This window comes from Amblyraja radiata, chromosome 24 (assembly GCF_010909765.2).
Source record: "Amblyraja radiata isolate CabotCenter1 chromosome 24, sAmbRad1.1.pri, whole genome shotgun sequence".
In the NCBI taxonomy this organism is placed as follows: Eukaryota; Metazoa; Chordata; class Chondrichthyes; order Rajiformes; family Rajidae; genus Amblyraja; species Amblyraja radiata.
The window spans coordinates 26,896,615-26,965,640 of NC_045979.1; the positions used below are offsets into that span (position 1 = coordinate 26,896,615).

Genomic DNA, 69,026 nt, shown 5'->3' on the forward strand with positions numbered 1-69,026 from the left:
CCACCATGTCGTGCACCTGAGCTGTGTAGGCACTTTTCCATTCAGGTTCTCTGGATAGCTGCCTCTCCGTCCTGAGAAATGTGGCTTCCACTGTCCTTTTATTATTTGGTAGAGAAGCTGGGTCTTCCAACCAAGGATAGCTAGCATGCCAATGTGGGTCTTTACTGTGACGGTCTCCTGTTACGTAGGTGAGGCCTTCCCTTACTACTTCGAGCTCTCTCTCTTCAGCAAGAGTCATTTATTTTCCGCCTGGCTGGCAGTTTCCACAGCGGCAACCCCCGCACTTTGGCTCGCATGCTGCTCCAATGCTATCCCACTTCCACCAATCCAAGAAGTCCCGATTGGCGGTTGATGTATGTGACTTCTGAACTTTGACGGCGACCAGTCCGTTTGGTGAAAGTTCCTCAGGGACTGGGGCAGTGAGCTCCTCATACTTTAAAGCAGCTGCTCTCATTGATCTTGCGAAGTGTGTTTTGGACATGTGGGCTGACATGGTAAGCTTCTCAAACAGCTCAGGTTGACAACCTCCAACAGTCTTTCCCAGTGGTCCATCCCACAGAATGAGATCTCCAACAGTTCTAATCCTCTGAGGCGCTAGCTGACCTTCTCTATGGCTTATGAGCAAATGTATCTCTTTTGGTCTCACAAGTTCCTCAAGTGGGACGTCTGGAAAGAACTTTTGCAGCAGCTGTGGTGTCACATGTTTGTGAACATCTGCAATGCTGTCCAATCCATAACAAACTAACTGGTGCGACTTGAGTGTGCCCTTGGGAGTCTTCACTCGGATCTTTAGAAGGTAGCGCCTCGTCTCTACGTGGACCTCCATCTCCCCAACTCCATGGACGATAAGCGTGATGTCTTCACTCCTAAGGTTCAGTCTACTCGCAGCCTTGTGAGTTATGTAGTTGGTATCTGAAGCCAAGTCAATTAATGTCCCAACCTTTTGTCCAGCATTTGCTACGACCTCCAGAAGCATCATAATCACTGGATGCTCTTGCAGTCCACCTTCCTTTAGGAGGCTTGGCTGATGCTTTGCAGTGTTGAAGGCTCTTGATGCAGTGTTGGAGAACACATCTCGGCATTGTTTTGCCAACTCTGGTGGAAGTTTGCTGAAAAACTCCTCTTGGTTCACTGTATATTTCTTCTTGCCTTTATCTTCCTCTGGACCAAATTTACTCCTTCTCTGATCCACACTGCTTTTCCTCATCTGATAATTGGGGCACAGATAAAAATGATGCTCAGGAGTCTGTTCATCCTTGCAGATTTGATTTTTACACAGATATGCAGGTTTGCAGTATGAACCATCATCATGAACTTCAAGACACTTTTTGCATGCTCCCAACTTCTTTACTGCAGCTCTTTTCTCTGTCAGCTTTAGCCCTCGAAGCTGCTTGCAGAAGTACAGCTTCCTTTTATGCTTTATGTCACCACAGACTACACAACTTGTGTGGTCATTTCCTGACTTGGTAGACTTGGTTCTGGCATGTCTTGGTTCAGTCCGAGTTTCCTTTCTACTCGGCTCCTCGTCCCTCAGTTGCTCGAGCTGTTCGTATATGCTCTCCTGCTCTTTGAGAAATGACAAGAGACTGTCAAACCGTTTCTCTGGTGCCACAGCATTCCTCTTGTCAGCTACATAAACCAGCCATTCCTTCTTGAGGGTTTCTGGAAGCTTGGTTTCAATTGATTTTGTCATCAGTGGATTTTTAATAGCGCCTGTGTCTCCGAGATCGTTCAAGTCCTTAAGCGCCTTTTCCACAGCTTGAATTAATTCCACTATTTTACGTGGCTGATGTCCTCTGACAGGTGGGATTCTCTGAAGCTCCTCCACTATCTCAATAGCAATAGCTGTTTGATTTCCAAACCGGTTCTCTAGACACGAAAGATATCATCTGCAGTGTTATAACTTGTGAGGCGGAGGTCTCTTGTAATTTTGTCCTCCAGACTGTCCAGCAATTGAACCTTCTTCACCTCATTTGATCCAGTGGGTTCACCTTGCTTTTGCAGTGCTTCCCAATCCTTCCTCCATCTATAAAAGTCACGCTTGTTTCCAGTAAACTTAGGAAGGGCCGTGGGTCTCAGTCTGATGGCTGGTGAAGGATAATTGAAAGCATTCGCCGCTTGTGCTAATCCTTCAGCGTCCTTCTTTATTCTTGCCTGTATGAAGTCAGCCTTCCTGGAAACCAGCTTGGGGACGAGAAGCTCGAGTGTTCTTAGGTGTTTCTGGAAGCTCTCTTGCTCATCCAGAGGGATCCAACGTTTCCACCGACTGTACGTCTCCTTTGCAGTCTCTACCAGTTTCTGCAGGTGGTTAAGCATGAATTCATATGCTTCTTGGTTGCTATTTGATGGTGCGGTGGCAGCAGCAAGTTCACATGCACCATCTGCTGTCTGTAGTGAGGTGGATAATTCAACATTTCCAAAGTTTGCCCATAGAGTGTCCTGGATGAGCCCTTTGACCTCTTTTAGTTTCGACTCACACTCCTTTGCAGTCTTTGCCAGGTTGGCTTTTTGCTGTTCAGTTAACACAGTTTCCTCATCTGCGTCCAGCTCCGCCTCCAGCTCTGCAATGAGTCCAGCCTCCACATCGTCATTGGCTTCCATTACTTTTTCGGCCTCCTGCATGAGTTTGTTGAAATTGTTCCTGAGCTCCTCTTCAGACATTTCTTTATGGTTCCTAATGATGCTGTTAACAAGACGAGAGAATACCCGTTTTGCTGTTGTCCTCTCCACCTTGAGCTGCTCAGCTGACTTTCCAGTAACTTCATCAGCCATGTTTTATCTTGACTTAACTGTCTCTTTTCCCGGTTTCCAGATCTCCTGGTCACAACGGTTTTTCACTGTCAAGTCTTCTAATGTTTTTGCAGATTCCCCGCTTGAAAGGGATTTGATTTATCTACCCCGAAATGATGAACTGGATTCACTCAGACCGAACACTTCTTTTCCACCTTTTTTATTTTCTCCTCCTTTTATTTTGACAGATTAGTCTTTAGCAGTTTTTAGCAGTTTTAGTCTTTACCAGTTTTGGTCTTTATCAGCTGAAAAACCGGCTGCCAATCGGGTCTGTAGAAAATCAGTCCTGCTTGCGTTTTCTGGCTATCGCGGCAGTCTTTTCGGACAGTCCTTTTGATTTACTGTCCAAGTTTTGCCGCCCATAAGTCTCTTGTATCTTCTTCACTGGCTTCTGGTGCTGTGTGCCCTTTTGACCCCCGGGCAGAACTCAGCCGGCTGGGGTTCCGCCCACTTTAATCACTGTCTCGTGATTTCAATGTAGCATTTCTCTGCACCTGTTCTTTCATTTTAGTTTGACTTGACACTCGTCATCTTAAAATATTTTCATGCTTTAACTTTAAAGATCAGAAGAAAGAAAACTGTTCCCTGACAAGCATTATCCAATATTTATGAAAGCTTGGGAGAAAAACTTGGAATGGTGGTACAATGCCCTGGCTAAGGCAGAAACAGAGTGTGGGCCTCCTGTAGTTTAACTTGCAGAAATGTGACTAACAAGTGCTGCAGCATGAAGCAATTTTATCTCAAGTTCAGGAACCAGTTGATGGGATTAATCAAGCTTCAGGCCAGCAGATAAAGTCAGCAGATAAAGCCACAGCTTCTTCTATAACTGAAGCACACAGACTAGAAAGGCCTCAGGGTCAGTTTCTTATCTATGGAATGCCAGCTGATAATTTTATTTCGCAACAAATGTCATTATGTTGGGTGAGTCACCCAGAGGCTTACACTAAATTTACTGGTAACATGGGTGTGAATCTCATTGCAGCAACAATGGAAAAAACCTGGAAGTTAAAAAAAAACTGAGTAATAGTAATCGCAAAAGCATTAAAGGTCATTAAAAACCCATTTGATTTACCGGTACTCATGTCCTGTAGAGAAGTAAGTCTGTTGCCATGGCCGCCTAAGCCTAGTTCAATCGAAATCCACACCGAAAGCAACATGGTTGGCTTTATGTTCAAAAGGGAACTGCAGATGCTGGAATATCGAAGGTACACAAAATTGCTGGGGAAACTCAGCAGGTGCAGCAGCATCTATGGAGCGAAGGAAATAGGCGACGTTTCGGGCCAAAACCCTTCTTCAGACTGATGGGGGGTGGGGAAAGAAAGAAGGAAAAGGGGAGGAGGAGGAGGAGCCCGAGGGCGGGCGGATGGGAGGGTGGGAGGAGACAGCTAGAGGGTTAAGGAAGGGGAGGAGACAGCACGGGCTAGCCAAATTGGGAGAATTCAATGTTAATGCCATAAGGACGCAAGGTCCCCAGACGGAATATGAGGTGCTGTTCCTCCAATTTCCGCTGTTGCTCACTCTGGCAATGGAGGAGACCCAGGACAGCGAGGTCGGATTGGGAATGGGAGGGGGAGTTGAAGTGCTGAGCCACCGGGAGGTCAGGTAGGTTATTGCGGACTGAGCGGAGGTGTTCGGCGAAACGATCGCCCAACCTACGCTTGGTCTCACCGATGTAAATCAGCTGACATCTAGAGCAACGGATGCAGTAGATGAGGTTGGAGGAGATACAGGTGAACCTTTGTCGCACCTGGAACGACTGCTTGGGACCTTGAATGGAGTCGAGGGGGGAGGTGAAGGGACAGGTGTTGCATTTCTTGCGGTTGCAACGGAAAGTGCCCGGGGAGGGGGTGGTGCGGGAGGGAAGGGAAGAATTGACGAGGGAGTTGCGGAGGGAGCGGTCTTTGCGGAAGGCAGACATGGGGGGAGATGGGAAGATGTGGCGAGTGGTGGGGTCACGTTGGAGGTGGCGGAAATGTCGGAGGATTATGTATATGCATTATCAAATAGCCAACTATATCCCCAAATTGTATCAAAACCCATGTAGCGAAGAGTGAAGCTGATGCACTACTTCCCACTGAAAAAGTCCCAATGATTTGGACGTGACCTGTTTATCAGAATACTGCCTGGATTGAATGGTGTTAGCTGCAAGGAGAAATTGGATACATTTAGATTATTTTCTCTGGCACGCTGGAGGATGAGGAGAAACCTGATAGAAGTATATACAATTATGTGGCATAGATATGGTAGATAGAAACTTTTCCCCAGGGTGGAAATGTCAAATATTAAAGGACAATTCTTTAAGGTTTGAGGGGCAAAGTTTAAAGGAAATGAATGGGGCAAGGTTTTTAAACAGAGGGTTGGTGAGTGCTTAGAAAGTGCTGCCAGGAGGCATATATCGTAATGGCATGTAAGAGGCTATTAGATAGGCACATGGAAATGCAGGAAAGGTAGGGTTATAGATCACGTGAAGGCAGATGAAATAGGTTGATCTTGGCATCATGTTTGGCACTGATATTGTGGGATGAAGAGCCTGTTCCTGTGCTGTACTGTTCTATGTTTATGATTATGCTGTTTTTAGCCTTATCGGGCAAATGAACTAGAAGTTGCACCAAAATTCAGAGAAATATCCCACACCCTGGTCAAACAGTAGATGTCACAATGGCATAGCTTTCTGCTCATGTCTCAGTTGTGTCACAGTTCCTGAGTATCTCCTTCTGAACAGCAACACCGACACACAAAATGCATAGAATGGTGCTTATGTATTGGCAGGGAGTAGCCTTCAGAGTTCTCAAGATTGATTCTGGATCCCATAATGTCTAAAAACAGCAGGTCAAAGTCAAAACTACACATTACTATCATTTGCCTCCCTCAGATTTTTATTCTGCAACTTTTTTGATTTTCATTTATCAGTGAATAATTATATAGCTTATTAAGGTAGCTCCAAGAATATGTGCTCATTATTTCACCACCAAAGATAAAATGGAGACATTTCCAGCCATCTCCAGGCAAATTCACATTCTATCTTGGTTTCCCACCAAGAGCCTAACTGCACACAATCTGATCTTCAGCCCACTTGATTTATTCCAATAAGAAATACTAAAGAATAGTGGAGAGCACATCACATAGTCCACGGGATTTGACAATATACTAGCTCCATTGCCGAAGAGAGTGCCCCAGAATTTGTACACTTTAGTCAATCTCTTCCAGAACAGGTACAACACTGACACCTCCCTGACAATGTGGAAGATTGCACAAGACTATTCCGCCCACAGAAAAGCAGGACAAATACAAAACAACTATTTACCACTTCCTCAATCTGCTCCCAATCTGCCATTAGTAAAATAATGAAGTGATTACTGGAAGTGTTATCAAGAGCAGTTAGTCACCCACAGACTGATTTTAACCCTGGCTGGGAAGCTTTGATTATAGACTTTTCACGGCCTTGGTCTCATCATGGGCAAAGTATATGAATTCCACAGGTGAGATGAGAAGTAGTGCTCTTGAGATAATGCCAGCGTTTGACCATGGAGGAACCCAAGAAAATTGAAATCCAAAACATCTTGACAAAAACTCTATGTCAGTTAGTTAGGCCCCAACAATCTTCAGCTGCTTCAACGGTGACATTATCACCCACATAATGTAAGAACTAAGGACATTTGCTGATGATTATATATCATTCAATTCCATTTGCTATCCTTCAGGCAAGTAGGATTATATAAAATTCTACAACCTTTCATATAGGAAGCAAGAGGGTAGCTAAGGACCAGAGGGATAATCAATGTGTTGTGCCAATGGATATGAGCATGGTTCTTCTCATTGGAATTCAGCAGGGAGAAGGATGTGGAGGCTGGAGAGTTAAGGAAGGGGTACACGGAGTGTGTTGGCAAACTGGATCCAAAATTGGCTTGGTGATAAGAAGCATTGGATAGTGTTGGGTGGGTGTGACTGGAACTCTGTGACAGAGGGATTCGGCATCGGAACCTTTCTTGCTTGTAATTATAGAAATTACTTGGAAGAAAAAATAGATGGTCTGATTAGTAAGTTTGTAGATGATTTAAAAATCGATGGAGTTGTAGACAGCAAAGAAGGTTGTCTAGGGATACATTGGGACATAGATCACTTGGAAAGATAGGTGGAATTTAATCCAGACCACTGTGAGGTAAAGTACTTTGGGAAGTCAAATTCCGGTAGAATTTATAAAGGGGAAAGGCCTTTGGAGCATTGATGTGCTGAGGGCCTTGGAATAAAAGTCCGCAGTTCACCGAAGTGGTGGCATTGCTGGATAAGGTGGTGAAGAAGTTGTTTATTATGTTTGCCCTTGAAGGTATTGGGTATAAGAGTTGGGACATCATGTTGCAGGGATACAATATATTAGTTTAGTTTAGAGATATAGCAATGAAACAGGCCCTTCGGTCCACTGAGTCCGGACTGACCAGCGATCCCTGCACATTAACGATATCCTACACACACATTAGGGACAATTTTTACAGTTATACCAAGCCAATTAACCTACAAACCTGTACGTCTTTGGAGTGTGGGAGCAAACCGAAGATCTCGGAGAAAATGGGGGGAAGGTACAAACTCTGTATAGACAGCATCTGTAGTCAGGATCGAACTTGTGTCTCTGGTGCTGCAAGCACTGTAAGGCAACAACTCTACCGCTGCGCCACAGTACCACCCTTGCCGCCTAGTTGGACTGCACTTTGTCAGTTCTGGTCATCACACTGCAGGAAGAATGTGGTAGCAATAGAGACAGTACAGAAGAGATTCACCAGGATAGTGGCTGGAGTTGTAGGTTGTAATGAGATTGGATAGGCTAGCTTTATTTTCACTGGATTATAGGAGGCTGATGGGTAACCTTACAGAAGGTTATAAAGTTATGAAGGGCATAGATATTAGTGAAGAAAAGGCACAAAATGCTGGAGTAACTCAGCAGGTCAGGCAGCATGTCTAGAAAACATGGATAAGTGACTAAAGTGTCCCAAATCATCACCTATCCTTGTTTTCCAGAGATGCTGCAAAAGTGCAAGGGCCGCAACGAGGTAGATTGGATGATCGGGTAAACATCCTAAACACAAGAGATCCACTCAAGAGAATTATAATAGTGGTGAACAAGTTGTTCTTGAATCTTGATCAATGGTGTTTTATCATTAATGTTTTATTATTATTAATGTTTAGTGTTTTCTGAGTCATTCGTAACTGTCATTGTATGTCATGTTGTTACTTGTGGGCGGAGCACCAAGGCAAATTCTTTGTATGTGAATACTTGGCCACTGAACTTACTTACTTACTTACTTACATGCTTTCAAGCTTTTGTTTCTTGTTGAACTCCTCTAAATATAAGCCAACATATACATATTGTGTGTTTCAAGAATAAGGAGGACCAAAGATAGATACAAAGTGCTGGAGTAAGCCAGCGGGTCAGGCAGCATCTCTGGAGAAAAAGGATGGGTGATGTTTCGGGTTGGGACCCTTCTTCAGACCTAAAGTAGAGCGGAGGGGACAGGAGATGGGGAAAAAGCCAGAAGTCAAAGACTTAGATGATCTACTGCAACTGAATCTCTACAGCCTTTCCATCATTCACATGCCAGAAGTATGGATGGATGAGTCCAGTATCACCAACCCATAAAAAAGTCAACACCATCTAGAGGAAAGCAGCCTATTATTTGACAGGGTCTGAAGAAGGGTTGTTTCTACGTAAAAATATAAACAGGAGCAGGCTACTTGGCCCTCTTGCCTCCTCTGCCATTTCGTAAGATTGTGACTGATCTTTTACCTTCATTCCACTTTCCTTTTTTTAAATTATTTTTATTAGAAGTACGGTAAATTACAATAACACACAACACATATATCTTAATACATTTTTTGTACCGCTTCATTTTTTTTTAAGCTTTAAGAAAAAGATAGAAGTAAGGAAAGTAAAGAAGGTGCGCAAGAGTCGTGAAGTGCAAGAGAGTGTTGGGAAAAGAAAGCCCCTTAGAAAAGAAGTTAGAGAAGGAAGTGAAGTAAGAAAGTAGACCCTAGAAAAGAAAGAAAAAGAAAGTAAGGACAATCGCTCTATTATAACATTAAACTCCGCAGAAAGACTACCAACCAAGTCTGTTTTTGTTGTTTTACCTCCCATTGCCAGGTCCTGATACCATTTATTTATTTATTTATTTTTAAAATTACTATTGCACCTCATGCTTGTAATAGGTCCATAAACGTAGACCACGTCTTTTGGAATTGGTTTGCTTTACCTGCTAAGAGGAATCTCATCTCTTCCAGATGTAATGTTTCAAACATATTTGATGTCCACATTTTTATTGTTGGTGTGGGCGCATTTTTCCAGAATTTAAGTATGAGCTTTTTTCCCATTATTAGCCCGTAATTGAGTAAATTCTTCTGATACACGTTTAATTCAGGGATACCTTCCGATATCCCAAAAATGATCCATTCTGGTTTTGGTACCAGTTTTATTTTAATTAATTTTGAAAAAATATCAAATATTCCATGCCAGAATTTTTGGATTTTTGTACAAAAAACAAAAGAGTGCGCTATGGTAGCTTCTTGACACAGACATTTATCACAGATTGGTGAAACATTAGGAAAGATTTTATTTAATTTAGTTTTTGAATAATATAGTCTATGTAATGTTTTGAATTGGATAAGCGTATGTCGTACGTTGATCGAACATTTATGCACCTGTAGTAAATGATTATCCCAGCTCTCTTTTGAAATTTTTATAGCTAATTCTTGTTCCCAGTCTCTTCTAATTCCATCTGTTGTGGGTATTTCTATGTTTAAAATGATATTATATAAGTACGATATTAAATTAGCTGATTCCGCCTTTGTCTTCATAGCTTCATCCAGTAAGTCGGAAGGCATATTATGATAGTCTTTTGTGTATTTTTTCAAATAATCACAAATTTGAAGATATTTAAAATATTGGTTATTTTTCAAATTATATTTCAGTTGTAGTTGTTGAAATGATAGTAATTTTTCCACTTCATACAGATCTTCGAGCGTTTTGATTCCCATTCTTTCCCATTGTATAAATGATTTGTCTATGATTGATGGGTTAAACGATGGGTTATTGACTATTGGTATTGAGAGAGATAGGTTTCTTAATTTTAGATTCTGTTTTATTTGTTTCCATGTTCTAATTGTGCTATGTATAATTGGGTTTTTATTATAATTTTTATTATTCAGATTTATTGGTGAGAGGATAATCGCTCCTATATTACTCGGGGAGCAGTCCCCTTTTTCCATTACAATCCAGTCCGCCTGCTGGGCAGAATTGTCCAGCAGGTGAATCATATTTTTAATATTTACTGCCCAATTATAATACATAAAGTTAGGGAGCGCTAGACCCCCCCACTCTTTTCGTTTATTAAGGTGTGTTCTTTGTATTCTATGGGGTTTATAATCCCATATGAAATTTGTAATGTCTGAGTCCAATTTTTTGAAAAACTTTTTTGGGAGATATATAGGTATTGATTGAAATAGGTATAGAATTTGTGGTAAGAAAATCATTTTTATAGCGTTTATTCTGCCTATTAAGGACATCGGAAGTGTTTTCCAGAATTTAATCAAATTATTTAATTTCTTAAGTAAGGGATTATAATTGGCTTTAAACATATCCTGGTAATTTCTAGTAATTTCAATTCCCAAATATTTGAATTTTTCTGTAGCTATTTTAAAGGGGTTCATTCCACTTTCCTGTACCAACCCCATACATATGGCAGTTAAACACTCTTGACTTGAAATTTGAAAGCATTATATTTAATCCCCACATTGTAATCATTTATATTGCTTGGGAGAAACGAGAACCCCAGCACCAGCCTCTGCAACAGCCTCATTACTGATTGTTTTACCTTTTTATATTGTTTCCAAATCCACAACAGACAATTAATGCCTCGTGCTTTGTACATAAATCATAGAACGGTACAGCACAAGAACAGGCCCTTCAGCCCATATCTGTGCCAAGAACAATGCCAAATTAAACTACTCCATTCTGCATACACATGCTCCATGCCCCTCATTCCCTGCATATTCACATGCCCCTGAAATACCACCATCATTACTGTTTCCACCCCCACCCCTGGCACCCAAGAAACTTGCCCTGCACATCTCCTTTGAACTTTCAATTCTCAGACCTTAAAGCTCTGCTCGCTACTTTGTAACATTTCCAACGTGGGAAAATTGTTCAATGCCTTTCAGAATTTAAAAAACTACTATCAGGTCTTCCTTCTGCCTCTGGTGCTCCAGGGAGAACAATCTCTGTTTGTCCAAACAGACTTCAAATAACCTCAATTGCAAAATAAGTTCTGGAAATATGAGATTCGATCTTTTAAATATGGAGGGGAGGGTTGCAACTGAATTATGATGGTGGCTGCAATTCCATACATATGTTTCAGGATGCTACTGTGACATTTGAGCTTCCATTGCCTGTGCCGTCCTTTTTGCCAATACCCTCTATTCCATGCAGCATTCTGGTGAACATCTCAGTTCCCTCCCCAAAGCCTCCACATTGTATTCAAAAGGGAACTGCAGATGCTGGAATATCGAAGGTACACAAAATTGCTGGGGAAACTCAGCGGGTGCAGCAGCATCTATGGAGCGAAGGAAATAGGCGTCGCCTATTTCCTTCGCTCCATAGATGCTGCTGCACCCGCTGAGTTTCCCCAGCAATTTTGTGTACCCTCCACATTGTAGTTTGGTTTATTGAGATTCAAGAACCAAACATCAGCTTGAACTAAATCACTGTACCGGTATATTTTTTTCATTTTGTTGCCCATTCACTTCCCTAAATGCCCCCCTGGCTTTAGATAATCAATTAACCAATTCTTGTCAGACAATATTAAATCCAAAATAGCCTATAATTTTTTTTTTACTGTGCCTTAGCTAATGACTGATTATTTTTAAATAAAACTCCATTCAATGTGTTAATGTTGCCTGAACAGGAATGAGCATATTGATGTAAGACTAACCACAGCATTCTATTAATGCAGGACATGCTTATATGTTGAAATTTGTGGTATATGTCAATAATTGGAATGATATTGCCAAACCTCACAATTGCCACCAACTAGTGTTTATTCTTCATTGAGGTCCATGCTTGGTTGCCCTTTGTTTAACTGTGTAGGATGCAACTGCAGATGCTGGTTTACACTGAAGATAGACACAAAATGCTGGAGTAATTCAACGGGACAGGCAGCTTGTCTTCCTTTCCCTCACTCGCCATCCCTCCCCCAACCTAATTCTCCAACTAGTTTTACAGTCCTCCTGATTAAATTTTACTGATTGTATGCCTCATTGTCACCTTCCCCTGAGATAACAATGAACCATTCTACATTTTCCTAGATTATCGTCCCCTTTGATCTGAAGATAGACACAACATGCTGGAGTAACTCAACGAGACAGGCAGCATCCCTGGAGAGAAGGAATAGGTGACGTTTCGGGGGGAGACCCTTCTTCAGACTGAATCCCTATGATCTGTCATGTTCACACCTTACTCTTCCATATCTCTATATCTCTCTCCCTTGACTCTCAGTCTGAAGAAGGGTCTTGACCCGAAACATCACACATTCCTTCTCTCCAGAGATGCTGTCTGTCCTGCTGAGTTACTCCAGCATTTTGTGTCTATCTTTGTTTAAATGTTCTGCTCGACTTTGGAGAACACGTAAATGTTTGAAGCTAATTAGCGCCCCTCAGTGGTTATACTGTGAAGTGATGTGTATCACTATACACTGGTAGGTTGGTAAAGGGGTTCATTGTGAGTTGGGATTTAAACAGTAGGTTTTGGATAGGTGCATATTAACTAATAGTGAATAGTGAGAAGACATTTTGTATTTTTTTTTTGTATTTGTATTTTAATGACCACACAGCCAGGCTGGTGGAATTTGTTATCAGTACAGCTCGGTACAGGTTCCAACATTTCATCAAACATTAAACATATAACATAGATATACATACAGACAGGCACATTACATGATACATAAGGGCCATGCTTATTCTTATTCCTCACCGTACAGAGTTTAAAATGTTAATTGCAGTGGGAATGAAACTGTTTTTGAAGCGGTTTGTTTTGGAGGCAATTGTCCTGCAACGCCTCCCAGAGGACAGTAGCTGAAAGGCATAGTGTGCAGGGTGAGTGGGATCAGAAATGATCTTGTAGTGTCCGTTTGTGGTAAAGTGATTTAAGGGATGGTAGGGGTAAGCCAATAATTTTGGATGCTCTGTTGATGATGCGCTGTAATTTCTTCCGGGAGAGTGAGTGGAGACTGCCGAACCAGACTGTGATGGATGAAGTGAGGATGCTTTCGATGATGGCTGTATAGAAGCGGAGCATGAGATGAGACCTTACTCTGAACTTCCTGAGCTGTCGGAGATGGAAAAGTGTTTGCTGGGCTTTTCCATAGATGTGGTCTGCGTTTGTCCTCCATTTGAGGTTGTTGCTGATGTGGGTTCCAAGGAGTTTGAATGCATCAGTGATGGAGATGGATTCACCTTTAATGAGCACAGGAGTTTTGGGGGATGGATGGTGTCTTGGGTCGATGATGAGTTCTTTTGTTTTTGATGAAATCAAATCTAGTAAGAAATCATGGTCTGTGCACCAGGTCACTGCTTGGTTGACCTGTGCACGGTATTCAGTTTCTTGGTTGTTGGTGATGAATCCTATGATGGTTGAGTCGTCCACGTACTTGTACAGGTTGACGGAGCTGTGGTGGGATGTGAGCTGGTTTGTGTAAAGGGAGAATAGCCAGGGTGAGAGAACACAGCCTTGGGGTGTGCCTGTACTGAGGAACAGAGGGGAGGATGTGTTATTGTTGATCCTCACCCTCTGTTGCCTGTCCCAGAGAAAGCTGTGAATCCAGTGACAGATGCATGGGTCAATGTTCATGTCCAGTAATTTATTGAACAGTTTGGCCGGGTTTATTGTATTGAATGCAGAGCTGAAATCCATGAACAGGATGCGGGCATATGTGTTTGCGGACTCCAGGTGGTTCAGAATGTGATGAGTTGCTAAGTTGACGGTGTCCTCAACTGACCTGTTGGCTCTGTATGCAAATTGGTATGGGTCCATGAGTGGGGTGGTGACAGTTTTCAGGTGATTGAGTATGATGCGCTCAAATGATTTCATGACTGCCGATGTCAAGGCAATGGGTCTGTAGTCATTGAGGCAGGAGATGGTCTTGGTCTTGGGAACCGGGATGATAATGGATTCTTTGAAGCAATTGGGTACTGAGCTTTGACAGAGGGAGGTGTTGAAGATGTTGGTAAAAGAAAGATATTGTGAAAATTGAGTTTATTGTTCAATTCAAATGTTATGAAAGATTTGGATCATGGTTGGGGAAAGTGCATTTCATGTAACTGGGACATTGGCGATGAAGGTTCATCAATGTATAGTTCTCACTATGATTGTGAGGGATGGAGTAGGTGCAATGTGTTCACAGGGAGCATTCATTGACAACAAGGAATAGATGAGGTGAAAGGAGACACAAGGTACTGGATTAGCTCAGCGGGTCATGCAATCTCCCTGGAGAACTGAGAATTTAGGCTATAAATGGACTGATCTTATTTGACGTTCTTGAATCTAGAAAGTAGACACTTTTTATAGCTTAAAGGTGAAAGGGGCAAAGTTTAAATTAATTGTGCTGGGCAAGTTATTTTTACACAGAGTGTTGTTGGCGCCTGGATTGCACTGTCGTGGGTGGTGGTGGAGGCAGATACCATAGTGGCATTAAAGAGGCTTTTAGATAGGCCAATGGAAATGGAGGAATATGGATCATGCGGTGGCAGATGAGATTAGTTTATCTTGGCATTGTATGGCACAGACATTGTTGCCAAAGGGCCTGTTCCTGTGCTGCATTTTCTATGTTCTTTGTTCTAATCTCACGCTGTACATTAGATTAGGCCATACAACCCAAAGACACTATAGAGGCCCCCGGTGGGGGTCACTCTACGCAGGGATTCTCCCCCTCTACATTGGGGACCTGGGGTGGAGGGTACTGCATCGAGGTGTTCCCTGCAACCTGTTTCTCTCGCGGTTCACAGACTCGCCAGCCGCCTGCCAATGTTGCGGGCTGGAAGAGTCTGTGTACCACGTGTACATGGAGTGTGTGAGGCTGCAGCCACTGTTTCAATACCTAAAGGGGCTGCTCCTTGCCTTCTGGCTGCATTTTTCACCCACCATCCTCATCTTTGGACACCCTGTGCGTAGGGGAGAGGGTAGGGCTGAAGATGTCCTGGTTGGGTTGCTCCTGGGCCTGGCCAAGTTGGCCATCTGTGAGTCAAGGCATCAGACGTTGGAGGGCTCTACCCGAGCCGGCTGCCTGCCCCTTTTGCGGGGATACGTCCGTGCCCAGGTGCGGATGGAAAGGGAATACGCCCTGTCTACGGGCACCCTGAGGGAGTTCCGGGACCGCTGGGCACCGAGGGGGGTTGAATGTATCCTTGACAAGGATTGCAATATAATTGTTTAGCAGTTGCTTAGCATATTTGTTCGTCTTGTATTATGGTGGTGTTTTGTTTTATTGTATAGTCAATACTATTTTAATATTTGAATAAATATTTTTGATTTAAAAAAAAAAAAATAAATAAAAAAAGACACTATAAACTTCATATGGTATAACCCACTGACGTCAGACTATACAACATTCACACTGTAATGGGCCTGTCCCACTTAGGCGATTTTTCGGCGACTGCCGGCGAATGTCTTAGTCGTAGCAGGTCACTGAAAAAACGGCGACTGAACCCCCCTACGACAATGTCTGCGACAATGTCTACAACAACCAACCTCTGAGTCGACGTCAAGCTACGGCAAGCTACGGATGACCGGTGACCCATTAGGCCATCCTCCTATGATCTTACCTACGTCCACCCGCGACAAGCTACGACAAGGTAAGACAATTCAGTCGCCGGTTGACATAGGTTGACGTAGGCAGTCGCCAATGGAATTCACCGAAGTCAGCACCGGCGACAACCTACTGTCATCCTGGCGACAGCACCTACATCAGGCTACGATCGTTGGCGTCAAGCCCTCGGGCGCCGACTTTCGCCGAAAATCTTTGAACATTTCAAAATCTAGCGGCGACCAGAAAAAAGGGACGACTCTTTGGGCGACTGAGGAGACCATTTAGGCGGCACCCTGAGGACACATGTGGCGACAGCCTAGTCGCCTGTTGTCGCCTAAAAAATCGCCTAAGTGGGACAGGCCCATAAGCTCCACATATATACCAACAACTCGCAACCTCCCACACGGTACAATGTGCAGACACTGCCAAACTCAATATTATATTAGAATATAGAACAGTACAACACAGGAACAGGCCATTCAGCTCACAATGTCTGTGCCAAACATGGTGCTAAGTTATTTCCTGCATATGCATATCTGAAAGCCTCTTAACTGACACTATTATTTCTGCATCCACCACCACCCCTGGCAGTGCGTTCCAGGCACCCACCATTCTCTGTGTTAAAAATTTGCCCTGCACATCTTCTTTAAACTTTTCCCCTCTGACCTTTAGTCTTTGACACTTCCACCTTGGGCATTGAGTCAGGAAGTCATGATGTGGCTTTATAGGACTTTGGTTAGGCTGCATTTGGAGTATTGCTTAGAGTTCTGGTTGCCCCATTACAGGAAGGATGTGGAGGCATTGGAAAGGGTGCTGAGGAGATTTACCCGAATGATACATTGATTAGGGTATATTAGCTACAAAGGTTGGATAGATCTGGATTATTTTCTCTAGAATGATGGTGGTTGCAGGGAAACCAAATAGAAGTATATAAAGTATCACATTTCCATTCCTCTTCCATGTAAGAGGAATGTATAAGGTAGACAATCAGAACCTATTGCCCAGGATGGATATCAAGTGCTAGAGGGCATAACTTTTAGGTGAAGGGGCAACGTTTAAAGATGTGTGGGACACGTTTTTTACACGGAGGGTGGTGCGTGCCTGGAACGCGCTACCACTGGTGGTGGTGGAGGCACATATGATAGTGGCATTTAAGAGACTTTTGGATTTGCAAGTTTGGGAAACGAACATTGTGGACCAAATGTCCTGTGCTCCATTGTTTTATGTTCTCCTAATGTCCTTCCAGCTCCAAACACCACACTCAACAATCTAGGGACACTACAAAAACTCAATGGATTACGACTTTCAAAATTCACAAGGTACCTCCATCGACATCCCGGAATTCCTCAAATTACAACCAGCAATACTGCAGTATTGTAATGGACAATGTACAGTTCCTGGACATCTTGAAACTCCATGCTGTACAGGGGCGGAAATCGCTATAAAAACATGGGGGGGGGGAACAAGATTTGGGGTGCGGCTTCTTGGTGGCCGCGCGCACACACACACACACACGTGAGGCGTTGTCCGTGGGCCCTGTGGATGGTAACATAGGGAGCTGACCTGGTTGGTGACCGAACTCCAGCAACAGCAGCTTCTTCCGCCCCGAATTGTGGGGCTTGAAACGGCCCGTTTATGGGGTCTTTAATCGCCCGGCGCGCCTTAAAATCGTCCGGCAGGGGGTCTTCAACATCGGGAACCTCGATCACCGCGATGCAGCAGATTTATTTTAAGCCGTGCCGGGCGATGAAAGGCCCTGCGAACGGGCCAATTCAGCCCTGAGAAAGCGTCTGATACCCGCTTCGATCTTTCAAAAGCTACAATGTGATAAATAACATCAAAACGAATAAAACTGAAGCAAACAGAAGCGCCAACCTTAGAGGGGGGAGAGAAAGAGAGAGAGAGAGAGAGAGAGAGAGAGAGAGAGAGAGAGCGAGAGAGAGCGAGAGAGAGACACATGGGGAAAAAATACTAAATTACGTGAGTGACCATGATTGAGGGACTTACCTGCAAGCCAGCCAGGAAACCCATTCGACCCATTTAAATCTTTCCCGTTCACCAAATCCTCCAATTAGTTCAAACTAGATTAAGGGGGACCCGTTGGGTCCCAGCTTCACACGGGAGCGCTGGTTCCCCAACGCAATATTCCACCACTCCACCAATTCCAATATACACACACATAAACACACACTCACACACACACTCCACCTCACACACACACACATACACTCACACGCACACTCACACACACACACCCATACTCACACACTCACTCACACATACACACACACACTCACTTATTCACTCACACACACTCTCACTCACACAGACTCACACACTCACACACACTCACACATACCGTAACATACACACACACACTCTCACACACTAACACACTCACACACACACACAAACTCCACCTCACACACACACACACATGTATACTCACACACACGCATACACTCACACACACATACATTCACACACTCACACATACACCCACACACACACAGACACACAGACACACACACACACTCACACACACAGACTCACACACACAGACTCACACACACAGACTCACACACATACACACACACAGACTCACACACATACACACACACACACTCACACACACATACACACTCACTCACACATACTGACTCACACACCATATATATGACAGTAAACTTTCTTGAATCTACTCACATGGCTGAGCGCGGCCTCTCCACTGTGGGGCTTCCGCAGTCAGCGGCACTTCTGCAATCAGTGCGACCTCTGCACTCACTGTAAATTAAGCAATCAGCGCGACCAATCCACTAAGCGGAAGTCACGAAATGAGCGGCACTAAACACAGTTGGACCTAATAAAGCAATTATTCCTTCCAAACACAGTCGGACCTAATAAAGCATTTATTCCTTCCAAACACAGTCGGACCCAATAAAGCATTGCACTTTCAAGCACAGGCAGGGCAGCAGGCCAAACAACTCATGGCATTGTCATTAAGGGCTAACAAATCATTTATTGCAAGTACATTGCAGACACACAGTTCAGTTAATTCACAGCTTACAATGACAGTCGTGGCCTCTCCCTCGCGATCTTGCAGAGTGAGTGACTCACGTCCAGGCATCCGGGGTTTTATAGTCCTGCCACCCCCGGAAGAGGCCTTCATCGCGGTTATTGACAGGTGAGAGGACCAATCAGCTGATCTCAATGTTTTTTAAACACTCATAACTTTTTAATTTTTCATCGATGGGAAAAATCCTCGGGACCTGCTCAGCGGAGGAGGACTGTGAGTAAGGTGGCCAAAAATCACAGCGATACAGGGTAGCATTTTTTCTAAAATCAATATACAGCGCAGACAGGAAGTGGTCAAGATGAGACTTTTAATTATATAGATAGTAATAATACTCGCATCAGAAAGCTTTAAGAAATTCTCTGCGAATACCTTCAGTAATCCTTGAAGGTCAAAACACAATTGGTGACACATCGTATTAATACGATGTTAATAGAGACATTTAACAAGCGCTTAACAGTGATACCTCTATTGTCTCGCGGAAAGCAGAGATTTTAATAGATTTTTTTTTCACTGAATTTCAAAATCCGGATCGCAAAACATGGGGAGGATTGTCCCCACCTCTCAAAAGGAGCGTGTCCCCGTCCCCCATGGATTTCTGCCCCATAGTTGTACAATCTATTGCAAAATTACATACCCATCGTTCAACCTACAAGCATTCAGACATCTCGAAATCCCTATAATCTAAAACCCAAACTCCCGAAGTTGTCCACCATGCACCAGACACACACGCCCATCCCTTTGCCTGGCACCGAACCCCCTACACTGCAAAACATCACACAGTACACGCAACCCCCCCGCCAAAACTTCACACAAAAAAAAGCTTGATGCACGCACAAACTTTCAAAAATCACCATGTCGCAAGTTGTAGGAGTAGAATTAGACCCTTCGGACCATCGAGTCTACTCCGACATTCAACCATGACTGGTCTCTGCCTCCTAATTCCATTTCCCTGCCGTCTCCCCATAACCCTTGACACCCGTTCTAATCAAGAAGTCTTTAAGAAGGAACTGCAGATGCAGGAAAATCAAAGGTACACAAAAATGCCGGAGAAACTCAGCGGGTGCAGCAGCATCTATGGAGCGAAGGAAATAGGCAACGTTTCTGAAGAAGGGTTTCGGCCCGAAACGTTGCCTATTTCCTTCGCTCCGTAGATGCTGCTGCACCCGCTGAGTTTCTCCAGCATTTTTGTGTACCTAATCAAGAAGTCGCTCTACAAACGCCCCAAAGTCGCACATAGTTGAAGGCACAGACATCCCAAAACACTGTGTTATCTTCCGACACTCCAAAGCCTTTAAGAGCACAAAGTGCTGGAGAGGCAACATCCCTGGGGAACACGGATAAGCGAGATTTCGGGTCGAGGCCTTTCTTCTGAATTCTGAACGTCGCCTATCCATGTTCTTCAGGGAAGGCTGTTTGACCAGCCGAGTTACTCCAGCGCTGTGTGTCCTTTTGTGTTTCTACACTCCAAAGCCCGACACTGCCACGTATAGACGTCTCAAACTTTCACACAGTGCAACCCGGAAACAATTTCACAGCCAAAATAGAAAACTTCACACTGTGCAACATAAATACAAAACTTCACATTACACCTCAAACTCCTCACAGTGCAATCGGCAGATATCCCAATTCCAAGACCGCAACCTGGCCATCCCCAAAGATCCACACAACCCCAGATAACTCGCAACCCCAGAGAGTACAAAATGTAGCAACAAAGAACTGCAGATGCTGGTTTACACATGAAAGGACACAAAGTAGTGGAGTAACTCAGTGGGGTCAGGCTGCATCTCTCTGGAGATCATAGATAGGCGATGTTTGAGTTCAAATGATATGAAGGGTCTCGACCCGAAACGTCGCCTATCCGTGTTCTCCAGAGATGCTGCCAGACCTGCTGAGTTACTTTGTGTCCCACAGAACAGTACAGTCTGTAGAAACCCAACGCCACCACTGGCTCGTGGTTTTAACTGGGAGCATTTTTGCTACCGGGGTAAAGCGAGAGCTGGTAGGACGTGAATCAACCCACAACCACCAGTATAAGTGCAAACGTTAAAAGTGGATTATCTCTGGGCGATGCATCCTAGGCATTGCAGTGTGCCCACAGACAATGGACTACAACTCCCAGAGAGCGGAGCGGTAGCACGCCAGCGCTCGACCGATCGGGTGCAATTGCTTGACATCAAACAGCGATAGAGGGAGGGAGGAGGGAGGGAGGGAGGGAGAAGCGGAGCGCTGAGGAGCAGAGAGGCTTCTGACGGGCCAGTAAGTAGGCAAGAATAGAAGACAGGAGAATTGTGTGGAAATAATTCTTGGGGGAAGAAGGATTGGAAAAGCAATGTTAAAGAGTTTGGTGTAAACAAGCTAATGAATTGTGTAAGGAAAATGAGGAAGGAAATGCTATCAACATCAAGAATAGAAGAAGAAGAATCCCCGGGTGTTCAGTTAAGGCAAAGAGGTCTCCTGGAACCGTGCCTTAAACCCAAGGGAACTTTAGCTCTTTGGAATAAGGGGCTTCAAGATGTTGGGGAACAGAATGGAGATGTTTGGAGAGACAGATTTTCTGGAATTAGAGATCAAGAAGGAATTCGGGGATCTTTGCAATGGGAAGTGGATACTTCTGGAGTGCAAGTTCAGGGAGATGGGCGATCAGGCTCCTTGCAAAAGGGAGAGGGGCTTCCAGGAGTACATTTTCAGGGGGGGTGGAGAACAGCCTCTGTAAAAGAGGAAAGAAAGTCCTTAGGAATGCCGGCGAAGGGAGAAGGAATTCCAGTGTCTTTCCAGTCAGCAGCAGGGTTCTCAGAAGGATTTGGGGAAGAGGAGGTGGTGGGTTCCAAACTGTGGGGCGAGGAGCTTTCTGCAGCGTGGGACGGGAACCGTGCGCCACGGGTTAGAATGTGCGCAGCCCAGGTGAACTCTGCCACCAAGCTACAGGGAGACCTGCTTCTGAATGAGCATGGGGTCCATCCGCAGGGAGGAGATGCGCAGGTTGAGCCTGGCGGTTCGGAAGATAATGAAAGAGTCGGACCCGAGGTGGAGGATGGCGAGGTCTCGCCCATGGAACTGTCCTTCTCTGGCTCTGGGTTTCTGGTGACCTATCACATCGGCGTGGCGGAATGCTTGTTGGAAAACTTGCCCCAGGTTGTGCTTGCAGCTCCGAGGGTGTTTGGAGCTTCTGCTGGTTCCCTCATCGCCGCTGCTGTAGTCTGTGGCGTTGATCTAGGTAAGGCATCAACTTTGCTGCATTAACATGTATTTTTGCCACTGGCTATGCTTTTGGCTTGTTCCTAACCTGTAGAAAATGGCCTGGTGTTGATTAAGGAATTACAATGAAAAGCGCTTCTGAAGAATTTGTCATGATGTCTACATGGGCTGTGTTCTTGGAATGTTCATTTGTTGATCTTGGAGGTGTGAGTGTGAAGAACATGATTCTAGATGCCTATTTGTCTTCAGTGTTTCAGTTTGGGAAGAACACAACTGAAACCTGTGCTGACTAACAAGATGCCCATTGCCCTACTTGAAGTGAGGATTTTGGATGAGGATTAGATTGGACGGTATCCAACAATCAATGAACCTGCTGAAACATGCTGTCCAAAGAAAGACATGTCATTCACAGCCTTGGACAAACAGAAATGTCAAATGGGAAAGAGATGGAGAATTAAAGTGTTTAGCAACCCTTTTCTTTACCTGTCACCCGTATACTTATAGCCTTGCATTGGCTCCAATAGAAGCAACACGTTGATTCTCATCCCAATTTTCCTAAAATTCTTCAGCCATCAATGTTTTCTTTATTATCACGTGTGTTCCAGGTACAGTAAAAAACTTATTTTACATACAGATCAGTAAGATTATCATCATACATTAACACAATCGCCCGGTTAGTACCGAATGTACAGAACAACCCACTAGGTCTATATGGAAGAGGCACCATTTTTGCTCCTATACTCAACTCCTCTTGTTATGAAAGCCAACATGCCATTAGCTTTCTTCACTGCCTGCTCCACCAACATGTTTACTTTTAGTGACTGATGTACAAGGACACCCATGTCTTGTTGTACTTCCCCTTTTCCTAACCTGACACCATTCAGATAATAATCTGCCCCCTTGTTCTTGCCACCAAAGTGGATAACCTCACATTTCTCCACATTATACCGCATCTGCCATGCATCTACCACTCATCCAACCTGTCCAAGTCACCCTGCATCACCATAGCATCCTCTTCACAGTTCACACTGCCACCCAGCTTTGTGTCATCTGCAAATATGCTAATGTTACTTTTAATTCCTTCATCTAAATCATTAATATATATTGTAAATATACTCTGTTGTTCTCCAACCAGCGATGTTCTATGCTATGTACCAATAGAGTGGGTGGAAGAGGAGATGTAATTTATAGGCTGTGATTGGGGAGAGAGTCCAAGAGTCCAAGAGTTTGTGTTGAAGACAGAACTATTTACTATTTAATGGAATTTGAGAAGGAAAGTTGCAATTTACGTTTTCCTGATGAAGCAAATCTAGGCAGCACTATAAGAATTTTGGATGGAATGTATGAATGATCAAGTATGAATGGTCAAAAGGAATTTATGGATAGGACAGGTTTAGTGGGATATGGGCCATAAACAGTTAGGTGGGACTAGTGTAGATGGGACACAGAAGGTAGACAAAAATGCTAGAGAAACTCAGCGGGTGAGGCAGCATCTATGGAGCGATGGAAATAGGCAACGTTTCGGGTCGAAACCCTTCTTCAGACTGATGTGAGGGTGGGGGGGGCGGGAAGAAGAAAGGAAGAGGAGGAGCCAGTGGGCTGAGGGAGAGTTGAGAAGGGGAGGAGGAAGCAGAGACTATCTGAAATTAGAGAAGTCAATGTTCATACCGCTGGGGTGCAAACTGCCCAAGCAAAACATGAGGTGCTGCTCCTATAATTTACAGTGGTCCTCACTCTGGCCATGGAGGAGGTCCAGGAGAGAAAGGTCGGATTTGGAATGGGAGGTGGAGTTGAAGTGCTGAGCCACTGGGAGATCAGGTTGGTTATTGCAAACCGAGCGGTGTTCGGAGAAGCGATCGCCGAGCCCACGCTTGGTCTCACCCATGTAGAGCAGATGACATCTAGAGCAGTGGATGCAATAGATGTGGTTGGAGGAGGTGCAGGTGAACCTCTGCCTCACCTGGAAAGACTGCTTGGGTCCTTGAATGGAATCAAGAGGGGAGGTAAAGCGATAAGTGTAGCAATTCTTTTGGTTGCAAGGGAAAGTGCCCGGAGAGGGGGCGGTTCGGGTGGGAAGGGACGAATTGACCAGGGAGTTACGGAGGGAGTGGTCTCTGCGGAAAGCAGACAGGGGAGGAGATAGGAAGATGTGGCAAGTGGTGGGATCATGTTGGAGGTGGCGAAAATGTCGGAGGATTATTTGTTGTACGTGACGGCTGGTGGGGTGGAAGGTGAGGACAAGGGGAACTCTGTCCTTGTTACGAGTGGGGGGGGGGGGAAGGGGAGTGAGAGTAGAGTCACGGGGTATAGAAGAGACTCTGGTGAGAGCCTCATCTATAGTAGAAGAGGGGAACCGCCGTTCCTTGAAGAATGTGGACGTCTCCGATGCCCTGGTGTGGAACACCTCATCCTGGATGCAGATGCGGCGTAGACGGAGGAATTGGGAGTAGGGCATGGAGTCCTTACAGGAAGCAGGGTGGGAAGAAGTGTAGTCCAGATAGCCATGGGAGTCAGTGGGTTTATAGTTGATGTTGGCCAGTCTATCACCTGCGATGGAGAATGTGAGGTCAAGAAATGGTAGGGAAATGTCGGAAATGGTCCAAGTGTATTTGAGTGCCGGATGGAAGTTAGTGGTGAAATGGATGAAGTCAGTGAGTTGTGTGTGGGTGCAGGAGGTAGCACCAATGCAGTCATCGATGTAGCGGAGGTAGAGTTCGGGGATAGGGCCACGGTACGCCTTGAACAAGGATTGTTCGATGGACCCTACAAAGAGGCAGGCATAGCTAGGGCCCATGCGCGTGCCCATAGCTACGCCTTGTATTTGGAGGAAATGGGAGGAGTCATACAAAAAGTTATTAAGGGTAAGGACCAGCAATGAGGAGAGTATCAGTAGACGGGGATTGGTTGGTTCTACGGTCGAGGAAGAAACGGAGGGCTTCCAAATGTGAAACCATGCGTGTCACCAGAAAGAGGAATCCAGGCGTCACATCCTACAACATACTTGGTGTCACCCTTGAAGAATCCAAACAAACCAAGTATCTTGGCATCAAATTGCAGAATGATCTGCGTTGGAATGGTCAGACTCATCATGCAACAGTGAAAGCAACAGGTGTCCTAAACTTCCTGAGGCGCAACTTTCATCATTGTTCAGCTTCTGTCAAGGAGAAGCTGTATTTCATCCTCGTTAGACCTCATTTGGACTACGCAGTTGCAGCTTGGGACCCATACACAGATAAAAACATTTCATCCATCGAACGTGTCCAAAGACAGGCCGCTCGATTTGTTACTAACACCTATGAGAGAGAAGCGAGTGTCACCAAACTTCTGAATTCTCTGGGGTGGAACCCTCTCCAAGACAGACGTGAAGCTCACCGTTTTACCTGTTTTCATAAAATGTTAAATGGTCAGCTAGACATAGATCACAAGACCTACACCAACCCCAAACCAATTAGGAGCAGACGAGGGCATTCGATCCAATTTGTGATTGCAGCTACAAAGACAGACGTGTACAGCAATTCGTTCTTCCCCCGCACAATTAAAGCATGGAATAATCTCCACCAAACTATAGTTACCCAACCAGATGCAACTAAATTTAAAGAAGCACTTTCTTCCCAATAACCCTTTCTGGCTTAATCCTTCCCTTCACCACCTCCAGTTTAAATTCCAGTTGGAATATTTTGGAGGACCAAGTAACCAAGAACCAAGAACCAAGGTGGAGGTGTAGAGTGACTGGACATCCATGGTGAAGATGAGAGAGTGGGGGCCTGGAAAACAGAAGTCATGGAGTCGATGAAGAGCGTGTGAGGTGCCTTGGACATAGGTAGGGGGGGATTTGACCAGGGGGATAGGATTGAGTAGAGATATTCGGAAATATATTTGGTAGGACACGAACAGGCAGAAACAATGGGTCTGCCAGGACAGTCAGGTTTGTGGATTTTGGGGAGAAGGTAAAATCAGGCCGTGCGGGGCTGGCAAACGATGAGGTTGGAGGCTTGGGAAGGCAGGGAGCCGGAAGTGATGAAGTCAGTGATGGTGCTAGAGATAGTGGCCAGGTGCTCGTCTGTGGGGTCATGGTACAAGTAGGAGGTGTCTGAGAGTTGGCGCGTGGCCACAGCCTTGTAGAGATCAGCGCGCCAGACTTCCACGGCACCTCCCTTGTCGGCAGGTTTGATCACCCAGTCTGGGTTGTTGCAGAGTGAGTGAAGAGCTGTACGTTCAGGGGGGGGAGTGGTTTGAGTGAGACAGGGGAGTGGAGAAGTTGAGGCGGTTGATGTCCCACCGGCAGTTTAAAATAAAAAGGTCTAAAGCTGTTAGATGCCCATGAGGGGGAGTCCAAGATGAGGGGGTCCGTTGGAGATGGGCGAAGGGGTCATCACTGGGGGACGAGGACTCCTTCCCATGGAAGAACGCTTTGATGCGGAGGCGACGGAAGAAGAGCTCCACATCGTGGCGGGCGCGGATCTCATTGAGGTGGGGACGGAGGGGGACAAAGGTAAGGCCTCCGCTGCAGACAGACCATTCGGTATCAGGGAGGGGGATGTCAGGGGGGATGGTGAACACACGGCAAGGATGGGGGTTGGGGCCGGAGGAAGGCAGGTGAGTGGACTGGGGCCGAGGCAATGTCTGGTGAGGGGGTGGTGGGTGGTCAGGGAGGAGGGGGGCATGGGGACTATAGTATGGGTGGGGAAGAGCTGGGGTCACGTGGTTTGAGGAGGAAGGGGAAAACCGAGTGGAACAACCACTGAGGTTTCCTAGGTTAGGGAGCCTAGCACTAAGACCCAGCACGGTCAGAGCCCATGATGTAGGAGTCTGCAGCGTAGTTCAGTGTGGGCAAGTTGGGCCGAAGGGCCTGTTTCCACGCTGTATGACTCTGTGGCTAAATGACTATAATTAAAGAGATGCCAAGAGATTGCAATGGATCAAGACAACATGGAAAATTGTGGCTCATTGATTTCAGTGTGGAAAAAATTAATCATTTAACTTTATTTCACTTTGGACAAAAGAGTTCTGAACAGATTTCCCTCCAGATTGTAAAACGTTAAAGATTGGGGCAGTTAGGATTGTTTACACGTCATGGAGAAGAGCAGATAATAAGCATAAAGCTGGTGGAACCAAAAAACTGAATTCGACATCGTACGGCTGCTATAGATAATTGCTGTTGGACAATATTTGGAGTACTGCATGCCTTTCTGACCACATGATCAAAACACATCTTGGACTTGGAGAGAGCAAGTGTGCATGTGTGTGTGTGTGTGTGTGTGTGTGTGTGCATACGTGCATGTGTGTGCGCGTGTGGGTGTGTCTGCATGTGTGTGTTTGGCTTCCACTAATATTCTGCAATTCAAGCAGCAGGTAAACTAAAATGATGCTTGAATTGCTTCTTGATGAATTGATTCTTGCCATAGTGCTTCTTGATGCATAGAGGTGTGATGTGTACATAACCAAAATTCTATATCCAGGAACAGAGAGTCACAGAGCAGTACATCACAGGGACAGGCACTGCCATGCTGAACATGATGCCGGGTTAAACAAATCTCTGCTCGCATGTGATCCATATCCCTCTACTCCCTGCATATCCATGTGCCTATCTAAATGCCTCTTAAATAGTGCTATCATATCTCCTTCCATCACTACCCCTGACAGCGTATTCCAGACACACAGTATATTAAACGTATGTCCTGCATATCTCATTTAAACTTTCCCACTTTGACCTTAAACCTATGCTCTCTAGTCTTTGACATTACCATTCTGGGTTCTTGATTGTGTATCCTATCTATGCCTCTCCTAACTTTCTATATTTCTATCAGGTCTCCTTCCAACCTCTGATGCTCCAGAGAAAACAATCCAAGTTTGTCCAACCTCTCTTTGCAGTTAATGCCACCTAATCCAGGCCAGCATTCTGGTAAACCTCTTCTGCACCCTTTCCAAAGCTTCCAGTTCCTTCTTATAATGGGGCAACCAGAACGGCACACAATATTCCAAATGCAGTCCCATCAAAGTTTGATAGTTGGAACATGACTTTCTAACCTATATGCTCAATGCCTAATCCGATGAAGACGAGTGTACCACATGTCATCTTCACCACTCTAACATTAGTTGATCATGAACTGTAGTGTCATTGAACACGGAAACAGGCCCTTTTGCCAACTCACCCAGGCCGACCCAGTTACCTACCTGAGTTCCCAGTTACCAAAATTGGCCTGAATCCCTCTAACCCTCTAAACCTTTCCTGTCCATATGTTTTTGAACAGACGTTCAGCTTCTCCAGCCTTTGTTATCATTCATTTATTCATGATGTGGAGCCTCCTCCACTGTCATAGTGAGGCCCAATGCAAATTGGAGGAACAGCACTTCATATTTCGCTTGAGCAGTTTACAACCCAGCGGCTTGACTACTGATTTCTCTAACTTCAAGTAACCCTTGCTTTCCCTCCCTCCATCACTCCCCCACTCTAGTTCTACAAACAGTATCACTGTTCCCCTGATTTTTCTGATTGTATGCCTCGTTGTCACCTTCTCCTTAGCTAACAATGAACCATTCTACATTCCCTTGATCACCGTCTGCTTTGATCTGTAATTTTCACACCTTACCTTTCCATATCTCTAGTCTCCCTCTCCTGACTCTCAGCGTGAAGAAGGGTCTCGACCTAAAACATCACTCATTCCTTCTCTCCAGAGATGCTACCTGTCCCACTGAGTTACTCCTGCATTTTGTGTCTATCTTCGGTGTAAACCAGCATCTGCAGTTCCTTCCTACACATTGAACCATTTTACTTGGTTCATTTCAAATGGTAAATTGGTATGATGGAAATATCCAAATGCATTGTTGAATCGGACTGATACCACTTTTCTGATAGTTTAGTGTTATCCATGGGTCTCATGTCTGTTTTTGATCCCATGCTAGATCGTTTCTATCAGACCCTTAGTCTGGCTGCTAAACAGTCAAGAAGATGGTTTCTTGGACCGATGAATCCACTATTTAGTCCTCTCCAAATTGTAAAGAAGGGTCTGGTGGAGAATCTTCATGAGAATGCGTACGAGCTTGCCTGCGGGAGGCTGTTTATTTCCATGACCCGGGCATCTGACGGACAAAACGTCCTAGTCTCCGACTTCAGTTCAAATGAGGAACTTATTCAGGTAACAATCTGTTGTGTCTCCTTCGACATATGGTAAGATAGTTTCAGGGATTTTACTTGGGGAAATATTTCCTGAGTTCTGATTTACATTGTTGTACATTATTGGGTAACTGTCTCACCCAACTCTGAGGATGTCTTTGTATGAAAGAAGAGAGCTGCTGAGGATCCCATTGGATCAGGCAGCATCTGTAGAGGGAAATGGACAGGCAATGTTTTTTGGGTTGGACCCTTATTCAGACAGATCCATCAAGATGAAGAGTCTGGATCTGAAACATTGTCAGACAATTTCCCTCCACAGATGCTGCCTGACCAAGTGAGTTTCCCCAGAAGCTCTCCTACGGATTCCAGCATCTACGGTCTCTAGTGTCTCCTGAAGATGTTGTCTTTCGCTGAGGATTCATTTCTGGGGCAGTGGCGTATTCTTGCATCGTGTCAGAACCAATAATCACAATAAAGATTTTAACATGTAATTACTTTAATCCAATCTGACATTGTCTGTGCTTGCAACAGGATTCGATGAAATAAAAACCATACTACTTACTCCCTGTCCCACTTCCCACTCTCCCCCAAACTTGCTCCGTATCTCTATTCCATCACTGCTGATGCTCACTATCTGTAATTGGACTTTATCGGACTTCATCTTGCATTAAATGTTGTAACCTTTATCCTTTACCTGTACACTGTGGACAGCTTGATGGTAATCATGTATAGTCATTTCTATGTCAAGATAGCAACAAAAGCTTTTCACTGTTCCTCGGTGAACATGACAATTATAAATTAAACCAAACTTCCTCTGTTTGCTGTCATCCATCTCCCTGCTCGCTCTCACTATCTCTCCTGTCTGCCCACCATTCCACACCTCCCCCATGGCTAATTGTCACCTCGCTTTAGCCTCCTACCACCCTGGTCACATTCCCATCACCCTCCACCCATCCCTTTCTTGATGCATCTCTCACTGCCCTCGATCTATCTCTCCCTCTTTCTCCATCCATCATCCCTCCCCTCGCCTCTCAATCAATCACTTCCCCTCTCAATCCATCACGATCTCTCCTCAATCCATCGGCCCGCCCTTCCACCCATCTCGCCTCTTCACTATCCATCTCCCCCTCTCATTGTCTCCATGTTCCATCGTCTGCCTCGATCAGTTTTTCTCCCTCTTGATACGTCTTTCCCTCAGCTCGATCTGCCGTCCCTTCGATCTTACCCCCCCCCCTCGATCCAACTCCCCCTCCTTTCACTCCGTACCTTTCCCTGGATCCACCTCCCTTGTTCTGTTCCTTTCCCTTCACTCCATCTACCCTCCCACTGCTCTGTACCCATCTGCTCGCTCCGTAACCCTCTCCCCTCGCTCTGTACCCCTCTCCCTCACTCCATCCTCTTCGACACTCCTCCCCTTCACTCCCCCCGCCCCTCGATCCCTCCTCCCGTTCCCTCAGTCGATGTGCCCCTCCCTCCCCTGCATTTATTGCAGCGGCGACATTAGTGAGGGGGGGACATTACATTAAGTGTCCTGACTCCCTGGCTCCGCGCCTGCAACATACCATTTCTATCCTGACAGATTATTGTTCATTTTGTTTATTCCTCAGGGTTTAATCTTGTTCTGGATGCCCTTATTGGTTGTTTTCTTGGTTTTTAGTTGAAAAATATTTAACATTATTAAAACATTTAATGAGGACAATATCCAGTCACACATTAAATTGGATGTTTTTATTGTCACTTATCTTGAAATACTGACGAACATGTTGCATAAAAATAGTTTTTCGGATTGAATTTTAATTCTTCCTTTATTTCCCCCTTGATAGGCTTTATTGTGTAGCTGTTTTGTTCCTGTCTACTGTGGACTAGTCCCTCCAACCTTCCGTGGTGTGGTATGTAGTCGTGAATGGTTTTGCCTGCAAGAATTACTTGTAACAAATTGCAACAAACTATGAGAGGAAAAATTACTCCAATGTGTTAAACACATTATCAATATACATACATACACATGCATACATACATACATGTATACATACCTCCATACTTACACAGAAACATGTGTGTGTGTGGATATAGATGACCCCTGCATTCCAAGGTGGGAGATGGGGAGAGAGAGGGTTTGGTGGGGGGTTGGGTATTTGCGTTTCAAGAAAACAATCTGTATCATAATGATCCCAAGGGTGATCCCGTAGTCAGGATCAAACCCAGGTCTTGTCGTTGAGAGGCAGCAGCTCTACCAGCTGCGCCACTGTCCCGCCCAAAAAATGTTACTTCTGTTTCTCTCTTCTCAGATGCTATCCTGATCTCCTGCACCTATTTTCTATGTTTCTATGTTTCTATGATCTGCTGAGTATTTCCATAATTTTACCATATTTCCAGCCTCTGTGGTATTTTGCCTTTGTGATGAGGTTAGGATATCTATGAAGATCACAGCCCAGCAATTGCATGCGGTTTATGTTGCTTGCCAATTAAGTAACTCCAGCCTGAAAGTTCCTATGTATAGGCATGGGCTGCTTCAGTGCCTGAGGAGCGATTAATGGAATTGACACTGCTCAATCGTCAGAGTTTTACTGCGCAGAAGTAATTTTGTGCATTGAAATTAAATGCTTGTTTTGTGTCTGCATGAAAATATAGGAGCTCGTGTTGCAACTACTTCTGGTGGGCACGTTCCTGGTGCAACACCAAGGGTGTCCAATGTTCTTAGTCCTTGAAATTAGTTGAAATGGCTAAAGACTGAGGAAGAAGGGTCTCAACCTGAAATGTCACCTATTCCTTTTCTCCATGATGCTGCCTGATCCGCTGAGTTACTCCAGTTTTTTTGTAGTACACACTAGGGACAATTTACAATTTTCATTGAAGCCAATTAACCTACAGACCTGTATGTCTTTGGATAGTGGGAGGACACTGGAGCACCCGGAGAAATCCAACGCGGTCACAGGGAGAACGTACAAACTCTGTATGTTCGTATGGAGTCAGGATTGAACCCAGGGCTCTGGCGCTGTAAGGGAACAACTCTACCGCTGCGCCACTGTGCCGCCCCTAGCAGCACATACTTGCAGCTACACTGCCATTTACTGTCGCTGCAAGTAAGAATTGCATTGATCAGCATCAGTACATATGACAATTAAACACTCCTGACTCTTGATAAACTCATTTCCTTTAGCACTGGCTTCCAGTCGATCAAATACATGATTTCAAAATATTACTGTTGGTTTACAATGCACTGAATGGTCTAGGGCCAAAATACATTTCTGATGTTCTGCTACATTATGAACCATCCAGACATCTGAGGTCCCCAGAGTCAGAACTAAACATGGAGAAGCAGCGTTGAGTTTTTATGCACCACATATATGGAACTAACTTCCAGAAAAATGCAGGTCCGCTCCTAAACCGGGGCTGAAGACTTTTCTGTTTGACGCTGCTTTTAATTACTTTTAATTTTAATTAAATTAAATAATTATTCATTTCTAACACTGCACTGTAATTTTTATTCTTGTATTTTATGCTTGTCTTATTCTAATTTAGCTTGTTTTTATTTTCTATTCTTTTTAATGACTATCTTTAATTGTTTGATTGCTGTTTAATGTCTTGTGTAAAGCACTTTGAATCAAAGATCCTATAGCGATCTTTGCTTTGAATTGTCTTGTTGCTGAAATCTATATTGATCTTGACCACTTCCTGTTGTTTTGTATATTAATTTTAGAAAAAACGCTGCCACTTATCCAATCCAATCCAATCCTACTTTATTTGTTAAGCACTTTAAAACAACCAATGTTGACCAAAGTGCTGTACAGAAGAATAAACAAGACATCATAAACAGACAACATAACAGAACATAACATAACAGCTCACATAAGGCGCAAAAATTACATATGAAATACAACAATAAATTAAAAGACATAAAACATGAGTAAAAATAATACTTATGGCTATGATTTTTGGCCATCTTACTCAGTCCCCCTCCGCTGCGCAGGACAAGAGGATTTTTCCCATCGATGTAAAATATAAGAGTTAAATATGTTTAAAAAATGTTGAGATTCTCTCTCCTGAAGGCCACGCCCCTTCCGGAGGGACTATAAAAGTGTTGAGTGCCTCAGTCAGTCTCTGCACGACGCGCTGTCTTTAGTGGCCTTGCACCCTGCTTGAAATGGTATGAAACGGCACTTGAATTTGGTGGACTTGCACCCTGCTTGAAATGGAATTTCAAGGAATAGCCATGAGTCAACTGCCACCCCACCAGCCATGAGTGAGTGAGCTGCCAGCACAACAGGCTTGAGTGTCTGAGCTGCCAGCCCAAGAATCCATTCGGCCCACAATATCCATACTAGTCCTCTGGAAACCAGTCCCTTCAGCTCACAACACCCATACTAGCGCTCCAGAAAGCCCCCCCCCCCCCCCACTGGCCACTAATATTGGAATTGGTGGAGAGGTGGAATATCCCACTTATTCTAGTGTGCTATATAAATAAACTTGCTTGCTTGCTTATACCATGGTCCGAGCCTTCTCTGTGTTGTTTTGTTGCAAACATCCAAAACTAATACAGTATCTGTCGATCTGCTTCTTTCACAAGAACATGACAATTTTCAATCATCTCACTCTTGGTTCCACATCATATGAGATCTTTATGACTACAGTATTCCCTTGTAGAACTGAGTGCGTGGAAATTAATTTCTGATCACAGCAAATTGATTCATACCATTCATCAAAAAGTTATTTCACTTTGCAGTGTTTTTGATTTGCATGAATTTTTCACAGACCCTGATCCATCCGGTGATGACGTTGATCGAGGTTAATGGAAAATGTCAATGGAGTTAAACATTTCCCTGTGTACACACATGGGATGTAAGTGGTTAAGTGCCCACATCAGTAATGGGTGCATTGTGCTACTAAATATGTCAAGTGTCCTTAATTATATCCTCAAACACGCAAACTAGAGGTACTGGAGGAACAGCATCTCATATTTTGCTTAGGTAACATAGAAACATAGAAAATAGGTGCAGGAGTAGGTCATTCAGCCCTTCGAGCCTGCACCGCCATTCAATATGATCATGGCTGATCATCCAACTCAGTATCCCGTACCTGCCTTCTCTCCATACCCCCTGATCCCTTTAGCCACAAGGGCCACATCTAACTCTTAAATGTAGCTTACAACCCAACAGTATGAACATTGAATTCTCCAATTTCTGGTAAACACACACTCCCCTTTTATTGCCCCGTTCTTCTCTTTGCCCCATCCATTTCTCCCACTAGGTAACGATTTATCTGTCTGTATCAGTTGTCCATCTGTGATATTGTCTCAGCTTGTTTAGTTTAGTTTAGTTCAGAGATGCGGTGTGGACACAGGTCCTTCAGTCCACCGAGTTAGCACCGATCAGCCACACACTAGTTCTTTCCTAGACACTAGGGACAAATTTACAAAAGCCAATTAACCTGCAATCCTGCATGTCTTTGGAATGTAGGAAGAAACTGGAGCACCCAGAGAAAACCCATGCGGTCACAGGGAGAATGTACAAACTCTGTACAGACAGCAACCATAGTCAGGGTGGAACCCGGGGATCTGGCACTGTGATGCAGAAACTTTAGTTTAGTTTAGTTTAGAGATAAAGCGGAGAAAAAGGCTTTTCGGCCTACCAAGTCCGTGCTGACCTGCGATCCCTGTACACTAATACTATCCTACCAACATCATACACACACTACGGACAATTTAAAAATTTTACCAAAACCAATTAACCTACAAAACCTGTACGTCTTTTGAGTGTGGGAGGAAATTGGAGCACCCGGTGAAAACCCAAGTGGTCAGGGGGAGAACATACAAACTCCATACAGATAGCACCCACAGTCAGGATGGAACCCAGGGTTCTGGCACTGTAAAACAGCAACTCTACTGCTGCATCACTGTCGATTGACAATTTCTGATTCCTTCCTAAAATAATTAGTTTCCTTTACAACTAAAATTAATTGAGTGTATGCTTTGGTTAAGTTGATACAAACAAGATTGTTAGATGTTTTTATTAAGCGATACTGAGGGCCTGGGATGGGTCACTGTTTGCTGTGCTGTTCAATTAAAGAGCTCTTGAATGGTTATCTGGTCACTTTAATTAGTGTTGTGTTCAGTTATCTCATCTCAGCTTGTAGTGAGACAGGGTAGAGTAAACTGGTAAAATGTGGTTTGGAGAGAAAGAGTTTAGAGATACAACATAGAAACAGGCCCTTTGGCCCACTGAGCCCATGCCAACCATCGATCACCATTCACACTAGTTCTATGTTATCCCACTTTCGCATCCACTACGTATACTCAAGGGGCGGTTTTACAGAGGCCAATTAACCTACACACCAGCACATCTTTGGGATGTGGGAGGAAAGCGGAGCACCTGGAGGAAACCCACGTGGTCACAGGCCCACACGGACACTTACATGGTGCTAATGTGGACAGGGAGAGTGGGAAGGATCTCCACAAGCTTTTCTAACAAGGTAGCAACTGGGAGTGGGAATTTTAGTGAGTGAGCTAGCCTGATGCCATGCATTGCTGGGTTATAGAATCCAAGGACAACCAGAGCTGATTTTAGACCTTCTTCATTGTATTATATGAAATGATTGGCAAAAACGTCGAGTACTACCGAAAACTACAGAAAAGCAAGCTTACAGTGACTTTAAAAAAAAAATGAATTGTTTTAATAAATGAAAAAAAAGCAAGTGTGAAACAGCATACAAAAAACAAAACAAGAATATTTATAAAGTGTCATAAACAATATCTATAAATAAATAAAATCGTATGTGTCCGAAAAGGAGCAGGAAGAAGCCAAAGCTTATTAATTCCCACCCCTTATTCAACTGCTTATAATTATCTTATACAAATTTAGCAGCTATATGTACACCATATGTACACCAGCAGCTATATGTACACCAAATTATTTACATTTATACACTAATCAAATAGTGTATCAAAGACTTAAAGTAGCTTATAATGATGCCATGAGAATATGACTTAAGAGACCTAGATGGTGTCGTGCAAGTGAAATGTGTGTGGCTGCAGGAGTCAATACTTTACAAACTGTCTTAAGAAATCTTATGTATAAATTTATTTGCAAGATTAGTTCAAGTTCAAGTTCAAGTAAGTTTATTGTCATGTGTCCCTGTATAGGACAATGAAATTCTTGCACACAGAAAATAGTAGGCATTTACTACAAAACAGATAAATGTGTCCATATACCATGATATAAATATATACACACATGACTGAATGGCCATATCAAACATAAGGTTTAGCACTACACGCTACCAATCCCAGCTGCAGAGACATTGGTACAGTTGTCTCCTTGTAGGACACTGATTTTTTTAAATATTCTTGATCTTAAACCATGTATTGTGCATTTGCATGTAATTAACTGTGCTTTTGTAAGTAATTTATTGTGCTTTTTTATGCAATTTATTCTATGTAATGTCTTGTCTTTTATCTTGAGTCTGTAATAAAAAGTAAGTAAGTAAGTAGCATCAATTTGGGAAAATTCTGTGCTGTCTCTGAAGGTAGAATATACACTGGTGTAAAGATGAACTCCTTACATAAATTTTGAACCACATTAAATAATTTGGAAGCATTCCTATAAAAAGCGTGATAATTAGAAACACATGATGTTGACTTATTTAGCCGTCCCTATTTCCCTGCCTCCATCGCATCTGTTCTGACTTTACTTTTGTCTTCAATACCAGTGCCTTTGATGGGTCTTACTTTTTTCTCACTCCACCGTCGTTGTCAGGGCCTTGACCACATCCACCATAATTTATCACCTTCACTTCTGGTCTCAAATCGTCTTTTCACCCTTATTTGTATTTCTATGATTCTACAGACCTTGGCTGGGAACCTGGGGCTCACCAAAATTGTTCCCAATTGGGCCCCACACCTCCTTATATATATGTGTGTTTATATTTATATCATGGTATATGGACACATTTATCTGTTTTGTAGTAAATGCCTACTATTTTCTGTGTGCTTAAGCAAAGCAAGAATGTCATTGTCTTATACAGGGACACATGACAATAAACTCACTTGAACTTGAACTTGAACTAATCTTGCAAATGTAATGAAACTATGGAGAACCCACTTTAGAATTGACAAATAAAGGATTCAATTCAATTCAATTCTAAAGTGGGTTCTCCATAGTTTCATTACATTCCCTCTAAGCATTCTACATTGCTTACATTCCACCCCACATCTTTATGCTAGTGGCTCATCCCTTTAGGAGGTGCGGGGCCCAATTGGGAACAATTTTGGTGAGCCCCAGGTTCCCAGCCAAGGTCTGTAGAATCATAGAAATACAAATAAAATCTATTATAGACTTTATATCTCTATGGTAGAATGGAAAGTAATCAAAATGTGCGCTTAAAAAGTGCCTGCGAGTTAATGGACCAAACAGATCTAAGCTACATTTTAATATAAAATTGCATACATGTAAGCCTACAAGTAACAAACAAAATGTGTAGATCACCTCTGAAAAGTACATAGTTACAATACCACTTGTTTTAGTGACTGTGAAATGAAAACAAAAGTAATTTAATTAACTAGATCCTGGAAAACCAATAACCATTGGCGAAAAACTAGTCCAGGCATGAAATTTTGGGTTTCAACCCCATCCTACCCTTTACGCTTCTACCCCATCCTAACTTAGTTGTGTGTGTGTGTTAGTTGTCTGTGTGTGTTAGTTGTCCATGCGTGATGTGTGATTGTTAATTAGTGCGTTATGTGTGTGTGGGAGGGAAGGAGAGAAGGGAAGAAGGAGAGAAGGGAGGAAGGAGAGGAGGGAAAAGAGAGAGAGTAAGAGAGGGAGGGAAGAAGGGAAGGGAGAGAGGGTAGGGAAGGAGAGGAGGGAGGAAGGGGGCCGGCGGCAGGAGCGGATGCCGGGGTCCGGGCGGACGGGTGTGAGCTGAGGCCAATGTTTGTAAACGTTGCTCCAACCCCCGGCCCTCCCTGTATTGTTCACCACGGCTCCCTAGGGAGAGAGAGGGGTGGAGCTGCGGTGTGTGCTTGAAGCATGGCAACTGGAGGGCGGGAGCGCTGCCCCGGGTCCATGAGGGAACGGCCCACCTCCCCCTCTCCCCCTTCTCCATTCCCCCTCACACCCCCCACCCCGTCAACTCCCTTCTTCTCCCACCATCCCTCTACTCTCTCTCCACCACTCTCTCCCTCCTCCACCCGAGGCAAGAGTAGCTTATTCTAGCGCGGGGCCCCATTGGGAGCAATTGGTCCTATTGGCTTAAGGCCGACCATGCATCTGTGATACTGTGCCTGACACTTTCAGTGTGCAAATGCGCACTCTCCATACTACTCTCTCTTCTATACCGCAGATGTTTCTCAGTGTAAGCATTCTTCAGGGCAGTGCCCCCTCGAATGTATTGCACGAGTTCAGTGCTCTCGGCAAAATCATATCCAACTACTTCATTATCAATCTTCCTCCTCTCTTTGTGAGAATGATTTTTTCCTCCAGTGATTGCAGAGTGGTTTGTTCATTTACATTTCATCAGGAACAGGCAACAGAGGTTTTGGGGAGAAGGCAAGAGAACGGGATTAGAAAGGAGAGATAGATCAGCCATGATTGAATGGTGGAGTAGATTAAATGGAGGAGTAGAATTAGGCCAAATGACCTAATTCTGCACCTATTACTTATGATCTTATGAAATGAAGAGGTGGGGTTGGTCATAACCTTTGACCAAAATATTCACCGGACAAACACACACATCCTATGACAACAACAGAAGAAACTGGCTTCTGGATCTTCAATGTTGAATGACTCACTTCTAGATTTCTCCAAAGCCTTGTGCCTTCTGCAATGCACAAGAGTGTGAATAAAATATTGTCTACTTGCCTGGATGATTACGCCAGATATATTCAGAACTCAACAATCTACCCAGAACAAAGTATTCCATTGTTGCCAGCCATCATGTTCCATCCAAGAACAGTTTATTCTCAGCAACCACTTGGCTCTTGAACACTACATAACACTAACCTCAACTATGAATTAATTTATGCGTAGACTGGAACAGTAGATCTGTGGAGAAAAAGGATGGGTGGCGTTTCAGGTCGAGACCCTTCTTCAGATTAATTAATTTAGATTAGTTTAGTCTTGTTTACTTTTGTCACATGCACTGAGGTAGAATGAAAAGCTTTTTTGTTGAGTGTGATCCAGTCAGTGAAAAGACTATACATGATTACAACAAGCCATCCCACAGCTTACTGATACAGAATAAAGGGTATAACACTTAGTCCGATTAAAGATAGTTCAAAGGTCTCCGAGGAGGTAGACGACAATAGACAATAGACAATAGGTGCAGGAGTAGGCCATTCGACCCTTCGAGCCAGCACCGCCATTCAATGTGATCATGTCTGATCATCCACAATCAGTACCCCATTCCTGCCTCCTCCCCATATCCCCTGACTCCGCTATCTTTAAGAGCCCTATCAAGCTTTCTCTTGAAAGTATTCAGTGAACCGGCCTCCACCACCCTCAGAGGCAGAGAATTCCACAGACTCACAACTCTCTGTGTGAAAAAGTGTTTCCTCATCGCCATTCTAAATGCCTTACCCCTTATTCTTAAACTGTGGCCCCAGGTTCTGGCCTCCCCCAACATCGGGAACATGTTTCCTGCCCCTAGCATGTCCAAACCCTTAATAATCTTATATGTTTCAATAAGATACCCTCTCATCCTTCTAAATTCCAGAGTATACAAGCCCAGCGCTCCATTCTCTCAGCATATGACAGTCCCGCCATGCCGGGAATTAACCTTGTGAACCTACGCTGCACTCCCTCAATAGCAAGAATGTCCTTCCTCAAATTATGGGACCAAAACTGCACACAATACTCCAGGTGTGGTCACTAGGGCCTTGTACAACTGCAGAAGGACCTCTTTGCTCCTATACTCAACCACTCTTGTTATGAAGGCCAACATGCCATTCGCTTACTTCACTGCCTGCTGCACCTGCATGCTTACTTTCATTGACTGATGAAAAAGGAGCCCCAGATCCTGTTGTACTTCCCCTTTTCACAACTTGACACCATTTAGATAATAATCTGCCTCCCTATTTTTGCTACCAAAGTGGATAATCTCACATTTATCCACATTAAACTGCATCTGCCTTGCATCTGCCCACTCACCCTGCATTCTCATAGCATCCTCCTCACAGTTGACACTGCCACCCAGCCTTGTGTCATCTGCTAATGTTACTTTGAATCCATTCATCTAAATCATTGATGTATATTGTAAATAGCTGTGGTCCCAGCACCGAGCCTTGCGGTACCCCACTAGTCACTGCCTGCCATTCTGAAAGGGACCCGTTATTCCCTACTCTTTGTTTCCTGTCTGCCAACCAATTTTCTATCCATGTCAGCACTCTACCCCCAATACCATGTGCCCTAATTTTGCCCACTAATCTATGTGGGACCTTATCAAATGCTTTCTGAGAGTCCATGTACACTACATTCACTGGCTCTCCCTTGTCCAGTTTCCTAGTTACATCCTCAAAAAATTCCAGAAGATTAATCAAGCATGATTTCCCCTTCGTAAATCCATGCTGACTCGGACCAATCCTGCTACTGCTATCCAAGTGTGCCGCTATTTCATCTTTTATGATTGACCCCAGCATCTTCCCCACCACCGATGTCAGGATAACTGGTCTATAATTCCCTGTTTTCTCTCTCCTGCCTTTCTTAAAAAGTGGGATAAAATTAGCTAACCTCCAATCCACAGGAACTGATCCTGAATCTATAGAACATTGGAAAATGAACACCAATGTGTCCACGATTTTTAGAGCCACTTCCTTAAGTACCCTGGGATGCAGACCATCAGGCCCTGGGGATTTATCAGCGTTCAGTCCCATCAGTCTATCCAACATCATTTCCTGCCTAATGTGAATTTCCTTCAGTTCCTCCGTCACCCCAGATCCTCTGGCCACTAGTACATCAGGAAGATTGTTTATGTCCTCCTTCGTGAAGACAGATCCAAAGTACCTGTTCGACTCATCTGCCATTTCCTTGTTTCCCATAATAAATTCACCTTTTTCAGTCATCAAGGGTCCAACTTTGGTCTTAACTATATTTTTCCGCTTCACATACCTACTAAATAAGCTTTTACAATCCTTTATATTCTTGGCTAGCTTACCTTTGTACCTCATCTTTTATTCCCGTATTGCCTTTTTAGTTATTTTCTGTTGCTCTTTAAACATTACCTAATCCACTTGCTTCCTGCTCATCTTTGCTACGTTATACTTCTCTTTTATTTTTATACTGTCCTGGACGTCCCTTGTCAGCCACGGTCACCCCTTACTCCCGTTGGAATCTTTCTTCCTCTTTGGAATGAACTGATCCTGCACCTTCTGTATTATTCCCAGAAATACCTGCTATTGTTGTTCCACAGTCATCCCTATTAGGGTATCTTTCCACTCAGCTATGGCCAGCTCCTCCCTCATGGCTCCATAGTCCCCTTTGTTCAACTGTAACATGGACACCTCCGATTTACCCGTCTCCCTCTCAAATTGTAGATTAAAATTTACCATATTATGGTCACTACCTCTTAATGGCTCCTTAACCTCAAGTTCCCTCATTAAATCTGGTTCATTACACAACACTAAATCCAGAATTGCCTTCTCCCTGATAGGCTCCAGTACAAGCTGCTCTAAGAATCCATCACAAAGGCACTCCACAAACTCCCTTTCTTGGGGTCCAGTACCAACCTGATTTTCCCAGTCTACCTGCATGTTGAAATCTCCCATAACAACCGTAGCATTACCTTTACGACATCCCAATTTTCAGGATGAGGGCTGCTCTCTGGTTGGTGAGAAAACCGTTCAGTTGGCTAACAGCTGGGAAGAAACTGTTGTTATGGACTATGGACTGGTTTTGGTTGTGCTAAGGTTTTTTTACACGAGTACACACTAGTTCATTGATTTATTTGTTTCTTGTATGTTTGTCTATGTGTATTGTGTTTACAGGTCTGTTGTAAAGCATCAAGTAAGAATTTCATTGCCCATGTTGTCAGCACATATGACAATTGAACATTCTTGTCTTGTATCTACAAGAATCCACCAGGTGGCGCTTGAATGGCAGCCTCGCCTACAGTATGACCTTTTCATCTTTTCTTTGTTATTTTTAGTGTGTTTAAAAAGTATGTGTTAATGTTCTCTGGTTTGTTTTATGTGGGGGGGAAGGCGGTGGGGGGGGGGGGGGGGTGTCGGGGGAAACCTTTTTGCAATCGTTTGTTTTCCCGATGGTATCTCCGGTTGCTCTGCGGCCTAACATCGTGGAGTTGGAGGCCTTGTTCTGGACAGACTTTGAGCCCCACCGTGGGGCGTGGACTTACCATCGGAGCTGATTCCTTGCCTGGGATCGATGCTCCAACCACAGCCTGTGGACTTTAACATCAAGGAGCTTGCAGTCTCGGGAGAGACTGAGTTGGGAAGCCTCAAAATCCGCACGACATTCGACATTACACGTCATCATGGCCAGGACCTATACTGCTTATCTTTCACGGTTCCATTTTGGGAGTATCTTCAACACATCATCTGTACTGCAATCACCTTCTGAAGGACAATTATAGATGACCAATACATGATGATCGAGCTACTGAGGTCTTCAACCTAATTAAAAAATAAATAAAATCCTCTTTCGGAGCAACCGTGTAGAATCAGATATTCAACGAATACACCGGTGTTCATTAAACGCCAGACATATACTGATACAATTTAAAGTATTATATAGGTTACATTATTCGAAAACTAAATTAAATAGTATTTTTCCGAATCTCTCCGCTATTTGTGATAAGTGCAAGAAAGCAGAGGCAAATTTAATACATAGTTTCGTTACATGTCCTAAATTGAATTATTACTGGACAGAAATTTTTAAAGTTATTTCTGAAGTCATCAAAGTTAAATTGGACCCTAACCCAAAGCTAATAATATTTGGAATTCCGGATTTACATCTATCACTTACAGTAAATCAAAGAAATTTCTTTGATTACTGTTTGATAATTGGGAAAAAAATCATATTGAAATTTTGGAAGGGAACATTATCCCCCACAACCAAAATGTGGGCAACAGAGATGATGGAGACGTTACATCTGGAAAGAATTAGATTTGTCCTATTGGACAAGTATAATTCTTTTGAACAGATATGGTCTCCATATATACAGTATTTAGAGAAGTAGCTGTTCTTGGCAACACAGCTCGGCGTGCACCCTGCGGGATTTGGTGAGAATAATTCATTTTTATATTGGAATTAACATATATGTCTTTATTGATACTATCACTTGTAGTAGTGTTATTAATAATACATATTGTGGTTACTAAAAATTTTTTTTTTTTTTTCGTTTCTCTTTTCTTTCTTATATATAATCAAATTATTATTTAATCACTCTCTTAATGATTTATAACTGTTCTATTCTTTCTCTATCATTATTTCTAAAAAAATAGTAGATAAGTATTACTAGTGTTTTACTTAATGCAAATTGAATTAATTTGATATAAAGTTGTTTGAAGCATTGTAATTGATTACCTTTAATAAAAAAATATATTAAAAAAAAAAGAATCAGATATTCAGTGGCATTTAGTTTCCCCCTTTAAAAAATCCACTAAATGTCTAAAGGAAGAATGAGTGTCTTCTTCAGCATTCCCTCAGCATTGAGAATATTTCACTTTCACTCTGGCTTAATGTATACCAGCTTTGAACCCTGTAAATGTGAAACTTCCAAAGTTTTCCTTGTTCCACAAATTACTGATGGATTTGGTTATCTGAACATTTGTATGAAGTAATCGCCGACGCTTGGGTGACACTTCGGTTCGAGACCCTTGTTCAGAAGGGTATCGACCCGAAACGTCATCCATTCCTTCTCTCCGGAGATGCTGCCTGTCCTGCTGAGTTACTCCAGCATTTTGTGTCTATCTTCGGTCTCGACCAGCATCTGCAGTTCCTTCCTACACATTGAAATCTTCATTGATTGGTAACTTCATCCTCTAACTCTTTTCTACTCAACTTCCCCCAATCCCACCCAAGTATTGTCCATGCATCCCTTTCCATATTCCAGCCCCCTGACACCCAGTTCCTTTCTTGTCCTCCCACCCCTTCATACGCCAGGTCTCCCATCTTGTTCTTACCACTCCTCCTCCCCCCGTTCCCTTCTGCCCACCAACCCTTTTTCTGTTTCCACATTTCACACCCCATGATCCCCTCTTATCAGATGCCAATATTTGCACCCTTTTGTCTTCTCCACTCATCACCTCCAGCCCTGTTTTCTATTCACCCTTCCCTCCCGCACCTGATGCATCTTCTCACCTTCTCTCCTGTTCTTCCCCCACCCCTTTCCTCATTCTACCAACTACTCCATCAGACTGAAAAAGGGTACTGACCTAAAATGTTGTCCATTTCCCTTCAAAGATGCTGCCTGACCCGCTGAATATTGGTCTGAAGAAGGGTCTCGACCTGAAACGTCGCCCTTTCCTTCTCTCAAGAGATGCTGCCTGTCCCACTGAGTTACTCCAGCATTTTGTGTCTACTGAGTTCCTCCAGCCATTTGTTTTTGTTGAAGGTTCCAGCATCTGCAGTTTCTTGTGTCTCCAAGCATCTTGCATCACCCGCCTTCTGAACTAAAGGTTTGGGATCTCCGACAGAAAATAAACAAAAATCTGCATATGTCATAAATCTGAAATAAAAGCAAAAAATGCTGGAAACACTCAGCTGGTCAGACAGCATCTATGGAGAGAGAAACAGTCAATGTTTCAAAATTGATGAAGGTTCCTGGACATGAAACAGTAAGTTTCACTTTCCGCAGATGCTGCCTGGCTTGCGGACCTGCTGAGTAGTGAGGTTTTGCTGGACATTGATGGTTCAACCAGTGAACCTATGCGGGTGTTGCTAAGAAATTTAAAAAAAAGGGATGATCACCTTGTTGGTACAAATAATCAATGGAAATTAGAAGAACAAATATGCCAGAAGATTGTAGGCATTGGGGCCAGTGACCAAAATGTAACTTTAAAATAAATATGGATAGGGACAGGGCTGGTCCACAAGTTAAAGTTCTGAGTTGGGGCAAGGCCAACTTTGACTGGGGCTTGCAAAAGTTGTTTGGAGTAGGTTGTTTGTGGGTAAATGGATGTCTGGAAAGTGGGGTGTATTAAAAGTGTGACAGTGAGTGTTCAAAGCATACATTTTCCTGTTAACGTGAAGGGCAAGGCAGGTGGGCACAAGGACATTTGAATGATGAGAGAAATTGAGGGTCTGGTCAGGAAAAAGGAGGTTGAAACATAGAAACATAGAAAATAGGTGCAGGAGGAGGCCATTCGGCCCTTCGAGCCAGCACCACCATTCATTGTGATCATGGCTGATCGTCTCCTATCAATAACCCGTGCCTGCCTTCTCCCCATATCCCTTGACTCCACTAGCCCCTAGAGCTCTATCCAACTCTCTCTTAAATCCATCCAGTGACTTGGCCTCCACTGCCCTCTGTGGCAGGGAATTCCATAAATTCACAACTCTCTGGGTGAAAAAGCTTTTTCTCACCTCAGTCTTAAATGACCTCCCCTTTATTCTAAGACTGTGGCCCCTGGTCCTGGACTCGCCCAACATTGGGAACATTTTTCCTGCATCTAGCTTGTCCTGTCCTTTTATAATTTTATATGTTTCTATAAGATCCCCCTCATCCTTCTAAACACCAGTGAATACAAGCCTAGTCTTTTCAATCGTTCCTCATATGACAGTCCCGCCATCCCAGGGATCAATCTCGTGAACCTACGCTGCACTGACTCAATCACAAGGACGACAGATGGCACAATGGGCTAAGTGTTCGGCTGGCAACCGGAAGGTAGCTGGTTCGAATCCCGCTTAGAGTGCATACTGTCGTTGTGTCCTTGGGCAAGACACTTCACCCACCTTTGCCTGTGTGTGTCCTTGGGCAAGACACTTCACCCACCTTTGCCTGTCTGTATGGAAGTAATTGTGTGAAGCACTTTGGGGTCAATGCAAGTTGACTAAAAATGTGCTATATAAATAAAGACATTATTATTATGTCCTTCCTCAAATTAGGAGACCAAAACGGCACACAATACTCCAGATGTGGTCTCGCCAGAGCCCTATACAACTGCAGAAGAACCTCTTTACTCCTATACTGAAATCCTCTTGATATGAAGGCCAACATTCCATCAGCTTTCTTCACTGCCTGCTGTACCTGCACGCCAACTTTCAGTAACTGGTGTACAAGGACGCCCAGGTCTCGCTGCACCTCCCCCTTACATAACCTAACCAAATTGAGATAATAATCTGCCTCCTTGTTTTTGCCACCAAAGTGGATAACCTCACATTTATCTATATTATATTGCATCTGCCACGCATCTGCCCACTCACTCAACCTGTCCAGGTCACCCTGCAACCTCCTAACATCCTCTTCACAGTTCACACTGCCACCCAGCTTTGTGTCATCCTCAAACTTGCTAGTGTTGCTCCTAATTCCCTCTTCCAAATCATTAATATATATGGTAAACAGTTGCCGCCCCAACACCGAGTCTTGCGGCACTCCACTCGCCACTGCCTGCCATTCTGAAAAGGACCCGTTCACTCCTACTCTTTGCTTCCGGTCTGCCAACTAATTTTCTATCCATGTCAACACCCTACCCCCAATACCATGCGCTCTAATTTTAGTCACCAGCCTCCCGTGCGGGACCTTATCAGTTGAGTTATAGGCAGCTGTATGCTAAGGTTCATTATAAGATTCATTATAAGGTTAAAGATTTAGATAAGAATGTATAAGACATAAGTAGTAAGTTTGTAGATGACTAAGGTTTGTGGCATAGTACTGTAGACAGTGAATATGGTTATCAAAATTACAGCACGATCTTGATCACCTGAGCACAATGGATGAAGAAAGGTTAATGGAACTGCCAGAGGGGATAGTTGAGGAAGGTACAATAACTGCATTGAAAAGACACTTGGACAGGTGCATGGAAAGGAAAGGTTTAGATGGAGAATGGGACCAACTTAGATAAGGCATCTTGGTTGGCATGGAGGAGTTGGGCTGAAGGGCCTACAATATTTCCATGCCGTATGATTCTATGACTATGAACTTGCCACAGCCTCTGGATGTTAAAGCTGTTCAGAACAGAGGTTACTGTTGGATTGCAGTCCAGAGATGAATGAGCGCTCGGTGGAACTGAATGTTAATGCTTATGATTTCTTTGACAGCGTTACATTGACGGAGGATTTACGAACAGCCAGCCTCTGTATGACAAGAAGAACACCATCACCATTTCCCCATTCTCAGGAGAGATTGATATTTGTCCCAGGGATTTTGTTGATTGCTTCTTACTCTGTTTTGCCAACTGCACCTTCGGATTCACCCCTGAAAACCTGTGTCGCGTCGGCTTGGCTCTCTTCCCACCAAGCCCCAAGGTAATCTTTTTGTTCAAAGACTGCGTTCAAAATTATTTCAAATCCTTCTCAAAACCATCAGAAAACACTGCCTAAAGGTAATCACTTTCCACCGGCCTAATTTTTCCACCATGAATCTAGCATCTATCTGATGACAGAGGTGTCAGGGGTTATGGGGAGAAGGCAGGAAAATGAGGTTAGGGGGGAAAAGATAGATTCGGGTAGGGGGCGCTGCTCTGGCAGCAGCCATGTCAGCAGCGCGTCAGTTCTTTCAACATTTTTTTTATTTTTTAGTATGTTTTAAAGTATGTGCTTAATGTTCCTTTGTGTGTTTTGTGTGGGGGGTGGTGTGGGGGGGCAAGGGGGAAACCGCTTCGGTCGCCTCCTCCATGGAGAGGCGACTTTTTCCAGGTCGCCTCCCCCGTGGCCTAACAACAAGGATCGGCGCGGCCTTTCCCGGAGACGCGCCCGGGACTTCAGCGGCGGGCGCAGCGTGGACTCTCGTTGTGGAGCGGGTGAGCCCTCGCTGGGGCTCGCTGGAGGGGAGCGCTCCGTTTCGCTGGCCCGGGGCAGCCGGCAGCCTGAAGTCGCAGCCTGAAGCCACGGTCTTCAGAGCTCCAGCTGGTGCGGCGTCTACAGCCCTCGTGGGGGACCCGGGGGAAGAAGAAGCCATCACTGCCGGCCCGCGGCCAACTCCTACCGCGGGGCCGGCATGGACTTACCATCACCCCTGGAGGGGAGCTTCGACCGCCGGCCCTGCAGTCTACGGTGCTTCTGGCTGCGGCAGAGACTTTAAATCTCGACCGCCGGCCGAGGCCTACAACAACTTAAAGCTCCGGTGAGGAAGGGCCGATCCTGGACTGACTCTGGACTCTGGTCCTGTCCACGGGGGGGAATTGGAGGAGGACTGGCCACATTTTGTGCCTTCCACCACAGTGATGAATGCTGTGGTGGATGTTTGTGTTACATTTTTATTGTGGTTGTGTGTTCTTTATTATTGTATCGCTGCTGACAACCCAAATTCCACCGACCCTGGTTGTGTGGTAATAAATTCTATCTAATCTAAATTCTATCTAGCCATGATTGAATGGCGGAGTAGACTTGATGGGCCGAATGGCCTAATTCTGCTCCTGTCACATATGACCTTACGCTACCACAAGTTTAAAGACTTAAACTCTTTGCTCTTTTTCTGATGTACGGAGATGTGGTTTCTCAGGGATCGTGGAAAATCAATATAGTGATGATGGGTGAAGTTAACAATATTTAGTCAAGATACTTTCCTGGCTGAAGATATCCCGTGCAATCCCAAAACCATTCCATGCATTCAAGAAAACATGCGTCCCATCAGTTGGACTTTATCCTTTCTATGATTTACTGCAACTGAGAATTGCAACATATTTCATGTCCTTTCCTTCTTCCCTTCTTCATCTGCAATACTTACCTGGTAAATCTTTCCTGGTTTCTGTAAATCCATAACTGGGTTGAGTGTAATGTAAATCCTTTCTCATTCACCTGCAATACACCGCTACCCCCCCCCCCCCCCCCCCCCCACCCAAACCCCCCGCCCCTCCCCCCCCAGCCCCCACCCCCCGCCCCAGCCAATCCCTAATTGATCTGACTCCCATCTTTCTCTATCCAAAATGTCCCAACCCCCCCACCCCTATGTAATTCCCCAGGATTCTATCAGTCCCCGATCCAGTCTCTGAGGATGTCTGTCATCTCACACACCACGTATTATAAAGTCCTTATCACCCTCTAGAATCCTGTGCGCACTTTATCCCTCACTGGGAACAGCCCCATCTTTCATGCATCCCTCTACAACATCCCTACCTCTCATTCTCAGGTGCTGTAAACCCCATCACCCCCATCTCTCTCCCCAGTGTCCCGTAACCCTCAGTCCAGTCAGTGGTCTACACACTGGAAGGAATTATGAGAATGTAGTTCTTACAACCCAGCGGCATGAATATTGAATTCTCCATCTTCAAGTAACCCTTGCATTCCCTCTTTCTCTCTCCCTCCCCCACCTTAGACCTCTTGCTGATTTCACAGCTTCGTATTCCTCCATTACCACCATGTCCCCAGCCAACAATGGACCATTGTGGGTTCCACCTTTGCTGAGTCATCGAAGCAGGCTCTGCTTTGTTCTGTACCTTCCCATACCTCTCGTGTCCCCCTCCCGTCACCTATGCCTTTTCTCCAGAGATGGTGCCTGACCCACTGAGTTACTCCAGTATTTTGTGTCTACCTGCTGCATTATGATTCTTGTTTTAGGTTCTGCAGAGATTTCTCTGGAATGGCTACAGTGACACCTTGCTTTACATGCAGACAAACAGTGAGTATGAATGTATTGTGGAACTTGAACTTAACATGTGTTGCATGAATCTACAGAAGGTTCAGTAACTTTGCTTTCTCGCTCTTGTTCTTGGCTCTGTAATGTATCTATGTGGGTGAGTCACAGAGTCAGAGAGTGATACAGTGTGGAAACAGGCCCTTCGGCCCAACTTGCCCACACTGGCCAACATGTCCCAGCTCCACTAGTCCCACCTGCCTGCGCTTGGTCCATATCCCTCCAAATCTGTCCTATCCACGTACTTGTCTAACTGTTTCTTAAATGTTACGATGGTCCCAGCCTCAACTAACTCCTCTGGCAGCTTGTTCCATACACCCACCACCCTTTGTGTGAAAAAGTTACCTCTCAGATTCCCATTAAATCTTTTCCCCTTCACCTTGAACCTATGTCCTCTGGTCCTCGATTTCCCTACTCTGGGCAAGAGTCCAGGACTAGAGGTCATAGCCTCAGAATTAAAGTACTCTTTAGGAAGGAGATGAGGACCATCTTGAGTCTATCAAGTACTTTATGCAGCCGCTTCACCACTGGCGAATATATTTTCTTAGGATAGCATAGTGGAGCAAGGGTTTGATCCTGAATATGGGTGCTGTCTGCACGGAGCTTGTGCATGCTCCCTGTGACCACGTGGGTTTTCTCCGGGTGCTCTGGTTCCCTCCTACACTCCAAAGACGTACAGGTTTATAGGTTAATTGTAAATTGTCCCTCGTATGTAGTGTAGTGTTAATATATGGGTTGATCATGGGTCAGCATGGACCCGGTGGGCCGAAGGACCTGTTTTCACACTGTATCTCTAAAATCTAAAACTTACACAAAGTATTGATTCAATTTTGGTCACCAGAAGGTTATCGTTAAGCTGGAAAGGGTGTAGAGAAGATTTGAGCACCTGAGCAATAGGGAGAGTTTGGGCAGGCTAGGACTTAACCATATAATAACCATATAACAATTACAGCACGGAAACAGGCCATCTCGACCCTTCTAGTCCGTGCCGAACACATAATCTCCCCTAGTCCCATATACCTGCGCTGGAGGCTGAGGGGTGATTCTATAGAGATGTATAAGATCATGAGGGGAATAGAAAGGGTGAATGGTCAGAGTCTTTAACCCAGAGTAGGGGAATCAAGAACCAGAGTACATGGGTTCAAGATGAGATGGAAACGATTTAATAGGAACCTGAGGAGCAATTTTTTTCACACAGAGGGTGGTGGGTAATAGAATAAGTTGCCCGAGGACATAGTTGAGGCAGCGACTATAATAAACAACATTTAATTGACATTTAGACAGGTACATGGATAAGAAAGGTTCAGAGGGATATGGGCCAAATGCAGGCAGGTGGGACTAACGTAGATGGGGTATCTCGGATGGCATGGGCAAGTTGGGCCAAAAGGCCTGCTCTGTACTGTATGATTCTATAATTGTAAATGTATTTTCATTGAGTCATGCAACTGGAAACAGGCCCTCCCCACCCTATCCAAGACCATGTAGACCATTCTAACACGAATTGTGCTTTTGAACTTCCATAGACATAGACATAAAGCAGTACAGTACAGGAACAGGCGTTTCAACCCACAATATGTCTGACAATATGCCAAGTTCATCCCCTCTGCTTGCTTCTGACCCACATCTCAATTTCTTACATATCAATGTGCCTATCCAAAAGCTTCTTAAATGCCACTCTCGCTGGGGATGGAAAGGAGTCGATTATTGTCGATTTTCCACTATAACCGAGTGAGGTATTACCGAGTAATAGAGTGCCATGGTAACAAATAGTAGAAACAAAGAACTGCAGTTGCTGGTTAATACGCAAAATAATGCATAGTGCTGGAGTAACTCTGGGTCAGGCCGCATCTCTGCAGAACACGGATAGGTGACGCTTTGGGTTGAGACCCATCTTCTGACTCTCCGTCTGGAACTGGGCCTGGAATCCTGGTAAGTTGGTGGATCTGACCTATTGGGATACTCCAGCACTTTGTGTCCTTTTACATAAAATGCTTGTGATGTTATATCCAAGTGTTCACCTTAAAAGATACTGCCAAAATTAAACACAATTCTATCAGTAAAGACTCTTGCAGTTTTTGGACAAATAGTGAATGATTTACACTATGCATTTACCTGAAGGTCTACATCACTGTCTTTGAATGCTATCTCATTCCTTAATATTTGGGAAGGGAAGAGACTATTATTTCAGAATTTAGAATTTACAAAGAACCTGTGTTTGTTTTCAGACATGCTAAGTCTTGATGCCCCGATTATAGTGAAGATTTTATCAAAATACCACTGTAAGAAGCGTTTCCAATGTCTGGCTTCATCGGGTGCTGAAGAGGCCAATCGCCATCTGCAATTTGAAGCGAGCTGCAGGGCTCGTTGGTCGGAAGGCCAGCCTTCTCGGCGCAAGGTCCGGATTCCTAAAGGTATCGTTCTCGTATGTTTCTCCATCCTTTGATGATCACATCACTTAGTAGGAACCCGAGTGAACATTGGGGACCATGGGTGAACATGGGGGACCACGGGTGAACATTGGGGGCCACTGTTTACTGGACTTTGGTTCCTTCCCTCACAGTGGGGAACTTTGGTGCGGCTGTGGGGATGTTTGTGTTGTGGACTACTGTGTTCTGTGTTTTTGTGGGGTTGTTTTTGTATGACTGTAAGGAAAATAGCATTGTGTTATCTCTTAATAGAAGAGAATGACAATAAATTGAATCCAAATCCAAAATCCAAAAATAATGAATAATTTGCACAATGCTCTTGCATGGAGCCTTCACTTGTTGGAATCTTCACTCCAATCAATGTCCTCCCTCACTTCTCCATCACGGCCTCTTTAAGACCCAGCTGAAGTATACTCCATGAAGCCCACCCCATGCCTTTGTCCTGAATGATTTTGTGGCTCTATGAATTCAGTGTGAAAATTCCCCCTGAAGTGCTTTCTGATGCAAAACCATATTAAACCTGTAATATCAGTGCAAGACATTGTTCTTCTATTCCACGGACTGAGATCTTATTGAAATTGGGAGGTTTGGCAATTTTAACGACTGAGCCCTGTGTGATCAAAATTTGCTACTTTGTGCTCCATTTTACCAGTCATATAGAAGAGGAACACCAAACCATTGAATTTCTCAGAGAAATCACATTGCCACACAGTTATCTCTAGTGATCACAGGTAGAACGTGCAAACTCCACAGAGACAGCACCTGAGGTCAGGATGAACCCTTAGTTGCTGGAGGTGTGAGACAACTGCACTCCCACCTTCGAGACCAATCTTCTAGTGTGCCCCAGTTACATTGTACTGGCAGAGATCTGGGAGCAGGAGGCTGGCTGGTTTGACAAGTAGGAAGTCTATATAGAAGCACAGAAGAATTATCAGAGAGAGTGCGCCAAATACCGAACTCATTTCCATTCTCCATCCGCTTCTCCCTCCCATTCATTCACAATTCCTTTCCATTTCATCCTCAATTCTTGCTCCTTTTCACCCCTTGCTTACAATTGCCTCCTAAGGTTTCCCTCCCTTTGCCCTCTCCAATTCTCGCTCCCTTTGCCCCCTTGATTCTCCCTTCTATCCCCCCCCTGATTCTACATCCCTTTGCTTTCCTCGATCCTTTGCTTTGCCCCCCCCACCCCCCTCAATCCACCCCTTTCTCCCCCTTGATTCTCTGTTTTTGCATACTTGAATCTTTTTTCTGTATTCTCTCCTTTAACCCGCCTCGATTCTTTCTCCCTTAGCCCCACATTCTTTCTCACCATCAAGTGACATCTTTACAGTGTTGTTGATGTTTTAAGATGTAGCTAAATTATGCTTTCCCCATTTTTTATCAGCATTACTGTCGATGGGCATTTGGAAGAGCAGCATCTTTGACATCTGCAGTTTGGTCTTCTATCCAATACATTACGTGACATCTGTTGCTCAAAGGTAAGTGTTGGACTCTTTCTCACAGATTTGCTTGTTTCTTTAGAATTTTGTGTTCTCTGATGTTTTTGTACTGATCTTCATAGAAAGACAGTGCTGACCTGAGGGGCTGAATAGCCTCCCTCTGCTATTTCCCAAGCTCCTATGAAGATTCAGTCAGCAGTAATGCTACCAAACCACTCAGTGATGAACCCATACCCAGTACCATCAGTACCAATTATAAGTGTTTCTCAATATAGTGAAGCACTGATGCATCTCCCAAGGAGGGACACTAGATGGTGATCCTGGTGGGCTCTTTGTCCATGTTTGGCCTGATGCCCTAATAACTTAATGGAGTCAATGTCGAGACCTCCCAGGGCTACTCCCTCCCACCGGTGACCTTGTCTCTTGGCCAAAAGGACTGACGTTACCGAGAAAGATGATGGAAAAATAAAGACACAATGTGAAGACATGGACAGGTGATGTTTCAGTCAAGACCCTCTTTCAGACTGACTGCAATAGTTTTTAGTTTAGTTTAGAGATATAGCATGGAAACAGGCCCTTCGGCCCACCGAGTCCACGTCGACCCTCGATCATCCCGTACACCAACGCACACTACACTAAGGAAAATTTATGATTCTTACCGAAGCCAATTTACCTACGAACCTGTATGTCTTTGGAATGTGGGAGAAAAACTGGAGCACCCGGAGAAAACCCACGTGGTCACGGGGAGAACGTACAAACTCCATACGGACAGAACCCGTAGTCAGGATTGAACCTGGGTCTCTGCGCTGTAAGGCAGCAACTCTACCGCTGCGTCATTGTGGCCACTCAGTAGGGGACAGAAAGCTGGAATAGAGGTGGGGGCAAGGGATGGGTGGATACAGGTGAGGTGGGTTTCAAAGGGTATATAAAGGCCCAGGATAAAAAGGAAGACAAAAGGCTGAGAGAAGGAGAGAGGAGGAGAGAAACGTGAAGCCAGAGGAAGGGATATAGATGGGAAGGGATGTAGGGCGGTGAAAGGGAGGGGTGGGATAGTATGGGAAATGGGCGTGCATCCAAGAGAGGAACAGGGAGGGAGGGAGGGAGGGAGGGAGGGAGGGAGGGAGGGAGGGAGGGAGGGAGGGAGGGCGGGCAGGGGGAAAAGTTGGGGAGGAAGGTGGTTGGTTTGTTAACTAAAATTGGAGAATTCAATGTTCAGACCATTGAGTTGTAAGGAGCGTGAGGTGCTGTTCCTCCAGTTTTTGTGTGTGGCACCACCCATCCAATGTGGGTGATGGACATTGAGTTCCCCATCCTGTATAGGGGTTCACTCATCAAGGGTGAAATGGAGCCACCTTTGGTAATAAATGATGAAGTATCCCTCGCTGAGTCCATTCCCTGTCAATGCGCCCTTAATGGGGTAGCACTGAAGCATTGAAGCATCAGATGATGATGTTAAGAGTGAGGTCGCTCTCCTTTCAGTCACCAGTGCCTGGAGTCATGGAGTCCTATAGCACAGACTGTGCTGGCCATCAAGCCTACTCCTATACTAACCCCATTTACTCTCTCTACATTCTCATAGATAGCTCTGAGGTTCACCACTCACCTACTCACCAGGGGGTAATTTACAATGGCCAATGAATCTCCCAATCTCGCCTTTGATAAGGTGCCGCATGGGAGACTGGTGACTAAAATTAGAGCACATGGTATTGGGAGTAGGGGGTTGACGTGGATAGAAAATTGGTTGGCAGACAGGAAGCAAAGAGTGGGAGTGAACGGGTCCTTTTCAGAATGGCAGGCAGTGGCGAGTGGAGTGCCGCAAGGCTCGGTGTTTGGGCCGCAACTGTTTACCGTATATATTAATGATTTGGAAGAGTGAATTAGGAGCAACACTAACAAGTTTGCGGATGACACAAAGCTGGGTGGCAGTGTGAACGGTGAAGAGGATGTTAGGAGGTTGCAGGGTGACCTGGACGGGTTGAGTGAATGGGCAGATGCGTGGCTGTGAGGTTATCCACTTTGATGGCAAAAACAAGGGGGCAGATTATTATCTCAATGGAGTTAGGTTAGGTAAGGGGGGGGTACAGCGAGACCTAGGTGTCCTTGTACACTGGTCACTGAAGGTTGGCGTGCAGGTACAGCAGGCAGTGAAGATAGCTAATGGAATGTTGGCCTTCATAGCAAGAGGATTTCAGTATAGGAGTAGAGAGGTTCTTCTGCAGTTGTATAGGGCTCTGGTAAGACCACATCTGGAGTATTGCGTACAGCTTTGGTCTCCTAATTTGAGGAAGGACATCCTTGTGATTGAGGCAGTGCAGCGTAGGTTCACAAGATTGATCCCTGGGATGGCGGGAGTGTCATATGAGGAAAGATTTAAAAGACTAGGCTTGTATTCACTGGAGTTTAGAAGGATGAGGGGTTATCTTATAGAAACATATAAAATTATAAAAGGACTGGACAAGCTAGATGCAGGAAAAAAATTCTAAATGTTGGGCGAGTCCAGAACCAGGGGCCACAGTCTTAGAATAAAGGGGAGGCCATTGAAGACTGAGATAAGAAAAAACGTTTTTACCCAGAGTTGTGAATTTGTGGAATTCCCTGCCACAGAGGGCAGTGGAGGCCAAATCACTGGATGGATTTAAGAGAGAGTTAGATAGAGTCAAGGGATATGGGGAGAAGGCAGACACGGGTTATTGATTGGGGACGATCAGCCATGATCACAATGAAGGGCCGAATGGCCTCCACCTACACCTATTTTCTATGTTTCTATGTTTCTATGTCTCTGTGATGTGGGAGGAAACCAGAGCACCCAAACAAAAGCTTCTGGGTTTTGTATTGAACATGTAACAACATGCAATTTGAGGATGAAAAACGAAGATATCTGAGACCTTGGCTAAATCTGTGAGAGTGTGACACTCTCAGCCTGTTCCTTGACTAGTCTATGGGGGTGATTCTCATGACATTGAAGCAAACTACCCAATTTGTCAGTGACTAAAACATTGGAGGGATGGCTTGTACTTTGCAGAACTGTTCGGTATAACTGAATGCCTTATAGTTTACTTTAGTTTAGGGATATGGTGCAAGGACAGGGCTATTGGCCCACCGAGTCCGCATCCGACAAAGTGATCTCGGTACGCTAACACCATCCTACACACAACAGGGACAATTTACAATTTTAACAAGCCAATTAGCCTACAAATCTGTACGTTTTTTGAGTGTGGGAGGAAACCGGAGCACCTGGGGAAAACCCACGCAGTTCACAGGGAGAATGTACAAACTACCTTCAGAAAGAACCCTGCAGTCAGGATCGAACCTGGGTCTCTGGCGATGTAAAGCAGCAGTCCTACCCCTGCACCACCATGCCGCCACCTTACTGGACGTATTTCAAAGGATGTTTATGTGTAGAGGCAATCAACAGTAGCAGATGCTGGAAATCTGAAATAAAACGATAAATGCTAGAAACTCTTGAATTAGTCTGCCTCTGGTCTTCCCCAGTCTGTGTTTTAATCTTGAGATCCTCAATCTCCATAATTTCAAATGTCTTTAGCCTGGACCTGGCAGATGAGATTGAAAACTGTTAGACTTTGAACCGATGCAAAATTAGACTTCACTTTGATCAGGTCGACCTGCGGTTATATGTATCAATATCTTAGAAGAGAAGAGGGAGAATATTATTTTTATTTGCTCGTAGCTACTGACAAAGAATTTTAGAATCAATTTAGACAAAAAAAAACTGAAGTAACTCAGCGGGCCAGGAATCATCTCCAGAGAAAAGAATAGAAACATAGAAACATAGAAAATAGGTGCAGGAGTAGGCCATTCGGCCCTTCGAGCCTGCACCGCCATTCAATATGATCATGGCTGATTATCCAACTCAGTATCCTGTACCTGCCTTCTCTCCATACCCCCTGATCCCTTTAGCCACAAGGGCCACATCTAACTCCCTCTTAAATATATCCAATGAACTGGCCTCAACTACATTCTGTGGCAGAGAATTCCTGAGATTCACCACCACTCTCTGTGTAAAAAAATGTTTTTCTCATTTCAGTCCTAAAAGATTTCCCCTTTATCCTTAAACTGTGACCCCTTGTTCTGGACTTCCCCAACATCGGGAACAATCTTCTTGCATCTAACCTGTCCAACCCCTTAAGAATTTTGTAAGTTTGTAAATAGGTGACGTTTAGGGTCGAGAACCTTCTTCAGACTCAGTTTGCGTCTTCAGAAATGAGACTTCAGAATCAGTTTCCTCTGGCCTATTGTGTTCCATGCATTCCTAAACTGAAATGGTCTTCCCATGAAATATTTAAAAATGGATGATGTCATATATTCGGCGGTTGTCTGCTGGCATTTGGAAAAGTGCAATTGTTGCATTAAATATCCCACCACAGTAAGTTCTTTGATATTTACTTTATTCCTTCTTTGTCTCCCCTTCCACCAGGTTTAGGAGGCGGTTTCTTCGCATCCCGAATGCAATTGGTTCGATGTTTAAGAATGATGTTCGTCGGACCACAGAATTGCCAAATGTTTCCAGAACAGAAAGATGCAATTCTGCCCATTGCGTTCATATTGGCTCCATTTAACAACAATCCATTTCATTGCATTTCCCAGCCAACTTCCTGTAGCCACACATTTGTATTTCCTTTAGCAGAACAATCAGTATTTCTTTAGAACGCTACAATTGAATCTGCCTCTGTGAAAATTGCAGACATTGCATTTTGGACCTTAATTGATTGCTACATATTAAGGCCTTTCAGAGAGTCAAAATGAGATACAGGCCTTTCGGCACAGCAAGTCTGTGCTAACCCATTTACACTAATCTTGCATTAATCCTATTTTTTGACTCTCCCCACATTATCATCACCTCTCCCCAGATTCTAACACTCACCTACATACAGTGGACAGGTCTGAAGAAGGGTTTCGGCCCAAAACGTTGCCTATTTCCTTCGCTCCATAGACGCTACTGCACCCGATGAGTTTCTCCAGCATTTTTCTGTACCTACAGTGGACATTTAATCTCCCAACCTGCATGGATGTGGAAAGAAATTGGAGCTTCAGGGAAAATGAATGAAATCCTGGACCCATTACAACCCTGGGCCTCCTCCACTGTCAGAGTGAAGCCATACGCAATTTGGAGGAGCAGCACCTCATATTTTGCTTGGGCAGCTTCCAACCAAGCGGCATGAATATTGATTTCTCTAACTTCAAGTAACCCTTGCATTCTCCGTCTCTCCGTCCCTCCCCCACCCAAGTCCTCTTGCTAATTTCAATGTTTGTATTCCTTCGCGATAACCTCGTCCCCAGCTAACAATTGTGGGCTCCACCTCTCCTGAGCCTTGGATGCAGGCTCTTTGTTCTGTATCTTGCCATGCCTCTAGTGTCCCCTCCCATAGGCATTGTCCGATAAAGAATCTCAAGTAAAACGTCACCTTTTCCTTTTCTCCAGAGATGCTGCCTGACCTACTGAGCTACACCAACATTTTATATTCGTTGTAAACCAGCATCTGCAGTTCGTTCTTACACAAATCCATGAAGCAACAGGAATAACGTGCAAACTCCATATAAACAGCGCTGGAGGCCAGGATTCAACTCAGGTGTCTGGTACAGTGAGGTAGTGGTTCTACCAGCTGCACCACCGTACCACCCCTTTTTTCAACTTACCACTTTTAATACTGTTGTCGATTAATGTCTTCACTCTGTGTTTCCTGGTGTTTGACCCTTCAGCTAGCAACACTCTTCATGAGTTATATCAGATCTCCTTGTAACCTCCTCTGTTACAGCCAAGAGCAATCTCAGCTTCTCTGGCCTATCCATAAAACCAAAATCTCCCAACCTCTAGATTCAGTGGCGTAGATCTCTTCTGCAACCTCTTCAAAGTTTAGTGTGTTTTGGTTCCACTCGTTATCACCTACCCCACAGCCAACAATGGACCAGTGTGAGCACCACCTTCCCTTGATCATCGCTGCTTTTTGCATATCTGTCATTCATTTGTTCTATATACCTTCTATATCTCTCCTTTCTCTCTCTCCTGACTCTCAGTCTGAAGAAGGGTCTCGACCTGAAATGTCACCTATTCCTTTTTCTCCAGAAATGCTACCTGTTACTTGGGTGGGGGAGGGACGGAGAGAGAGAGAGAATGCAAGGGTTACTCCCGTTTTCTTGTGTCTAGAAACATAGAAACATAGAAAATAGGTGCAGGAGTAGGCCATTCGGCCCTTCGAGCCTGCACCGCCATTCAATATGATCATGGCTGATCATCCAACTCAGTATCCTGTACCTGCCTTCTCTCCATACCCCTGATCCCTTTAGCCACAAGGGCCACATCTAACTCCCTCTTAAATATAGCCAATGAACTGGCCTCAACTACCTTCTGTGGCAGAGAATTCCAGAGATTCACCACTCTCTGTCTAATATCTTCAAAGGCTCTTCACAGTTCCAGAAAGGGACACAATGCTCTGGTTGTAGCCGAACTAAAGTTCTACAAAAGCCTAATCCATCTCAATTTTATCATGGTTGTATTGCCCAAGGCAATACATCTTCTGTACAATTTCCTCATCACCTTCCATTCACTGACCTTCTGTATACGTTTCCCTGGTGATCCAGAGATTTATTACTCCATGTAAGAAGAAATTCCTATATACCTCAGATTTAAATGACTGTGTCCTTGTAACTATGTCCCATTGTTCGAGACTTTCCCACTTGTATAAAACATCTCAACAACTACCCTGTCAATCCCCTTTAGAATCTTATGGTTCAATATTAAACCACCATATATTTAGATGTTTCTAATCCTCTAAATTGTAGAGGTTTGATATGATTTTTCATAGAAGGGCAGGGCAGATTTACTACTAACTTGACCGATATCAATATCTATCCCACATAACATTAATAAATATCTGGTTATCAATTATTTTGCAGGCTTTGAGATCTCTCTGTGCACACATTGGATGACAGATTTCTTGCATTGCCATGGTGATTATACTTCAATACATTTTCAGCACTTTGAGATGTTCTATGGTTATGAGAGCAAATGTGCATGTTTAATGAAAATCTTTGACTCACGGAATGTGAGGTCAGCTGGAACTTGATACAGAGGGATGTGAAGAGAAGATAAACACACAATGTGAGGTTGGAGAGGCCGGGATTGAATGGAGGAAATTTCATAAGTTACAGGAGCATAACGAGGCCATTCAGCCCATCAAGTCAACTCTGCCATTCAATCATGATTAATCTATCTCTCCCTCTCAACCCCATTCTCCTTACTTCTCCCAATAACCCCTGACACCTGTACTAATCAAAAATCTATCAATCTCTGCCTTAAAAATACCCATTGACTTGGTCTCCACAGCCTTCTATGGCAATTAATTCCACAGATTCACCACCCTCTAGCCAAAGAAATTCCTCCTCATACCTTTCTAAAGGTATGACCTTTTATTCTGAGGCTGCCTCAGGTCCTAGACTCTCCCACCCGTGGAAACATCCCTTCTACATCCGCTCTATCCAGGCCTTTCACTATTCGGTAAGTTGCAACGAGGTTCCCTCTCATTCCTCTGAACTCCAGCAAGTACAAGACCAGTGCCATCAAACACTCATCATATGTTAACACAATCATTCCTGGGATTCAACGGAATTCAACTGTGTGTTGATGCAACCGGGTGTCTTTGTACAGTAGTCGCTGAAAGCTAATGCAATTGCTACAAGTTGGCAAATTTAGATGGCAAATGATATGTCTTTCTTGGGGATATCGGGAGAAGGCAGGCACGGGTTATTGATCGGGGACAAATGGCCATGATCACAATGAATGGCGGTGCTGGCTTGAAGGGCCGAATAGCCTCCTCCTGAACCTATTTTCTATGTTTATTACAATGGTTCCTTGTCAGTATTTTCCCCTTAGTGGCAGAAGAGCTATTCATCACAACTACACATAATCATCTCCATTTTATATTTATTACCTATTCACGTTCATGTCATGGGAGCAGAATTAGGCCATTCAGCCCATCCAGTTTACTCCACCATGGCTGGTCCACCTTTCCCTCTCAACCCCATTCTCTTGCCTTCTCTCCACATCATTCACATGATCTTCACCAATGAGCCTACAGTAGATGCAACCTCAGTACAAGCTAGGCTGTGCCATTGCCCAACACTTTCTAAACCTTTCTTTTCTCAGTATTGCATCTCGCCTCCAACAAGCTTCTCACTAATCTGTAGGACAAATACAAAACTGGTCAACCTATGTAACCTCCACTCCAGAACCAGAGTGGCACATTGATGCACCTGGTAGAGCTGCCACATTGCAGCATCAGAGACCCGGGTTCAATCCTGACCTCCGGTGCTGTCTGTGTGGAGTTGCTCTTTTTGTGACCACGTGGTTTTCCTTCGGGTGCTCCGGTTTCCTCCCACATCCCAAAGACGTGCGGGCTTGTAGGTTAATAATCCTCTGCAAGAATAAAAATGCCCCTAGTGTCTGGGGAGTCGATGAGAAAGATTCTAGTTCCATGAACATAGAACAAGTGTGAATGAGTGATCGACGATCGTCGTAGACTGGGTGGGGCCGAAGGGCCTGTTTCCATGTTGTATCTTTAAACTAAGCTAAACTAAACTATACCAAGGTCACCCCGATCCTGATTGTGGAGCAGCCAGCAGTCACGTATGTTTAGAGGCTCCAAGTCATTCTTGACTCATTCACTAGATTGTATGAGATACTGGGTCTTGCACTAAAAATCTGCAAAACCTCTACCAACTGTCCCCCATTCACTGTCACCTTCAATACACCAGCATGGATTTTAGAGTTTGAGGAAAATGAGTTTTGAAGATCAAGAGCTCAAACCATGCACATGGTCTCTCGTCTGCTGGTCAGCAGTGAACTCAGAGAGTCATTAACCTACAAGCCCACACGTCTTTGGGATGTGGGAGGAAACCGGAGTCATACAGCGTGGAAACAGGTCCATCAGCGGGTTAATTTGTTTCTGCAAATTGTCCCCAGTATGCAGGATAGAACTAGCATATGGACTCAGTGGGCCAAAGGGCTTGTTTCCACACTGTATCTCTAAACTAAACTAAACTCTGCCTCAGTAACATTAACTAGCTAACTAGTCACCACGAGCCTCTGGAGGGGTCCATCAATACCATCTGTGCACAATCCTCCAAACCTACAGGCAGGGTGAGCAAACCAATGTCAGTGTCCTCATGCCCAGTATTGAGCTACTGGCTCCAATGACCAGGGCAGGTTGCTGCCATGCCTGACATCAGGCACTTGACTTTGGCCCGCTGAGTCCGTGCCGACCAGCGATCCTCATACACCAACACTATCCTACACACGAGGGACAATTTTACAATGTTACCTAAGCTAATAAACTTACCAACTTGTACATGTTTGGAAGATGGGAAGAAACTGGAGCACCCGGAGAAAACCCACACAGTCACAGGGAGAATGGACAAACTCTGTGCAGACAGGATCAAACCCGGGGTCTCTGGCACTGTAAGACAGTCACTCTAACGCTGCTCCACTGTGCCGCCCCGCTTGAGAGGCACAAAATTAAAGTCACAGTTTCATTATCTTTACCTGATTCACTGCAAAATATATTTTATTATTGCATAACATCTTTTAAAAAAACAAACTAAAAGTTTCTTGGGGTCTAATATTGAACAATATGCAATAATCTGAAAAATCTGCCCGTCCAGAACCGCTGATGAATTTAAAACTATGGGAATTGTGGAAAAAGTAGGTCAGACGGAATCAGACTCTAGCACTGTGAAGGTGTTGTGAAAAAATACTTTCAAGTAGACCCAGGGGATTGCAAATGCTGGTTTACAAAAAGAGACACAATGTGCTGGAGTAGGCCAGTGGATCAGGTACTATCTCTGGAGGACATGAACTGGCCACGTTTCAGGTCACAAACCTTCTTCAGACTTTCAGTATTTTAAAGTTGAACGTACAGTACAATCATCTGCTTGCCGATGTCCAGTCAGAGGATGGTGAATCTGTGGAATTATTTGCCACAGAAGGCAATGTCAGTGTATATATTTATGGCAGAGAGAGATAGATTCTTGATTGGTACGGGTGTCAGAGGTTATGAGGAGGAGGCAGGAGAATGGGGTTAGGATGAAGAGATAGATCAGCCATGATTGAATGGCAGAGTAGACGATGGGCCGAATGGCCTAATTCTACTAATATTCCTTATGACCTTATGAGTTTTGGCAGGGCCTATCGGCTCCAATCGCAACACAACCTTGGTCCATCTACACGTCACGTTGCCTCGGCAAGGCCACCAACATAATCACGGACTAGTCTCACCCCGGACACTCTGACCTCTCCCATCAGGCAAGAGGTACAGAAGAGTGAAAATACACACCCCCAGATTCAGGGGCAGTTTCTTCTCAGCTGTTATCAGTCAACTGAACCATCATCTCACCAATTAGAGAATAGTAGATAGACACACAATGCTGGAGTAACTCAGCGGGACAGGCAGCATCTCTGGAGAGAAGGAATGGGTGACGTTTCGGGTCGAGATCCTTCTTCAGACTTAGAAGAATTCTTCAGAATTAAAGAAGGTTCAAAGGTTCAAAGGTTGATTTATTGTCACATACACCTAGATGTAGTGAAATTCCTTTTGCCAATGCAGCACATAAAAAAGAATACAAACATAACAATAATAAATAGCTTTAACATAAAAACATCCCCCCACAATGGTTCCCATTATGGGGGAAGGCACAAAGTCCAGTCCCATCCCCAATGTCCACCCATAGTCGGGCCTATTGAGGCCTCCACAGTTGCCTCTACGGAGGCCCGATGTTCCAGGCCGTCCTCGCCGGGTGATGATGTTCCGGCGTCGGGAGAGTCCTCTGGATGGTCCAGAATGGTCTGGACCTACCATCTACCTCGTTGGAGGCCTTTGGACTATCTTTAATCATAGTTTACTGGATTTTATCGAACTAAACATTATTCCCTTTAGCCTGTATCTGAACACAGTAGACGGCTTGATTGTAATCATGTATAGTCTTTCTGCTGACTGAATATCACGCAACAAAAATGTTTTTCACTGTACATCGGTACACGTGACAATAAACTAAACTAAACGAAGAGTTGAATTCCTGATTTGGACAAGAGTGTCTGGCTGAGGATACCCAGTTATCTGTATTTTACTGTATTGTTGCAGGAATTTGCAGTGGCCTGCTTTGACCTTGTTCTTGTATTTTGAGCAGAAGGGTTTGTCTTCAATGCCCATTCAAATGTTTGGGACAGTAACATAGACACAGTCTCTCACTGTGGTATTGAGTGTCCTCTGGTCCTGTCTTCATTTTTCAGGTAGATATTAACCATCCCTTGGTGTAGTCAAAGGGCAGCAGATGAGTTCTGCCTGGATTGCCAGACAATATTTATCACTCAGCCAACTGTAATGCACCACCTCAGGTTATTGTGCAATTCTCTGGTTATTATGTGATTTCTGTCGGAGCTTGCTGTGCACAAATTTGCTGCTGCATTCCCTTCATTGCAGCTATGACAACCCTTCGGAGGCACAACTGTAATCTTAAACGCACGAGGGACAACCTGGAGTTTGGTTTTGGTTGGTTTAATTTAGAGGTACAGTGCGGACACAGGCCCTTCGGCCCACCGAGTACATGCCGACCAGCGACCCCCGCACACTAACACCATCCTACACAAGAGGGACAATTTACAATTTTTACTAAAGCCAATTAACCCACAAACCTGTACGTCTTTGGAGAGTGAGAGGGAACTGGAGCACCCGGAGAAAGCCCACGTGGTCACAGGGAGAACGTACAAACTCTCTACAGACAGCACCCGTAGTCAGGATCGAACCCATGTCTCTGGCGCTGCGAGGCAGCAATTCTACCACTGCGCCACCGGGCCGCACTAAACAAGCCCTCTAATAAAATGCATTGGAGATACTTGAAGGCTTTCTTAAAGAATCATCAGTTGCACAAGCCTTTGCTACATGTTGGATGCTCAGTGCAAGAGTTCTTATTCACCATCTGAACTCAGTATTTCCTTTACACAAGGTGCAGAAGTAACAGCAGGTCAGTCAGCATCTCTGGAGAGCATGGATAGGCAACGTTTCAGGTCGAGACCCTTCGTCAGACTGAGTGTAGGGGGGCGGGGAGAGAGGAAATCTGGTAAAGGAGAGAGGCAGGACAAAGTGTGGCAGGTGAGGGCTACTTTGTTAGGCCAAACACCAGAGATAAGAACAGAAGGCGTGAGACAAAATTGAAGAGTTGTGAATTGTGAAGCTAGAGGGAGGAAATTAGAGGGGGGGAGGGGCGGGCGGGAGGGAGCGGACAGGTAGGTGGGAGTCTATGTGGGACACATGGGAGGGGATGGGGACGGGGGGAGAAAAATGGGGGATTCTCAGTGGGGAGTGGGGTTAGTTAGAGGCTTCCAAAAACTGGAGAATTCAATGTTCAGTCTGAAGACTCTCACACATTCCTTCTATTCAGAGATGCTGCCTTTCCTGCTGAGTTATCCAGCATTTTATGCCTATTTTCAATGTTCATACCATTGGGCTATAAGCTACCCAAGGGGGAATATGCTTCCTTTGTAAGGGAGAGGAGCTGCGCTGTTGAATTGAGCAACACTGCCCTCCACTGGCCACTTTACTCCAGTGCTCTTCGTGGAAACTCCGAGTAAAGGAGTTCATTCAACCAATTCTGATTTGTTGGCGAGGGGTAAGGGGGGAAAAGATTTAATAGGAGTCCGAGGGGTTACTTTTTCACACAAAAGATAGTGGGTGTATGGAACAAGCTGCCGGAGGAGGTAGTTGAGAAAGATGCTATTGCATTGTTTAAGAAACATTTAGACAGGTACATGGATAGGACAGGTTTAGAAGGATATGGGCTAAATGCAAGCACGTGGCACTAGTGTAGATGGGGCATGTTGGTCAGTGTGGGCAAGTTGGGCCGAAGGACCCGTTTCCATGCTGTATGGTTCTTTAAAAGAAATGTCCATTCCTTTTGCTTTATCTCAATAAGCCTCCAATGTTTTTATATCCAACTCTCTTTGGAAAATTATTCTTGAATCTGATTACATCACCTTTTCATTTTGTGCATTCCATTTGTGGGTGGCATGGTGGTGCAGTGGTAGTGTTGATGCCTTACAGCGGCAGAAACCCAGTTCGATCCTGACCACGGGCGCTGTCTTTATGGAGTTGGCATATTCTCTGTGTGATCCCGTGGGTTTTCTCCGGCTGCTCTGGTTTCCTTCCATATTCCAAGATGTGCAGGGTTGCAGGTTACTTGACTTCCACAAAATTGTCCCTGGCTGAAACGTTGCCTATCTCCTTCGCTCCATAGATGCTGCTGCACCCGCTGAGTTGCACCAGCATTTTTGTGTACATTTATTGTTAATTTGTATTCTGAGCTAAAAAAACCCCCAGCATTTCCACTCTTACAACACAACTGAAGACTTCATCTCTAGGCTAAAATATCTGTTCCCGTTCTTCTACAATGCATCAGCAAAAGCCTGAAATGAAGATATATCCTGTTGGCGTCACCATTATAAAAGTCTAGCATGATTCTTAGCTTTGCATTCTATGTCTTAGGTTAAAAAGCCAAATGTCCTTTTTCTTTAAATAGGTTTCTCAATTTGTCCTGTTGCCTCCAAAGATACTCGCATACACAGAATCATTGAACAGCCATTATTCAATATAATGACAACAGGAAAAAATAAATGCAGATACAGGAGATTTGAAATAAAACACAAAATGCTGGCAACACTTTTCAAGCCAGGCAGCATCTGCAGAAAGAAAAACAAAATTGATCAGTCTGATGAAGGGTCTCGACCCAAAACGTCACCTATTCCTTTTCTCCAGAGATGCTGCCTGACCCGTTGAGTTACTCCTGCATTTTGTGTCTATCTTCAACAACATTTAAATGTCAGGTCTACTGAGTTTAGTTTAGTTTAGTTTAGTTTAGTTTAGTTTATTGTCACGTGCATCAAGGTACAGTGACAAGCTTTTGTTGTGTGCTATTCAGTCAGAGGAAAGACAATGCATGAATACAATTGAGCCATTCACAGTGTACAGATACATGTTAAAGGGTATAATGTGAATAACGTTTAGTGCAAGGTAAAGTCCAGTAAAGTCCGATCAAAGATAGTCCGAGGGTCTCCAATGAGGAAGATAGTAGCTCAGGACTGCTCTCTAATTTGTTGGTAGGGTGGTTCAGGTGCCTGGTAACTGCTTTAATCGAGCTATGCCAAAGATTAATCTACTCAGTTTCATTTTCCCATTCTTACCCGCATTTCTGTATATACTTCCCCCAAAGTATTTATCCAATTCCATTTTTTAGGCAATTAGTAAATGTGTACTTGCCATCTGTTTAGGAATTGCATGTCAAATACTCAATTCTCATTTTCCTTGCTTTGTCCATAATTCTTTCACCAATTCCTTTAAATCCTTCAATCACTGGAAACATTTTACCACTATTCTGCATAAGCCCTAACCACATGTAATACAATATCTGCTTAGTCATTATTACGACAGTCCCACACCTTGTCTGTTATTGTAACTGTCCCAACCCAATAAATCTCTTTCCAACCCTCTCCCTGACCACCTGAAATGTTAATCTCTTTTCAAATCTACTTCCTGAATGTTCCTAAATTTCAGTTTTTTATTATTGAAGTAATCTTTTATCTGTGCCTTTACATTCTCCAATAATTCACCATTTTGTGAAACTTAACTAATACCAAAGTGTCTCTGGCAGCTGCTGACTGTAATTTCCATATGAATTGCCTTTGGGGGATTCCCTTTATATTAACCATCAGTCTATTCTTGTATGGTCACTTTGCCAATTTTGTTTCCTTTTTCACTTCTCTTCTGAATTTTTTTACTTTCGGCCTAATTCCTGATTCCTACTTGTCATCAATCAATTCTCCTTTTTCCTGTTTCTATCTGCTATCTTAACCCTTCATCATCCTGAGAACTCCGGCAATGGTTGCCATCTCCTTCCTCCACCCTGCTTTACCAGAACCATCTCGTCTTTCACCGCCAAGATGGTTCTTTCGGTTCCTCGTTCCATATGAGCACTATCCTCTGCATAAAGAAATTGCTCCTCTGGTCTCTTTTAAATCTTTTCCCTTTTACCTGAAACCAATGGCCTTGAGTTCTGAACTCCTCTATCCTGGGAAAAAGACCATGACCTTATTTATACCTCTCATGATTTTGTATACCTCTATAAAGTCACCCCTCAGTTTAGTTTAGTTTATTGTCGCGTATACCGAGGTACAGTGAAAAGCTTTTTTGTTGCGTGTTATCCAGTCAGCGGAAGACTATACATGATTACAATCAAGCTGTCGACAGTGTACAGATATAAGATTAAGGGAATAATGTTTAGTACAAGATAAAATCCAGTAAAGTATTGTTAAAGTCCAAGTGTCTCCAATTAAGTAGATGGGAGGTCAGG

The 69,026-nt window shown here is 44.2% G+C and overlaps 1 protein-coding gene and 1 long non-coding RNA gene across 2 annotated transcripts; both read left to right on the forward strand.

The window, feature by feature from the left end:
* Positions 1 to 7,802: 7,802 nt before the first annotated feature.
* Positions 7,803 to 11,173, forward strand: LOC116986606. Its single transcript, XR_004415534.1, has 3 exons — positions 7,803 to 7,813; positions 8,771 to 8,777; positions 11,069 to 11,173. It is a non-coding gene; the product is annotated as an uncharacterized LOC116986606 (long non-coding RNA).
* Positions 11,174 to 20,822: 9,649 nt separating this feature from the next.
* LOC116986918 lies at positions 20,823 to 59,071 on the forward strand. Its single transcript, XM_033042719.1, has 8 exons — positions 20,823 to 21,919; positions 28,804 to 29,036; positions 30,838 to 30,903; positions 47,221 to 47,427; positions 49,678 to 49,738; positions 51,979 to 52,164; positions 53,564 to 53,657; positions 58,054 to 59,071. Exons 1-8 carry the CDS (start codon positions 21,064 to 21,066, stop codon positions 58,193 to 58,195), a joined length of 1,845 nt encoding a protein of 614 aa, XP_032898610.1. The 5' UTR covers positions 20,823 to 21,063; the 3' UTR covers positions 58,196 to 59,071.
* Positions 59,072 to 69,026: the final 9,955 nt, after the last annotated feature.

Bases quoted from the DNA above. Each gene is read 5' to 3' on its own strand.
- LOC116986918 (XM_033042719.1), top strand. From the start codon at position 21,064: ATGAATTGTGTAAGGAAAATGAGGAAGGAAATGCTATCAACATCAAGA. The intron at 21,920-28,803 runs GTAAGGCATCAA...ATCCCATGCTAG, and splicing joins AGTCTGTGGCGTTGATCTAG to ATCGTTTCTATCAGACCCTT. The intron at 53,658-58,053 runs GTAAGTGTTGGA...CCCTTCCACCAG, and splicing joins GTGACATCTGTTGCTCAAAG to GTTTAGGAGGCGGTTTCTTC.